The sequence below is a fragment of the Lepidothrix coronata genome, unplaced genomic scaffold, assembly GCF_001604755.1.
Source record: "Lepidothrix coronata isolate B3197 unplaced genomic scaffold, Lepidothrix_coronata-1.0 Scaffold39, whole genome shotgun sequence".
NCBI classification, from domain to species: Eukaryota; Metazoa; Chordata; class Aves; order Passeriformes; family Pipridae; genus Lepidothrix; species Lepidothrix coronata.
The window spans coordinates 838791-910879 of NW_016690219.1; the positions used below are offsets into that span (position 1 = coordinate 838791).

General features: G+C 36.4%; 1 protein-coding gene across 1 annotated transcript; it reads right to left on the reverse strand.

Moving 5' to 3' along the window:
* Positions 1-7102: 7102 nt before the first annotated feature.
* Positions 7103-43313, reverse strand: APOB (apolipoprotein B). Its single transcript, XM_017813032.1, is given in 31 exon segments — positions 7103-8374; positions 8376-9979; positions 11003-11183; positions 11747-11749; positions 12008-12122; positions 12903-20477; positions 21421-21797; positions 23294-23439; positions 23702-23889; positions 24024-24199; positions 25443-25653; positions 26221-26342; positions 26566-26748; positions 27268-27479; positions 28650-28817; positions 29559-29750; positions 30048-30224; positions 30874-31111; positions 31432-31643; positions 32183-32329; positions 32453-32570; positions 32755-32982; positions 33928-34147; positions 34879-34964; positions 35152-35276; positions 36217-36372; positions 36558-36711; positions 37709-37854; positions 38712-38827; positions 41402-41440; positions 43158-43313. Coding segments are annotated over 31 exon segments (13803 nt in total). The 5' UTR covers positions 43213-43313; the 3' UTR covers positions 7103-8241.
* Between the last annotated feature and the right edge of the window lie 28776 nt (positions 43314-72089).

Here is a 72089-nt window from a genome sequence, read left to right on the forward strand (position 1 = left end):
GTTTTGTGTTTAAAAAAAATTCAAAGCTTTAGATGATGAGCCTGGTGGAACACCATTGGTGAAGATGTTGAATTAATGGGACCTGAGTGGAAAGACTTACGTCACCTAACTGCTGACAGGCATGTTGGGAAGGCTTGGTTGGCTCAATGTGCTGAAATGAGGGGGGTGACCTAAGGATTAAAGATTAACTTTAGGCTTTTAACTTGCCAGTAATGTACATAGTGCGTGTGCGTGTGTTTGCATGGATGTGTGCACGTACAGACAGATGTGTCTGAGAGAGAGAGACGAGGTGGGGTTTGTACTTCTGTAATATGGGCTATGTGTGACGGATGTGTGTTCCTTCAGATTTGGCTGGTTTCCTGTTCTGCAGCTTTAAAATGAAATGCTTTTGCATAACTGTCCATATTGTTTGTAAATAGTTATAGGGCAGTCATTACCATAGAGAAAAACAAAGGCTTATTAAAGAAACAAATATAGTAACAATAGAGAAAGAGCATTATGGAGAGACAGCCAGCAAACAATGGGAAATATCTGTCCAAAGTGTCATGCAACACAAAGGTAGTAGATGCTTGTGAGACCTTTTTTTATCCAACATCTCTTTGAGAACATTCAAAAGTAATAATCTAGAAATAAATTAAATTGATGCCTAAGCTGAACTTCAGAGACAGTGATACCACCACTCCACTTTTCTTCCTTTTTTTTGCAGAATAATGTGATGCAGTCTCAATGGGAATATAAAGTGTGAGGGAGTGAGCATATACCTGGGAAAAGAGGAGTTTCTGGCTAAATGCAGCAGTTTGCTCTTGTATTAGAGAGAGTTCGAGACATACTGAAACTTGAAACTATGACACCGTTAAAAGCTTAACAAAAACCAATATTTATTACCAAGACGTGGCAAACAAAATGAACAAACCTAAAAGCGAGGAAGGAGGAGAGAAATAAGCCCCCAGCACGACCTCCCCAGTTACCCAGCTGTTGCCCATAAAGTTATTACCGACCTAGCATGCCTATAATTACCCATAGCGGAAGCTGCATCCTTGGAGAGTCAGTAAGTTCACAAACTGGCAGGCGTCCCTGCCAAAAGGCAACGTTGTCCTTGGTGTGAAGTTAGCTCCTTTCCAAGAAAGCACTATCTACTTTTATACAATTAACTGAGTGACCACAACCTCCCGGGTGTGGCCAGCACCGCCCAGCCAGAGGCCCTCAGTCCCACCTCCCGGTTATGTAAGTGCATCTCTTCTGCGCACACATGAAAACCTTGGAAATCCCCTCACGCACGCGCAGTATGCTTTGGGGGTCTTTCTTAATTGAGTCTGGGGGCACTACTTCATCCTCCTCTACAAAGTGTTACTTTGCAGCTCATTTCATCCTTTCTTTTCTGCACATAACTGACCCCTTGTATCTTTATCGGTTTTCACAACTCTACACTGACACTCCTCCTCCTCAAATTCTACTTAAAGCGACCTTGGAGGACAATTAGCCAATTCCAGAACACCAATTAAAACAGTTTATACAGAAGTTCTCCCTCCAAGGACGAATTCACTGTTTTATCAGTGAACTTGGTAGGGAGAATATAAACTACTGCAGGTGGCTGGGGCCAAACACAGACCAAAAGTATCAGCATAAATTCACCCTGGTACAGCTCTGGTGGCCTTAGCATAGGTGTCTAATAGCATCTTGTAACAGGCTTTGGATCTTCGCTTCCACCCAGGCTAGCCACTCATTTAAAACTTAAGAATATTACAGTTATTAGAAGGAAAGAAACAAATGACCTTTTAGAGTCACTGGTGGGTGCTGTGTGGGGCTGTTTATGAGACTGGCAACAAAATAATATATTAGTACATGAAGTGATTTCTGAGTGTTCCAGCACAAAAAACTTTCATAGATAAAACCTACCTATGAAGCTACAATTACTAGTGCTTTCAGAGCAGTGGTAGTACTGAATACAACCACTTTCTACAGAAAACAATTCCGAATAAAAACATTTTCAATCTTTTTAGAAATAAAGTCCTGTAATTAGAGTAAATATCAGAAAATATACTACAGCAAAATAGCAGGTATGTTAACTTTTTTCTTTTACTTGGCAACAACATCGGAATACATCTTAACTATGGCAGAGGTAGTGCTACCAGGGGAAATGTATGGGGAAAGAAAAGTAAGTTATGGAAGCTAAGCATTTGCTTTCCATCCTTGGTCAAAGCCGAGCACAAATAAGAGCAGAATATTGTCCCAGTGGGAATGACCAGGCTGCCCAGAAACCCAGGAGTCCACAGCATCTTTCAGTAGCTTAATTATAGAAGTGGCTGGCAGCACTCAGAGAATTGCAGGTCTGATACTTTTCCCCATGCATTGCCTTGATTAAGACCACCTTTACTCACCCCAGTGGCTTCTTCTAAGTGTCTGTCCATGCCATTTGTAGGGTAGATGTAGTAAACATTTTCATTCTTCGTGCTCTCTCTGATGCCCATTTGGTTCACTCCTTGCTTCAGATCAAGTCCTCCAGGCATCTATGCTGCATATGGCTTTTGGCTTCTTCTTTAAGGAAACTTGGACACTGAACAGAGAGCTGTTCCAAGTCCTATTTCCTATAGGCTATATAACATTTGAGCTAGCTCATATCACTTGTTCAGAGACCAGAACTTGCTCCTTGAGTCCCAAAGGCAGTATAGATTAATAGATTTATCCATAAATTCAAGATTGTTTGTAGCATGTCCCCTTCAATTCATTTGCTGGGAAATCAATATTAGGTTACAACTTGTGGTGGGTCTCTGCTTACAGCAAACATCTAGCAAATTCTTCACAACAGAAGCGTGGTGAAAGCTTCTCGCATGACCTCTGTTACTTCCCCAAGTTGGTGGTGGCAGTGCTGCTCACTGTGCTTGATACTCTCTCTCTGCCAATGCCCAGACTAGCAGAGGACCCTTCTCCAGCCATTGTGAGAAGAACTAATGCTGTTGTTTGTTAGTCTAACAGCTACCAAGTTCATTGCAGAATATAAATGGTAATAATGATAACATGCTTTTGTGTTCAGTTCCTGCGTATTGGGAAAGTGTCTGTGGTTTGGTAAGGCAGAGGAGTACTTCTGTCTAAATTGACATGAAAAATCTATGAGAGGAAAGATGCAGAACCAACCGAGAAGATTTCAATTTCTGGAATGCTTCAGGGTATTTTAGGATGCTTGCAAAGTGAGTATGGACCACATGAACAGTATGAGATACGATTGTGGGGAATGATCACATCAGCCATGAAGAATTTGTCCTACATCGTTAACTATCCTATCCACTTAATTTTGGAAGCTTATATTCATGCAGGTACATACCCAGTGTTGTAGGACTGACTGGCTGGCTGTGGACACAACTCCATATCCAAATGCTGAGCAAGATAACAGAGAAAAATTACTTTAAAGAAAGTAAAGGCGAGGGAATGCCTTGGCCCATCCCCACTGCAGAGAGATTCTTATCAGTAAGAGAAACAGTGAGGTGTTGCTTCTTGTGCAAGAGTAGGTGAAAGAAAAGATTTCCAGCACTAAAGGTTAAAGCAAGTTTGAAATCCTCTGGACTCACAAATTCTGTTGGGCCCAGAACCCAGAAATATTAAAGACAAATTGGGGAAGATTTCTCCAGAAGATGGTCCAGGTGGATAAAAAATGAATATTACATGCATTGAATTTCAAAGGAAATTATTTATTATATAAAAGATATGAGATAGCTGGCAGGAAACACCCTGGAAACTGTGCACTTTGCCAGGGGGTCTGTGTGTTTTATATATGGTTAAGGATGAAGCTATTTCCTGGAGAGGAGACAGCTGGAAGAGAAACATGGTAGAAGAGCTCTTGCAATATCTTACTGCCAATCTAAAAACAGAAATTGTAGCCTATCAAACCTTCCCCTTGACACCTACCTCCCCTTAGTTCATCTCTGATGAACCCAGGTTGCTTTATCCAGAGATAAAAGACGGACAGATGTGATCTAGTTTGCCTTGACCACACTATTTCCATTTCTTGCCCTTGAAATGTGCCTCCCTCATACCAGTTCACTCGCATTCAAAACTTATGGCAATCCTCTAACTGGGCTGTTGAATGTTGGATATAAAGACTGTAGCAGAAATACTCCAGTGCGTGGTGCCAGAACAGAGGCAAGCTCATGACAGAAAGTATTCAGATTGCTGGTTGCACCTGAGTGTGGTACTGGGGACTGTGCCTCATGGCTGCAATCAGAATGAAGATATGTTTACATGCAGGGATGTCATAAAACTTCTTTTTATGTGGATATATTAAAATGATGATGAAGCCAATTACCCATAAACCATTTACCAAAGGGTTACAGTGTTAGGTACAGTTTTAGGGATGGCAACCTAAAACTGTATCAGTTTAGTCACAAGAGAATCACGAAGTAACTCAGGTTGTTGGGTTGCTGGGGAGGTCTCTAGTACAACCCATTGCTCCAAGCGAGGCAAGCGTTACGTTAGATCATGTTGCTCAAGGCTTTGCTCGGTTGGTCTTGCAAACTTCCAGCATAGGCTTTTATTCTACAAGGTTCCAGTTTCCCTTAAAGCTTTGGATGGATAATGAAATAAGGGAAAGGGTGATGAGAGGTATATGTATATTTCCATGTCTAAGGCCTGGGACCAGAACCCAGAATTCTTGGCCCCGGCACATTTTGTCTGTGATACTAGGTAAAACTGATTAAAAACTTATAAAAGAGGCTCTGGTTAGTGTTGCACAGGCAAACTTCATTCTGATTTAACTTGAATTTGTTAGTGATTAATTTTCTTGTCTGCATGCTTTTTCAACGATATTTTTGTGTGGAGTTTTATAGATAATAATATAGTTTTGTCCTACAGGATCCCAGAGTGCTTCTTAAGTTATACACCTAACTGGCCAAAGCCTGCTCCTGCTGAGGCCAATAGACATTTTGCTATCGATTTCATTTGGGGCAGGATTTGGCTGTGCAGAAATGGAATACAAGCAATTCTGTATGTCCGTACGGCCTTTAATAAATTCTGGTTTCCCACCTGAGCAATAAATCTGCCAGCAGAAGAGTAGTACAGAATTTGGTGTCACTTACTGAACAACTAAATATTTTAATATAAATTTTGAAAGGTATCAGTAGGCCATAATGGCAGTTGCTCTAAAAGTATCAATAACATAATTTAGAGACAGAGGCGGATGATGTTGTGCGTGGATGTGGATACGTGTGTAGAATCTCTGTATATGAAGCAAATTATACATGTAATTTTAAATCACTTAATAAAAGATTAGCTCTAGTTGGTTGCATAATCTAAAATTCTGGAACATTTTTGCTGTCCTACGTCTGCAAAAGCTTTTCATTTAGGAACACACACGTTTCTTGTCAATGTTATTTCTACAATCACTTAGTTAGAGCAGGGCATATTGTTCTCTCAATTTCTTGTTAAAATGTTTCACTTAATTAAACTTTTACAACCAGTTCTGCTCTGTGTCTGATACTTGCTGTAAATTATAAAGAAAAGCCTCTCTAGCATTTATGAGAATTCAGATGATGAAGACTATAGAAAAAAAAAAGAAAAGAAGCAGTGTCACTGAGCCCCAGATAGTTACTGATTCCCTGTTATCTTCCACACAATGCAATTTAATGAAATATAGTATTTCCTATTATATAAACAAGACTGAAAAGAGGCCAAAATAGAACTAATAATATTTGACATTACTGTATTGCAAATATTTCATAAGTGGAATTAATTGCAACACAATTTGAATAACTGTGGTTTTGTCCATATTTCTGTAACATATCACATGGAAAATAAGGCTAAAATTTGCTATGTCCTGGAAGAAAACAACAACAACCAAACAACAAGAAAAGTTATGAAAATCAAAGCTAAACCTGGTTGTGCATGCTTGTGGGACGTACACACGCAAACATGAACAACCTCTTCCTGCGTCTAAATATTGCCTGTGTTTTCAAAGTGATGCTTGGGATGGCCTCTCTGCTGTGGGGATTTACAAAACAGATAAGTTCCAGTAAGACCTCATTTTTGAGAGCAACGTTGTGTTTCCAGGCCCTCCCCAAACCAACTGTGGGATGACTGCAAGATGGCTGTGACATCAATCACTGCACCGAGAGCTTTAATCCAATTGGCGGCAATGCTGCTATGAGGCTTGGAAATCTCCTCTAACCTCTAACCACAGTTTAGTGTGCAAACTATTGTGTTTGCTCTTGGGAAGCTTCACTCTTGCCAAAAAGAGCCAGTATTTATGCTATTTGGCATATTCATTTTTCAGTTAACCCATTTCTTACAAGTAAATCCTTTTTTAGAATTTATAATCCTTCCAAGAACTATGGATGATGGACAGAAATAAACAGCCATGAGGGAAAAACAAAAGAAAACAAAACTTTAAATCTCTCTTCTCCCATAAGTTTCATAATTTATTTTACTGTCCTTTGTTTCACAGAGCTGTTTGTCATGACGAAGGGAAGCAAGAATCAGACAGTGTCTGAGAAATCTGGTTGTGCTTAAACATTTGTGAAATTCAGGGAAAAGAGTTGTGCAATCTGACATCAAATAAAGATTAGATGACCCATAGGCTTCAGTTTCCTTGTGAATGAAGGTGAAAGGGCTCTGCAGGCCACATCTTTATTTACTGGGATACTCAACGGAAAATGTAAACAGGGATTTTTATACCTTTAAGTCCCCCAGGTAGGGTGACGTACGCAGATTAGTTCTATTCAGAATCAAAACTTCTTATTTTACAGTTCACAGGGACTGTTCTATCTCTTATTCTGAGAATTATTGCTGCAATTGTGATGGTTGAAAGCTCTGAAGAGGAAATGGATTTACCTTACTTTCTAAGAGATGCCCACTCTGCTGACACCTAGATAGGTGTGTGTATCCTGATTTTGGGGTTCATGTAGCTTATCTGATAAGAATCATTACTGGTAGAGTTACTCAGGTAATAATATTCTTTATCAATAGGGATGTCAAAGTCGTGGTGCTCCATTCTGCCATGTATGTACTTCATCATACCATGGGATGAAAACAGACTGCTTTCCCATCAATGAACAAGTGACAACCATATCACAGAACTGAACTGATTGCATCAAAACAGACATGTACACAAAATTTCTAGTGGTGTTTGTCAAAGACTTTATTCTCAAAGAGGCAATATTGTTTCAGCCTTAGCAAGCCTTTCTCAAGGACTGTCTATATAGTATTCCAACAGCTGAAAATAAACCATAGTAGGTCCACATATTTTCCAATCAAAAGCAGTCCTATTTTGTGAGTGACTTCAAAATTCTCTAAATTCATCATTAAACTGAGAATTCATTTAAATGAGGTTGAGGCTTCAGCCTTGAAGGGGAAAACTTTTTGACTTCCATCATACGTGATACCAGTGAAACCGTGACAATTAACTAAACTCACAATAAGTAAAAGATAGACAATGTGATGTGAAAACAGAAATATCATGGGGAAACAGGTGAGAAACCCCTGTATTTCTGAAACATAAATTAGCCAGTAGAAAGAAAACCCATCTAAAATTCTTGGCATAGTTGTCTGAAAACTGATATAGGCATAAATTAACTTTTCTTAACAGAACATTGGTATTATTATCTGGAGTTTTCCAGCAGTCAGATTTCTACATATGCTTATATTTTTATGTTATTTTTCAATTTTTGATGTTTTTTCCAGAATTTATCTTGTGCATGCTCTTTTCCTCTTCTTTTTCTCTCATATTTATCTCTGAAGGTGTTTCTATGCTGCGAATCAGATGTGTTTCCAAGTCTTTCTTCAACTGGCTTATGAATGTGACCTTTATCTTAAAACCTGTTTATTCTATGAACTTCATAGCTTTTGTGACTATTTACAATATGTATTGCACATTATTGGCTTGATCCAACATACAATGAAATCAAAGAAAAGACTTCCCATTGACCTTGACAACTGTTGGATTAAGCACTATGGTCCAAGTAAAAGTAGCTGTAATAAATGACACAAAAATGTAATAAAGAACTCATTTATTGGCTTATTAAGCTTATTAAAATAACCTAGTGTAGATTATTAAGTTTTCATTTACAAATTCAGATTCAAACAGTATCTACCTGAAGCCCCAGTATACTGACTGCTGGTTTTTTTAAATACTTTGTGGTACAAACTTGTTACTTCTCCTCTTCTGCATGTACATTCAGTTCTTCATGTGCTGTTGAATATTTTCTATAACCTGCTGAAGACCAGTTGCTCAGTGGCAAGTTGTTCATCAGTGAATTGCTACATTTCTTCCCATTCCCTGGAGCCTTTCTCAATGGCTTGCTGAATCAGTATGTGCATCATTTCCACTTTGTTTCTGAGTTCCTCTCTGCTGTTTTGGGGCATTTGGTAAATTGACTGCCAGTCACATGGGCACATTTATTCTAAGCTCTCCTTGACGAACAGCTATATATGGCTTTATGCTCTCAGCTGTTATTTGCTCAAACCAACGAAGAAGCTCTGAGATATATTGCAGGAATGCAGAGTAATTTTCTATAGTTAGATCAATTAACCTTTTGGCCTCACTGATTAGCTTTTCTTGGGAATGAGTAAGCTGCCCATAGATCTCCCGGAGCTTTTCTTTGACTTGCTTGTTATGTTCATCGATTTTCCTTTTAGCAGCTGCAGACCAATATCGGATTTTTTCCTGAAGAGAAGATGAGAGTTCTATGACCTTCTGTCTTCCTTTTCCTTCCACATCAGTTATAAGGTCATAATATTCCTGGCTGTAGTTTTCCACCAATTCTCTTATTTGGTCTGTCAGGCGTGTAACCAAGTCAGCAAGATCTCCAACATTCTTGTTGTGCCAATCCACAAGAACATCTATTACATTCTTCAGCCATCCTAGTACCTTGTCTTCCACCTCATAGTACTTCACTGACTGTCCAAGTGTAGTTGGATCAAAATATTCCTCCCGCAGTGACTTTATATAGAGGAGCAGCTGGTGCAGCTTTTCTGAAAGGTCCTGGAAAGTCTTCTGACTAAAATCTTTGAATTGAGAAATGTATTTTTTAACATCTTCTGTCAAGGATATCAGTTTCTGTGCATAGTCTGAAGCCATTGCATCTTTGTACAGCTGTTGTGTTTGGACTTTGATGTCTTCAAAATTTTTGGATTGCAAGCTTCTAACCATTTCTTCTACCTTCTGAAAAACTTGTTGTACTACTTCTTTCAGTTGCTTCAGTCTTCCTGCAAAGTCAGCTTCCTGAAGAGTAGCAAATGTCTGCCTGATTTTGTCCTGCAAATCTTTCAGCATTTTTCTAATTTGATCAAGTACATTATGACCTCTAAGAATTGTTTCAGAAGCAGGAAGTCTGACTTCCAGCTCATTGATAGCTGCAATCAAGGCATCAAAGTACTCTTGAAGTTTTGAAAGGCATAAATCAGCATTTTTTGCTACCTTCTCTGTAGTCATGAGGTATATTTCTTCACCACTGTACTTTTCAGACAGCCCAGGGACCTGGAATTTTGTGGTTTTCAGGAATTCAATGGCCGAGTCAATTAGGTGTTTAATTTTCTGGTGATAATCTTCTATTATGTCAATTGTGACATCCAAAAGTTTTGCTTTTATTCTTTGATAGTTGAACTGTTCAGCTTGATCTGCTGCTCTTCTATACAGCCTTTTAGCTTTGAACTTCAACTCCTGATATTTGCCAGAGGCCTCGTTGGCAGCTGTGCGAAGCTGAGAATCTATTTCATCTATTTGTTTCACAGCAAACGTGTATGCTTTGTCAGCATTATTCTGCATCATGTTCTTCATCTTTAAGGTGGCAGCACTAATTTCTATTCCCATATGCTCCTTATGATACCGATTAACATACCTGTAGACTGCATTTGTCATTTTAGGCACTTTTTCTTTCAGACCCAAGAGCAAGTCTTTGGCAGCGTCTTTGTTCCAGTTGAATTTCATGTGAGTCCAGTTAGGTTCCTTGAAGGATATCTCACTTGTTAATATGTCAATGTCCTTCTGAGGAGCAGACTGAAAATACAAAACAGGATAAGAAAAATGTAACTTGTATATACAACAAATCTAATATTATCTCTGAGCATATTTCAATATTCTCATTGTTGCATCTTTAATTTTATCATATATTAAGACAAACTACTTTGAGCTTCTTCAAACAGCAGGGCCAGAACATAACTTAGTCTGGTCTTTTTTAAAATTTGACTTTAAATAAGATTTTTCCTTCTTTTGTATTAAATGCCTATCATGTCTCATAAGGTAGGTGAATTACTTTGGAAAATGAGCTTTTTACTCATTCCTGAAATAATTTAAAGTGAATTCAGAAAGAATTTTTTCATATAGAAATATTAAAAGATTTAATTTTTCAATTATTTAAATAAATGAGACAATTTACAGAGTAATTAAGAAATCCTCAAATAAGAATCTATTTACATGTAAAATTTTACCATTTTTTAGTAGTAAATAGTGAATTATGAGTCACTTGCGAACCCTAAATTAGTATATCATTTTGGAAGGTAAGATTTTGATTCTGAAATTCTTGTAGTATGACGATAATAAGAAGTACGTTTTGCTAGCAAATCTAGTAAGGTTTTTAATTCTCATTATGTGTTGTATCATACTAATGGATTAAGAAAGGCACTTCACAGACGGTCTGACCCCTTCCAGTGGCCTGATTCCTATAATGGCCACTTACTTCTTATTTTAATTCTAAGTAGCCTGACGCCTACATATTAAACCTGATGGGTGGCTTATCTAAAACTGACTTTGCACTTTCTTGACTTTCAGTGGGTGTGTCTTCTTGACCATAGGAGATGACAAACATAACTGTGTGGAGAAGCTGAAACAGCCTCTTCACGCAGATGTTACTTTTAGTAGCAGAAAGACCAGTGTGGGAAATAAAAAGTTTAATTACTGATGATATACTTTTTATTTGGTGGTTAATTTATATCTCAACATAAACACACACAAAATTTAAAGGAAACTTTTCCTCTGACCACACCGAACCTTTCTGCTTTTTATTGCTTGTGTCAAGCTTACCTGAGTTTGGTAGTAAACTCTGCCAGTGAGAATTTCGTCATCCACTTCAATGACATAACCCAGGGTCCCAGCTGAAGGTGAAGATACTGACAGGGATGACCTCCTTTCGTTCTCATGGTAACGCATATGGACATCTGTGAAAGCGGGGCTGACGATATCTAGTGATGCACTGTTTTCCATGAGAATACAACAACAGTAAATACACAGCTATGAAGGAATGCACAAAGTACAATTCCAATGCACTATGTCTGCATAAAATACCACCTATTACTTTATATATATGTATGCAAACAATGTCTTTATCATGAAAAGAAAATGTAGAGTTTTGCTATCCACATCTCTTAGAATTTAGCCTGACACATTCAAAAGTTCATGTCACTCCAACTTTCCTGTTTTAGATAAAACTATATTGAGCTCTGTTGGGAATTTTCATTAAATTACAGCAGCAAAACAAAACCTGTAGCTGTACCACCATCAGGTTTCTATAGATTTCTACAAGCTAATGCAATTTTTTTCACCAACACAAGCATAGGCACTACTGTTTATCTGCATTTGTACTTGCCTTCACAGATTCTGTCCCTTGGATGTATCAACAAAATACTTGCAGATCAAAACAGGCAGTGAGAAGGCCAACCCTGTAAACCCTAGTGCCAGCGCTTGTGAATAAAAATTACTCAGTAATGGCTTGTGATGACGGAGAGATCCAGTGCGAAAAAAACTACGTTGATGATCAGATCTAAAACTGCTCTGAATATGAACTATTGTGTTTATATCTCAGCAGCTTTCTGAAATGTGGCTGCTGAGAAAAGCTGTTCTAGGAATGCTGAGAGAGAACAGCTTTCAAGCTAACTTGAGAGGGAAAAAGACACAGCCAATAATGACAGGGTAGCTACACAGATTCTTATTAATTACAGCAAAGCCCTCTGGGACATTAGGGATCAAAGTAACAACACATCATTGGCAATTATACCTATTAGAAACAATATTATTAGAGCAAATCTTTACCCAATTTCCGAAAGAGTAAAATCTTTCTGGTAGTTTGCACTCATGTCACGATGCGAAAAGCTGCCAGTGGTCTTCACAACAAGCATATCTTCCTCGTATTTATAGTTTGAAACAACTGTGAAAAAGATTTCAAATGTGTGTATTACCAGAACATACCAGCAAACAATACAAACTACATGCATGTTAGACAGCCATTTGTGAGGTGTTTCACTGGTATGTAAAATTCTGCTTCAAGAAACTGAATGCCCATAATGTCCCAAATGAAAAGATATGAAAATATTTGTTCAACTGGAGTATTTTAAAATTCACATTTTTTTATCTCAACATGGATACAATATTTTGCATTAATGCAGATCATAAGTGGGTATTCTAACTTCTTGAGAGTTTAGAATTTTATTCTGATCTATATTTTTAGTATTATTATAAAGTCTAGAACTCAATGCTATATGGGACTTCAATTTTCTGGCTTGAAAAAAATTTTGAAATCAAATCTGTTTAGTTCCTAAGGAAAAAAAATAGGTATTTCTTCATTTGAATTGAAACAGTTAAAAAGTCAACCTGCCTTCTCTCCTTTACATGTATTACCATAAGTAATGGGGGAATGCTATGCTGTTTTACAATTTAAAGTAAGAAACTGCTAGGAAGATATTTCCCATTTTTCCTATTTTTTCACAATATGTAATTATATCTATATCTATCTCCTTCAAGATGACTGACTGAGACTCTGATAATAATTTATGAAAAAATGGTGTCGCTGCTAAAAGAAGTATCATCTAATGTCAATGCTAAGTAGAGAACAACACCTTCATATGCAAGGGGAAAAAAATAAATCTGAAAAAGTGCAGTATACAGTATTTCCCCCCAAATCATGGCATATAGAATTTTAATGTCTTACCATTCAGGTCATATTCCAGGAACTGCAACGTTGAGCTGCATGTAGAGTCAATGGAATATTCAAAAGAGTCCTTCTTGTTTGTCAAGTCGGCTCTCCAGGTGACGTTGTACAAAGGGGAAGCAACTTGGAAAGATCCGGTCAAGGCACCAAATGATGGGATGTAAATTCCAGCAGGCAAGGATATTTTGAGAGGGGGAATCTCAATTTTCTGTTCAGGAATTGTAATTGTAGGCAGTTCAAAATCTGCAATCTTATTAGCTACTTCATCCAGATCTACATGGAAAGTGCCAAGTGAAATACTCTTGGGAAGAGTGAATTGAGACACCGTTATTTGGTATTCAGGTATTGTCACCTCAAAAAATGGCATTTTATATTCTTCTAATGTAATATAATTGGCTCCTACATCCACTTTGGGGAATCTTAGTTTTGGCAGTGTGGGTAAATGGACATCAAATGGCACTGTGCTTAGCGTCTGTGGAATTTTGATGCTGCGCAGGTCAATGGTGTATGCTGGGACCTGGAGAGTGGTGAAAGGAAGTCTGAACTTTGGAGTGTTAAGAACAGGGCTTGGAGCCTTTAGGTGTAACTCAGGAATAGTGACAGTGAAACCATCAGTCAGCTTATTCACAGGTATGGGGAAAAAGTTACCATCCTCACTCTTTGTGTACACGAGGGATACCGAGCCATTCAAATACTGTTTCCTGTCAGCACTGGTAGTGACGTCCAACTTCAAGATATCCCATAAGCTCTTGTCTGAAATGGGGCACTTTATGTTTCTGAGGAAGTCCATGTATGCTTCCAAAGATCCAGAAACATCAAATTTTGCCTTTGATTTTTCATTTGATAACTGCATATCATGACTGAGGGATAATGACTGAATTTGGCCTTCACCCTTCCAGCCAACTTTCTGGTTTGCAGGACTGATTTTCACTACAACAACCTGTTTAACTGATGCTGTGTCCAGGAAGGAATTTGGCTGAGTGGCTTGAATCTGAAGATCTGCTGATACTTCCCAAGGAGCGAGCTCCAAGGTTGCTTTGCATCTCTGAGCCCCTGTTGTTGTGAAAAGAGGTGTATATCGTGCATAGTTCTTCCCGTTGTGCTCCCAGACTGCATAAACACGACGAGTAGATGCTTCAACTGCAAGCATTTCTTTGATTTCACTGTTCCAGAGTCCATCTGCTTTAGAGTGGGCCTCAAACTTGAGAGCTGACCGAGCCCCATTAGCATTTAGATAGGTGTTTGCCTCGTGGTCTAAACTTCCAGAAAATGCACTTCCAGTGTAAAATACTCCATCAATATCCCCTGTTGTAGAAGTTTCTACTGATATGTAATATGTAAGGCTCTCTAAAGCAAATTTGTGAGCAATTTCTCCCTTAGCACTGGTGCCGTATTTGGAAGTATTGAAATCATATATTAATTTTATGCCTGAAGAAAGAGTGGGTTTAGATTTTGTATTTCCAGAAAGTTCTTGGCTGAAATTAATTTTTAAAACTGGTGTATCCATTTCTATATCTGTTGCCACTGAAGCTTCCATGACCCTCTTTAAAAGAGTAATAGTGCTATCATGATTTCCTCCTAGATATTTGTTATTACTCAGGGACAGTGCTGTGGCCAGCTTCAACCCTCTTTTTCTTGTCAAACTTGTTGAACCATCCAGCTTAAATTGCAGTGCATCAATGACAGAAGAGGATGAGACACTGAGATGTCCAACAACATCTGACTGATTGAACAGCCCAGCATTTGCAGTTAAAGTGATCACACTGGATTTAAATGAGAAGTCGTAAGTAATGTTACCCATGGCAGGAATTAAGACTGCTGGGCTGTTGATTCTGAATCTAGGAAGCTTTAAGGTGCGTAGATCCTGTGGGACATGAAGGACTGGAAGCTCCAGAGAAGGTAAGACTAGTGTGTAAGATGGAACTGAAAAGCCAATAAACGGGACTGTGAATCCTCTTGTGCTTATTTCTTTTGGGAGCGTGTAACCAAAGGTTGGCATCTCAGCAGTGAAAGCAGAAACTTCAATATTCACAATTGGAATGGTGTATCCTGGAATTCTGAAAGTCCGTGGTAGTTTGTTCAGTGATGTTTGTATTTTGTATTTGTCAAATTTTGTTTTGGCTTCATTATATGACTTTGTGAGAAAATCTAAAGCAGCGTTTCTTCCTTTCTCAAAATGCTTGTTGAACAAAATGATGTTTTTATTAAGTACTTCTTGCACTGTTGCTAAAGGAAGGGTGATTACATGCATGTCTTTGTTTTTCTCATACTGAGCATTCAAATTTAAATCAAAGGATTGCCTTGTTGTCTTCAATAATTCCTTCAGGCCTACCTGTTCCCACAGTGAATAATCTTTTAGCTGAGGAGTTTTGAGTCCAGTGTAGGGAATCTGAATCTGAGGAATGGTTAGAGGAGTATTTAGGAAGTCCAGGTTGGCATCACCATTCATTTCGACATGAGCTTCAATTCTGTCATCATTGTTGCCAGCAGACATATTATGGGAGTATCTATACTGATTGAATCTGCCAGTAGCTTGCCAGCTGATCTGCTGAACAGATGAACTGAGGGCAAACCTATAGTTATTCAGGAAGTCAGTTTTGCCAGTCACTTTCATAGGGAAGCTGATTTTCACATTTCCATCATTGTTTGTTAAAAGGTGAATTTCAAAAGGCTGTACCAAGAAGGAAAGCTCATTATTTACAGTTCCAGTAATCCGTCCATGGAGTCGAGCATTGTGAGAACCTGTTAATTCTACTTTCATTTCTCCAAGCTGTCCTGTGCCTTTCACATTCAGAACACTACGTCCCACGCTCTGTGACTCAATTTCAGACTGAATCTGAAGTGTTGCATAATTTAGGAAACCACATTCATATCTCATAGCTTGGTTGACTCTCAGGTGTTTATCATTTATTCTGTTGTTGACAGAAAATGTAATAGTGGGGCCCTCAACCTTGAAAATAGCATGTGAATCATGAGTGCCTTCATCAAAGAAAAGAGGTGAAACCAATTTCCAGTTTCCTTTACCAGTGGAGGTAAATGATATGTGTCCTGCTTCTACCTCTGTTGTCATATTACTGAACAGATCAGCATGGCTGTAGGAATCGGCTTGTGGAATATTCAGTCTGTGGGAATACGCTGTTCCACTCTGCATCCAAATTTTTCTCTGCAGCTTGACCATTAAATTATTCTGTAGTTCTATTGAACTTCTCCTTATATGTAAGTTTGCTCTGGTTTCAGCTTCACCTAATACTGAAGTTCCTAGAAATACCACTTCATTTGAGTGATCAACTTTAAGGAACCTATGGTTGACTTTCATGGCATTTTTAAGGTTCAGTTGCTTCATGTCAGGGGCCAAGAGACGTGAATCTGCAATAACACTAAAAACTAGGAAGTCTAATTTGGACGTTGTTTGAGCTGAAATGGAGGTCACAAATTCTGGACTGTTTGCAGATGTTGTAGCATTACGAAGCTCAGCTTGTGTAGACAGTGTAAAGAACGGAGAGGTAACTCTGAAAGCACCAGACAATTTGCCAAATGTAGGGACAGTCACAGTATGTGGGATACGTGGAAGCTGGAACTCTGGTATCTTCATGTTAGGAATCTGGAGCTCATTTAGATTTAGTTTTGGAATCAACAATTCTGGTATTTGAAACTGAGGTATTTGTATTTCTGGGAAAGAAATGTCGGAAAAAGGCATATCTCTCATCTTCAGATCTTTCAAATAGAAATCAATAGCTGGTAACTCAAATTCGCCAGACATGAGTTTGTCTATCGTTCTCACAATCAGAAGCTTAATCTCAATCAAGTCAATTGTAAAAGAAGGAACTTCAAAGGCATTTAGAATTTTAAAATCTGGGGTAGTAAATTTCATTGGGATTTTCATATCTTTTAATTTCTTAATATTGATCTCATAGGAGGGGATATGCAGATCAGTCAGTGGAACAAAGAAGTCCGGTGTTTGAAATGTTGCTTCCCGAAGACTTCGCAGGCTAACTTCAAAGGCAGGTACAGTGCCTAGAACAGTCCTGATTTCAGGGACTATAAATCCTGTTTCAACAAACTGGTTTAAATTTTCAGCCCAATTTTTCAGATCATACTCTTCAGCCAAGGTAGTAATTTTTTTTAAAGCTATGTTCCACTGGTCAGATATGTATATGACAACAGAATTGTAGAACTGGCTTATCTTCTGAAGACACCACTGCAATTCCTGGGAAATATCCATTTCAGAAATCCTCTCTCGCAGGTCTTCCAGATGTTCATTTATCTTGGCTTTCAGATTAGCAAATGTTGTTGAGTTTATGAGCTCCCTGAACCAGTTAATTAGCGCAGTGAGTTTGGTGTCCCTTAGTTGTTCCATGTATTTTGAAATCACAGCTCTAAAATCTCTCATATACTGTTTCAGTGCTTCTGCTTTCTGTGGAAGTTCTAGATTTCTGAGTTCCTCATTTATTTTCTGGGTCACTTCCCGGATTTTTTTGTTTGTGTCATCAACAAATTGGTTATAGTCGAAAGCCTGGAGCTTTTTAATAATGATGTCAAGGAACTCGTTGACTTCTTTTATCATCTTTTCATAATCAAAGGTTTGCACTTTCTTGACAGCATCATCAACAAAAGCAACAACTTTATCAAAGCATGACTTCACATCAATATTTTGCAGGTAGATGGTCAGCTTCTGGACAGTTTCTTTTATTCTGTACTTGTTAAGCAGTTCTATCATTCTGTCAATTAAAAAATATATCTGCTTATCAATTTCATATTTTACAATCAGTTTGTGCATATGACCTCGGAAAGCGCTGATCTTCTCAGATACTTCATATTCCTCTATCCAATTTAGAATAAAGTCTTTGATTTGTTCAAGAATTTCATGAATTTTTTCGATTGGCAAGGAACGCTTAAATTTTTCTAAAATTTCTTTAGTATCAAATGTTTTAATCTGCCGTTTCAAATTTTCTGCAATGCTTCTGACATCAATATTCTGAATCTGAATCTTGAGTTGTTCTAGGTTTTCCTGTATCCTAGCTGTAATCCTGTACTCATCATCTACATTTTTAATCCAAGCCAAAGTGCTGCTTCCGATTTTGTTAGGATCATATTGTCGGAAAAAAACCCGTAATTTTTCAATGAAGTTGATTACAGTTGTTCTTACCTTATATTTGTTATCTAAAGCTGTCATAGTTTCAACTAGTTGATCAAGAAGCTGTACAATAAGTGCTTTAATGTCATACTGCTCATAACAGTCTTTGATGTATTGCTCAACTTCTATCAGATAGATCTGCAGCTGAGACAGTATTTCTTGAAGATTGTCCATGGCTTTTTCCAGCATAATTTGCATATCATCAGATGTTATTCTGTAGTCCTTTGTGAAAGCAACAAAATTATTTTTCATGCTGCTAACTCTGCTTTTCATATCCAATTTGTCCATATAATCATTAATGTCCTGTGGGAGTTTATCCAAAGTTGCCTTGTATTTTCTCAAATGTTGTTCTACGTCGATGTTCTTCAGGTAACTTTGTATGGCCTGCAGCGTGGATAGAATGGTGCCTCTGAGCTTTTCAAAGTAAACTGGCAAACTTTCCAAGAAGGGTAGGTTAATAAGATGCATATCTTTATTTTTGTCATACTTCACAAAGCCAGAGATGCTGAATTCTTGAGGCTCTGACACACTGCTCCTGAGGCCCAATACATCAATTAAATTAACTTCTTCAGATGTTAATGGTAGTACAATTGATGTGTCCATTACAGAGAGATCTGCTAAAGCTCTTCCACTAAGTTCCACACCAACCTTTTCTGCATCATTGTAAGCACTGAGATCTTGTGTATATACATTATTGTTTAGTTGACTTTTCAATTTCCAAGCACTTGACTGCTCCGATGGAGTAAAAAGCACATGAACTTTGTTGTCAAGCAGCGTAGTGTATCTTCCGCTAGACTTCAAGGTATGGCTGGTAGATCCTCTGTAATCATGGGAGAAAGTGAAAGCAAGAGGCTCTGCTTTAAACAGGAATTTGCTGTACAGGTCTCCTGTGTGTTCACCCATAGCAACCAGCTTTCCGTTAGCATTGGTGTGTATGTCAGCGGTGACAGCAAATGGGGCCATAGTGGAACGCAGAGCATTGCTGAAACGGAGAGATTTGGAATCACAGTTTGTGTTCATAGTAACTGAGGAAGAAAGTCCCGCCACATCCAGGTTAACTCTGTGACTCACCGCTGCGCCTTGAATATTTGCCACTGTATCTGTTTTCAAGTCTGCAGTTAGACCAGCACATGTAAGGGTGTAGGTGTGCCTTACTTCATCTGCTCCATGGGCTCCTCTGACATTGCCACCCAAGTTCATCTTCAGAGGCTCAAGAAGCAGTTCTGCTTTGTTGGAAACTTCTGTTTTAGTGTATTTAAGATTATTAGTTAGTTTAGCTGTAAGTGAGCTAGGCTGCAGTTGTAGGTCAAAAACATGCCTGTGGAATTTGTCAACGCTGAAGCTGTTATCTAACTTTGAAGCAAATGTTAAGGATAAGCCGGGAATATTCAAGTCATTTGTGTACTCCAGCTTAATGTCTTTGAATGATCCTTGCAAATTGTTTGAAAACTTGAGTCCTTCTCTATTAACTCTGAAGTTTAAAACATGTTTGTTGTCCATACCCAGAACTGTACTCTGATATTCGCTTCCCAGAGTTATTTCTCTCAGGCTCACTCTCCCACCTAGATTGAATTTTGCATTGTTTTTACCATAGCGCCCAGAAGAGGACAGTGACATGGAGCCTCCCGCATTGTCAAGCTTGGCATTCATTTCACTCTGCATTGCCAGTGGACTAAACTGCACGTTTGTGGTTGCGCTGCTGGCCAGACCGTACCGATTGATATTGAGTGACGACTTATGTGCAGCTCGATTTCTTTGATCAGTCAGGGATACATCCGTGTTGAAAACAAGATCCTGAGAATTGAGAGAACCTGCAAACAAGGCAGAATACTGGATTTGCTCGTAATTGGCTTGGTACTCAGATCGAAGTGCTGCCAGCTTCTTTGACAAAATTATTTCAAGCTTATGGACACCTGCAGTATACAGATACCTCCCATTGGTTTCAGATGACATTTTGAGCTGGCTGTTTTCATACTTCAGTGAAGCTGTGTTCTTTAATAGTCCGCTTTGTACATCAGAAACTGAAGTAATGGAAAATGAACCATCACTATATCTGCCAGACATCTGATTGGTAGCCTCAAAGTAAGAGGAATCCATCTTCAGATTTGATTTTCCTTCTAAAACCCGTCTCTTTTCATTGTATGTGCTTGATAGAGTGTAAATGCTTCTTGCAAAGAAAGGGGCCACTACCAGCTGCCCTTCCATTTTGACGTTATTGATATTAATGTTATTTGTCTTCTCAGAAATAATATCACTGGAAAATGAAAGCTGAGAACCCAGAGTACTTGATGCTGTAAGTGATAAGGTGTAGTTTGCAACTGGATCAGGTTCATAACTCTTTCTGCCAGAGAACTTTAGAACTGATGTTAAGACTCTGTGTTTTAGGTGATTTTCATATGCACAGATGAATCCATTTCTGTTATATGATGCTTCTCCAGAACCTGAAATAAGAAAAAGGAGGTGAAAGATAAGTGTCATCTATACCATTTTGTCTCTAACAATTTGTCTGATGCCACTGAACTTCTATGCTACTGCTTGAATTGCAATTACTGTTATATCATTCTGTTTTAAAGGCCTTAGTGTTTTGATAAATCCTGAATAGTTCTGTAAAAATGGCTATTTTTTTGATATTTGAAGCTAAGGTTTTGAACTATGAATAAATTAAGTCCTTACATTATTAAATATAATGTTATAAAATGACACAAAATTATGTCAGTATTTAAACCTAAATTAAGAAGACGGACTTTCAAGAATAGCCCATTCCCGTTTTTTAATGTTTCCTTTATCATTCTTCAGTTATGGTGAGGAGTTTAGGAAAAAAACTGAAGTCAGTTTGTCCTCTTGCAATTTGAAAACTCAAACTGCAATTTTAGGGGAACTAACTTAAAAATACCATCTTACGGCAACACATGACATAGATCAACTATAAGACAATTATATATATATACACACATACATACATGCATATATGTATACATATATATGTGTATATATATATCAATATATACATATATACATATAAATAGACTGAGAAATAAATTTTGGGCATATCTACGCATGCACATGCACACCTGTTTTTGAAAACACTTGTCAGCTACACAAGTGTTTGTAGAATCTTGCCTGCAGTTTTGAAGGGCACTATCTTCATTAAGGAATATCCAGAAAAATGTGGACCTTAAAACACTTTTTGAATTAAACTGACTTCACCTTTACTTGCCTGAGTAAACAGACACACATAATATTTTTAAAAACAAAGTGATTTGAGATTATGCAACACCTTTCTTTAAACAAGCATAGACAAATTCATGTGTTGTACGTGATGCAGGGAAAACAAAGCAATTAAAATAGTTTTGCCAATATTGCAGTATTAGCACACATTCTTACCTTTTACACTGTAGGAAAGTAGATCAAAAACTGAGTCAGCATTCATGTTATAACTAGTTTTTGTGCCGGATGCTCTCTCTGTGGTGCTGTTGGTCAAAGTGTACGCTGCTGTCCAGTTGTAATAGTTGCTGTACACATTAGCAGAGACCTCCAACTTGCCCAGTAAAGGCACACGGAAGGGATAGGATTTTGGAATGTTAAATGTTGGAATTCTGTATTCCCGAGATGGCACACTTATTCCCATTGACTCCATTACCAGAGGAGGTGTTTTAACAGTCTGTGGCATCCATATGTCATCGGATGATCTTCCACCAAAGGGCAACGGAATATCAATTACAAAACTGTTTTTATTTAAGTAGTGTCTGATACGGCCTTCACTAGAAAATAAAGATAACTCTGTTAGAAACTGTAAGTTCATAAAGCATATACAGAAAATTCCATGATTCCCTACCCTGCACATTATACTGAGCTTACTTACCATGATTATACCAATGTCCTGACTTTAGTTTTAGAGGGCAATGCAATGATATCTGTTATCAATATTTTTAAGCACTCGTTCATCAGAAAACATGCTGAAAGCATTTTTAGTGTCAGTGAATTCTGTCAATGTTTTTTCCCCTCATTTCATAATCAGGGAGACTTATAGGTCAAGTAAAAAAAAAATTCTCCAAAAACACTGCCTCACTTGTAGGATGCTGAGTACCAGAAAAAGGCAATTATATTCTCCCTAAAAAAAGTGAGGCATTCTTATAGAAATGCAGGAATTTTTATTAGCATTAGATACTGTAACAATCTAAATTATTAAAAATTTGTCTTTCTGGTTATAAGTGTTTCAAAAGTTTTATCTGAATATTCAGCGTTTATTTTATTCTTAATAAAAAGCAACAAAAATCTGACCACTTGACTAAGAGCGAGGACTGGAAAAAATGGATCGTCAGCTGGAAAGCTTGTGGGGAAAAAGTGTAATTACAAAAAGGTAAAACAGAAGGAAACTTGGCCTTAAATTGTGAATGAACAATAGGTTGGCAAAGATACTTTTCTTGTTTGCCTAAGTGGTCTTTTGTATTGCAAAATCTTCTTTTTTACACTTAGAGCTACATCCTAGGATGAAAATTAAGTAAAAAACTTTTGAAATTTGTTCCTTTACATAAAAAATTTAAAAAGCAACATAACTGAGCAGTAAAAAATTCTATTATTATTATTATTATTATTAGCACAGGTGATAAGAATATAGGAGAAAAACAGTTTCTTCCTTGCTTATACTTAGCTCAGGAACACAATGGAAGCAATAGAGTTGTGTGTCATTAGCATACATTAACATTCATATTACCATAACATAATACATGGAAAAACAGATCTAAGGCAGACAAAATGCAAGTCAGACAAGGAAAGAGGTCAGGTGACTCTACTGGAGAAGGTTTACCAGTATGTGTACGGGATGGGAAGAACTGTCCAATAGGACTGCACAGGAAAATGTAGAGCTACTAAGGTTATGGTCAAAGATAAAGAGTCTGTAGGGTTGCAGGACACAGATTTATGGGAAATATGTCTTCAGTAGCTCCATGACAAAGTCTGTTGAATGCTGCATTTTCATTTAGTACTCTTACAATATAATATAATACTTCATGTTATATTCACATACTGCATAAGTGACTGCTGTAAAGTCAAATCTACATTAAAGACATGCATTAATTCCTCCCTATAATTTAATTTCTCTGGTGTTAAAATTCTTCATTATGATTCCAATTTTATCCTATTGTTTTCAGCAATTCCATGCTGTCTTATAAAAACAAAGTAAAATAAAATAACACGAAAATATGAGCAAATAACTATTTTAAATTTCCTGTGTCGCTATCTCAATTTCACCCCCCACCTTTTCAGGAAAAGTTCTTCAGGAATGGTGATAACAGGCAGGTTAAATTTCTGAATGTTCAGTTCCTGCAGTCCACTTAGTTTGTCTTGCAGAGTCTGGGCATAGGGGACATCTTTTGATGCCTTTTGCAGCCAAGTATTGGTTGCCTGCAACGAGAAAAGTTTTTCAAAGTAAATAACAAGTTTTAGGACTTCCCAGTAAAATTATCTAGAAGACATTGTAACTATCCATATGCTGAGCCCTAGATATCTGATAAAGTGACTGGTTCAATCCAAGTTGGAAATGTACAGCTTATTCAATATGATGAGTTCTTTTACAAATAGCTCCTATTTTGGCTTCCTTGGGGAGGCAAGAATTCAGCAGGGCTATGCGGTGGAGCTGCAATATGTACTGTAGGTTGAACCATACCACAATAAATTGTGATGTAATATGTCTCAATGTCATGTCCGTATGAGCCACTTTCCGATCCAGCAGTTCGTTGGCATGCTTCTCTAAAGTTTTTGGGTAGTCTGAAAAGTCGACTGGGAAGCCAGAAGACAATTTTTTCACAGCAGCAGTGGCACCTGAATTCCACTCTAGCTCAACTTTCTCAGAATCTGAAAATCACGAATTTAAAAGGAAAGGGTAAAATCAGTCATATTCTTATTCTGTTGAGAGATATACTATAAACCAATGTAAAAATACATTTAAATTGATAAGTTGTATATGTGGATCATGTTTTTGCCCCTACCATATCTGAGAAGAACTCTTTCTGAAATTGAGTTTCCATGAATTGTTGCAGCTGAGTTGATCTGAACATATGCTTTGTTTGGTGAATAATTAGCCAATGCTTCACTTCTAAGTTCAGTTTGCAGGCGAGGAATAGAAATGGTGCCTCTTAACATTGCCTCTTCCACGCCAGCATATCTGTGAAAGAAAAAAGCAAATGTGAATAAAAACATTGGACTATACTTTTTTACTTATGCTTCATGAGCTATTTCAGCATTTAAATCTATAGCAGAGGCATAATAGATGTTATAACAGATTGAATCAAAATCATAAACTCTATTCCAATTCAGTGGATGTTTTCAGCTTCTGCTAGTTACTTCGGAAAACCTGTGGTAAACTATTATAATGCTACTATGCAGATACACACAATAATGAGTCTATGTTAATTTCATAAGACTGAAAAGGTTGGAAATATGTACCTGTCCTGGTAATGTTGTACCAGAACCATATTCTGAAATGCCTTACTCTAGTTGAATTCTCTACTAAGGATACAGACCGTGGCCATGCATTGCATAGAAACAAAACACTTGACAAAATATATTATGCCACTGGGCTTCATTTTCCTTTATTCCCATATATTTTATATTTCTGTAACTTTGTTGACTTGAGCAAACTTCTAATATTATGTTAGTGCAAATGAAAGGGAATTGAGGTCTCTGACATCTGTCCAAAGCTCCCACTGATATCAGAGGCAATTCTGCATGAACTGCAAAGACAAAGACTCCCTGGGGCACCATCAAGATCACAGAATTCCATGGAAGATTGAGGTTTATTAAAGAATGTGATCAGCCTATTTCAATATGGGCTTGTGAGGCAGACAATTTTAGAAACCCTGGCAGGCTGAACATTTTTGTTAGCTCCCCTGTAGGTGTTCCCGGAAATATTCTCATCATGAAGCGTGGGAATTTTTACAGGAAGCTCTCAGTTATTTTTGGTTTTGTTTCTTATTGAGTGCCATTAGATTTCTTCATGGGGAGATGTAATAACGTTTTTAGAGCCAAACACATCCAGTAAAAGATAATACCTCTCTGAACAAACCTTGCCTTGTTTATATCCTTGGATATAACACCTGCAATAACACTAGTACAATGCATTCTTGTAGTCATGTGTGTGCAAACATGGAAGAACTAGCTCAAGGAACTTGTAATACAAATTATATATATGCATATAGTAAGAAAGATCAGTTGATGCATCATATATATGTATTTGATCTATTACAAATCAAATATTTCAAAGTTTTTTAAAGAGGGGTTTAATGAGAAGTTTATATGTTTCTCTATTTAAGAAATTCCTCTAAAATAGGATAAAATTTCCCCACATTTTCTACATTTCAGTCTTATTCAAAGGCAGCTGTAAAATTCTAAATGGTTTTCTATGTTACCTTATCTGGCCACTAAGAGTAACTTCAGGAATCTTCTTGTTGTTAAAGTCTAAGACAAAGGTGTATGCTTTCTTCCCAGGAATGGATTCATCAGTAATTCTGAGGTTTGTACCAAAGTCAACATCAACATCTGGGATGTGGACATCACTGGTCAAAATCTTTCTGTCTCTGTTGTACCTGACGGTCAACGTGGCCTCATGCTGATTTACACCTAGAAAATATAATGCACTTTGGTCATTCACGACTATGGAATCTGTTTGGACTTTTCTTAAAAGGAGAATAAAATAGGATCAACTTAAAATTATATCACGTTAAAGATCTAACACAACATTTCATGAGTCTGAATTGGAAACTGGGTCATCCTTTTTCTTCTCATCTTCTTAAACACATGATCCACTAATGCCATCACTACTTTTATTATATAAATGATCCTACAGATGGTTTGTATGCTTTACTTTCATGTTTTTCAGAAACAGTATTTTTCTCTTCCTTATACAGAACCCAGTAACATCTCCACTTCCTTGCTTCCACTCAACAACTTCACACTTCTATTTAAATTATAAAATACAAAAGCAGTCTCTCACCATGAAAATCTTGCACTGGGATTGTATATATATAAGAAAATGAAGTTAAAGTATTGGACTGTTTGGGTGTGAAAATGGTATTCTATTTTATACTGTAAAAAATTCTATTATGATTTATTAATAAAAATCTCTTTCCTATTAAACGACGCACTTCAAAACTGAGCTTAACCGTATTGGTTTGTTCAGATTCTTACCTTCTGCCTGGACAGCAAACTTTAAGGTGTCTATCAGGTCACTTCCCTCTCTCTGTAGGTCATAGTTTGCACTTGCAGAGTACTCCTTCACTTCACCTGTGGACACTATTTCCACTTCAAATCTAAAGAAGGAGCAAACATATGGCCTGTAAATAACTATTTTGTCCATGACCTCAAATGGACGAAATCATAGCATTCTCAACAGCTTTCTGATCTGTTGATGTTAGTCTGTTTTTAAAGATTTTAAAAGGTAGGCTTTACATAAGAGAGTACTGTAGATACTAGGCCCTGGGAACGAAGAGCAGTTAGCACAAAATAATCGTAGTTTAGGTTGACATGACTTGCCTGGATTCTCCGGTCAAGGGGAAATATGGAGCTGCCTCTGTGGAAGTGGCATTGGAGTACAATAATTTGGTGCAGAAGTTTAGACCAGGCATGAAAGGCTCGCAAGAAGTCGAGGTTTCTTGGTTCTCTGTCAGAGGTGGAATCTCTTCAGTTTTGGCTGGAGACACCAAATGCAGTGTATTGCTGGAACAGAAAAGTCAGTCATTTATTCCCAGAACAGGTGCTCAGACATTGTCCTCCTAACAAGGTTATTTCTAAATAAAACTCACTTATTAATGTAGGGGCTAAATGAAATAACATTTGGTGGTTAAATGATCAATGTGTTTATCAAGTATTATTGATAAATATAATGTATTGAGTCATTGCCTTCTCTAAAATTAGTGTAAGTAGTCCATTTAGATTCCATCCAAAATAATATTGCTATTATAATAATTTTATGTGAAAGAAAATAAAATAATAGAAATGTTAAGTCTTGTATAAAATTTCAAAAATAATGACAAATTAAATAATCTCTAAGCCATGACTCCAAGTCATCACTTATTTGGGCTATTTGCCTATCTTATGAAAGAAGTTATCCCAGTTTTACAATGTCTGGGATTTTTCTGAACTGAAAATTTCTCCATGCCTGCCCTATCATTTCAATTCCACCACAATAAAAGCCAAGAAGAGAAGGAAGAGCACAGCCTTGAAAGTTCTCATTACCTGATACTGAGGAGCTTTACTGGAGTCTTTGGAGCAGGAATGCTGAATTTCAGTTGTCCAGTTTTTACACCAACATGTGCTTCAATTCCAGATTCATGGAATATATTAGAATTCATCTCCACACCACTTCTAGCAAATTCAGGCATGTTTATTCCCAAGTGTGTTACAAACTCAATTGCTAATGAAGGTTTAGCAATGAGGTCTGCTTGCATCTATTTAATAAAAACAAAATGGGTTATTTATTTGCCCAATACAATTCTTGCTGGTTATTTAAAGCAAACATAAAACTCTTTATAATCTCAAGGTAAGTTTTCTATAATTGATTTTGCTATTCAAAAAATCTGATTCTCATATCACATAATCAGAGGGACCACATAAGTCATAACTGTAATGTAACGAGTACAGCAAGATGGTAATGCCAAGGATCCTTACCTACTTTAATGTAAAAATACTCATGCTTCAGAAAGATTTTCTACATGGAGATACTTGCATGTATTTTTAAATCTGAAGACAAGAGCCAGTTTTCCATTGTAAAAAAAAAATTAACAATTTTCAAAAACAATGAGCAAACTATTTGACAAAAAAGAAATGGATCCAAGATCTGAACTTCTTTAAACACAAACCAGCTTTTTTGCAAGCTTTTGTTTTGGCCATTACAGAAAGAAGTGACAGAATGCAAAATTCTGGAAAAATTCCAAAGGTAACTAAGGGCAACCAGTGCTAATTTTCAGCATTTATTTTTTTATTATTATTTAAATCTTATACATGGTGGAAAATTGAAAGTTTAGATGAACTGAAACTATTAAGAAATTTTTATGAAATATTGACTAAATTAGAGAAAAATAAATTACAGAAGTGTAAAAAAGAATGGAAATATTTAACTTTTTAAAATTTTAACTGGATAATTAATTTTGTGTCATATGTTTCCTGTCAGGTAAAGAAATGTTTCTCTTGACTCAATTTTCATTATTTCTCTGAACTGATAATCAAATTTTTCACTTTGAATTGGCCACAAAAAATGTTTTGTTAATTTTTTGGCTTGAACAGCAAATTCACAAACTGCAGCTTTTTTACCATTGTAATTTGAGAGCAGGGAGAGAGAAATGAACAGAGATTAAAAGTATTATTTTTTAAAGAGTGATTTAAACACTTTTAATTAATAAATTTTATTGTGTCTCATACTTAATTTATTATATGCGTTACTTCTTAATTTAACCTAAATGTCATCCACAAATTAACCAAAGACTTCTAATGAGGGGGTTTTTTCATATCAAGAACATTTTGTAATCTTTAAAATTTTTACTGTTGTTACAGTTTTGTCCATAAATGAGATTGTAGATTATTAGGAGGAGAAATAAATATAGAGAGCTATTGAGACTTACGCTTTTTTGTTGAAGCTTCACAGCTACTCTGGCCCCGGGTGTTGCTATTCCAGACAAAGCAAACTTCAGTTGAAAACCTGCTCCAGTTGGAAGCTCAAATTCATTGTCCATGAATATGTAGTGGACAAATAAATCCCTATCAACACCTTTTGAGATGGCTTGTGCAATCTGTGAATCAAACAAGGAAATGAACAATAACAAATACACACTTTGGAATATGAGCATTTTGTACTTTAAAAATTTATCAGGGAGTGGTTGCAACTCTATAATCGAAAAGTTAATTTCATATGGAGTAGAGAATCTAAATTCTACAGATTCCTTCCTTCAAAAAATGTACTTAAGACTGTTTAGCAAAATCTGAACTTTAAACAAATATGAGATTTTTTTACCTGCCTCAGTACACTGGTATTATCTACCTTAACATACACATACAAAGGTGAATTCTGGTTTTCCCAAAGTCAGTGGCAAAGCATTTTTTTTACTTCAATGAAAGAAGAGTTTTACCAAATATTCCTAAACTGTACTACATCTTCTTTTCTATTTAACATGACAAAGATGATTTTTTAAATATTAACATATATTTTCATAATTAGAAATTTCATAGGATAACTTAATGACATGTACTAAGATTTTGGGTATTGTTCCAGTAGAAATCTCAATAATACAATAAGATCTGAACTTTCTCTTTCTTTCCCCTCACCAATCTTCCAGGAGGACTCCTCTTGGTTATTGAGGAGTCTTCATGGATTTTTCAGAGTCCTTCAGACCAAACATGGATATTTTATTTTAAACAATTTTATTTTCATGCTGGTATGAAATATCTTTGCATAATAATTAAATATGATCTAAATCTTAAAAAAATCTAGTAGAAAAAAATTAATAATGCACATTGGTGTATCAGAAACGTACCATTTCGGGAATAATCTGAAGAGTTTTAGCACTCTTTAAAATCAAGCTTCCCAGCAATTTGAAATCATTGAGTTTCATGTACCCAAGTTCTTCTCCCAGGATTCTCAGATATGCTCTTCCCTCAGGAGCTTCTTTGTTGCTCAATTCTTTTATCAGTTTTTCGAGGTTAAGTATTATTCCTTTCATGATATCCTGAAAATTCAGTCAGAAAGCAGCAAAACAGATTTATAAGAAAATCTGTAAGATCATATATCTAGAACAGTTAGTTAGTGAATGTCAGCTACTCTGCATGTGCTCTTACAGATTTGTCTCCAGGCAAAGACTCCTCCCAAATATAATTAAGAAAACACATTGTTAAATAGCACTAAGGGTTTGTATTTTAGCTCACCAGAAGACAAGAAGGCAAATATAGAAAAAAGAGGTAAATGCTGTAATTACTGTGCAAAAATAGGAATGCTGTGCTGGACAGAAAATATTTTCAAGCTGTACCTGATCCTGCTTGCCATCCTGGGAGAGACCAAAATAGTCAAAAAGTGCCTTGGAAACCTGCTCTGGCACTTTGCCATCAACCCAGTACAAGGCCTTGGTTGCAGTGTCTGGGAAAAATCCCTTCTCTCCAAACAACGCTTCCAGTGTTGGTTCAAAACCCTTTCCATCCAAGCCAAGCTGAAATGAATAGGAAGGACAACGCATAACTGAGACACTTCCCTCACTTCTTTGGAACTTTAGAACAAAACAGACTTTCTTGGGAACAAACAATGTGTTTAAAGTGTATCCTATTGGTCTATGACACTTAAGGGAAGATATGGAATACTATGTCTTATAATAATTACAAAATAATATATTTATTATTATTATATTAATGTCTTATAGTTATAATATATATAATGTATTATATATTATATATATAATATATAATATAATGTATTCGTTTTTTATCTCTGATTTTTGATAAAAACCCCCCACATAGGCTGTATCTCACTTAAAATCTACTATGAGTACTTCAATGTGCCAGTAATGATTCATTAGCATGAAGTCAATTTGTTACAAATGGGTTTATTTTACCCTAGCTGAGCCCTTTAATAACTTCAACAGGGTCGTCCATCCAGTCAGTGGCAAGTGACATCACATAATGGATGGCTTGCTCTAGAGCCCATCGAGATCAAATCAATGTCCCCTTGTAGTCATAGTTATCCTTAGGTTTCTCCCAAAGCTTGTAGAAACAATACATTATTCACAGAAAGTTGATATAAGAAAACAGAAACGAGAAATAAAACAGCTGAATACTAGCAAATGTTTTTGATAATTGTTGTACCTCAAAAATATCACTTGGGTGAAATCCATACACATGCAGGGTGGTTTTTAGCATGGTCTCTTTTGGAACATAGCTGTTTGGGTCAAATACCACATTTCCCTCTACTTTGGCAGAGATGGGGTCAATTCCAGGTACAGAAACTCTTTTGGAAATCTGATAATTTTGTGAGAATTTTCTGAAATCTTTGGCTGTTGGAACATCGTTTCCTTTCAGAGCTTCTTCAACTCGGCTTTTTAGACTAGGGAAGAGGATAGCAATTAAAACATGATTAGTATATATTCCAAGCACTCATTTAGTCTTAATTTTTGATGCCACTTGCAGTCATTCATATAGCTGAGGTGATTACAAATGGCTAGCTCTCTGCACATATTAACAGAAAACAAGGCTTAAGGGAAAGACTATAATCTGGCACTGCTCTGACAAAGCCATAGTTTGCTCAGTTGATATGTTTATCCAAATAAACCCAAGAAAAACTTCATGTCTAGACAGCTACCACTGCAGTTATGGTTGGAACTTTGTTTTTCCTAAGAGACCAATATACAACTAAATTTTGCTTACTCTTCAATGCCTATTTCTTCAGAATCTAGGATGTTGGCAATGTGTGAGGCAACAAAGCTTTTCACTTGCTCATTCTTCTCCTTTGTGAGGATTCTCAAAATCTTTGCAAGATCACCTGGGGAAGGATTTTTCATCACCATGAGATAGGCTGCCAGGCGTTTGTCTGTAGGTACATCCAACTCTTGGAATGCTTTGAGAAGTGCTGAACGGTCCTATATAAATAGAGAAAGGTTTACAATGATGAACTGGCTCACTATACTGAGCTGAAGTGCTCTGTATAATTACACCCATTCTGTAGGAGATCCTGTAATGTCACGGTAATGTAAACATAAATCTAACCAGTACTATTAATAATGGCAACAAAATATCAGTATAAAATAGAGACCTGATTTTTTTCCTAGTTAAATACATTTAAATCTGGAGCAATTAATTATTTAACACCACCTTTGAATAAGCAGATCTCCATTTAAGACACTAACAGGAACAGATCAAAACTTCCTTTTAAACTAAGACTATCTATACAAAGCAACTGCTTCTCAAAAAAACAACAGCCACTGAGTCAGAAGACTGCAGAACTTCTCAGATATGTGTATGGAAACTAGATAAAAGAGTTCTAAAAAAGCTGGAGACAGCTGAAGCGGAGATATCGGAACTATGAAACAATGGGAATGTTTTTGCATATTCAGTAATTCATGAGAACAGCCAAGGTGAACTGAGGACAGTTTATTCTGGTTCTTGCGACCCAATTTACCTCTTCAGTAATTGTCATTTTCCTGAATGCCTGGATGGCCGCTTTCTGCACTGAAAGTGATGCAGCTTCGTTTCTGATACATGTCTTCAGAACAGATTTCACGTTGGGTTTAGCTTTTTCCATTACTGCACCCATGTTTCCAATAGCCTGTCAGTGATGAAGACACAGAAAGGTAACAAATATTTTTTTTTCCATCAAGAGAAGCAGAGTGCTCTATGCACTACAATTTATAAAAACGTCCTATATAAGGAAAGAAGGAAATAAAAATACCCGAAGTGTGAGGTATGTGAGTTCATCTTCCCCGGAACAATCAGTGCCAAGCAGTGATACCATGAAGTCTGCAACATCTGTGATTTCCTCTGTCACAGTCTTCTGCTCATCATAGAACCTAAAGAAATACAGGAACACATTAGAAACAAAAGGAGAAAATGGGAAATGTCTATATTATGTTCCTGAAGAGCAACAACATGACAACAACAAAAAAATCCTTGAAAGGTGAGCACTCTTAGGGTTTACTTTAAGCATTGCAACCTTGAGGTTATTTTGTACAATTGCATGCTGTCATTACTTACTTAGTAACAGAATGACTCAAGCCATAAAAAGAAGGTCTACTTGGCTGATACTGGGCCATGTTAAGAATTTCCCGTATTCTCTGTGGAGTTGGAGAAGGCAATAGTCCCAGGGTGTATGTGACCAGGTCTGCCACAAGCGGATTCACACTTCCAGTTCTCAGGATTTGAAGGACTGCACTGTAGCACTCTGGAGTCCCGCACTGGATCAGGGCCTGAACAGTGATGGAACTGAAAGGGGAAGAGATGACTTTGACTAATTAATTCCCTGTTTGCAGTTTTTGCTGCATATTGACTGTTTGAAACAAATATTTGACAGGTTTATTAAGGTGTTTAAATATGTATTCTTATGTTTTACAAGTTATAGTAGTAACACAATTAAATAAGAACAATAAGAAAGCATTAAGAATATCACCATTACGCAGGCGTACCTTGTTGTTTCTTCACAACAGACGTTCCCACAGCTTTAAATATTATAAACTAATATAATCAAACCAGACTGGGGCTCTAGTTCCTCTACAAACTGAGGATATTAAATATGTGTAGACTGACTCGAGTCCAGTTCAGGCAGAAGAGTAAGGGTGGGGAGCAGCGGGCAGGGTCAGACCAAAGAATAGTGTTCTTCCATGTCTCCCAAAGTCTCACCTTCAAAACTCTGTTCTTTGCCATAAGTCAGACTTGGGAGTTTGGAATTACAGCCACTGTCCTTGAGCAAAACTGCATGAAAGATCTTTGGCTATAATAACTATCCACAGGATTGCTCCTAGCACACACACTTGGGATGGTGGAGGGGCTGTACTGGGCTGTGTTATACTCCAGTTCAGCTTCTCCAGTAAATTTGGAATATTTGATGGGGGAATGATATAAACAATATTAATTCTTTATAGAAGACTAGAAATTTCAGATCTATTTGAATTCTTATACTTTTCTCATATATTTAATATTCAAGCTCCAATCAACAGCTGAGCATTTCTGACAGAAAAATGTAAAATCCACAGTTTTATTCTCCCTTCTTTATTTCTCTCTCTGGATAATACTGATGACACTTATCTTTCTGAAAGACACCCTATATATCTAATTCATCTCTAATTTAAAACCACTAAGCAAATTAACTACAGAAAGGTTTTGCCACGACATTGACGTGGTGTACTTGCACAATGCACAGCTGTACCATACCTTGAGCTTTCCATCATCTTTGGTACAAGAGAGCCAAGAGTGCTGTTATGTAAATTTCTAAGCCCTGAAACAAATTTGTAAAAGAGTCTTGCTCTCTGCTGGTTCTGCTGGGAGGCTGTGAGTTTCTGCAGTTCCTGAAGGGTTTTCAGAACAACATCACCCTGCTTGGGGAATTTGGCATCTGTACTTTCCAGTGCAAGTCCCTTCTCTTCCAGTTCATCTAGTAATTAAAAAAAAATTGCATTTGTTATCAAGGAGCTACGTTAATTTTTATCATCTATCTTACAGTCAGCATAAATACAAAGTCTGTAGATTATTTTATATGATAACAGTTGAAGTTGAACAGCTGAACAGTTAATAAAAATAATGGAATGGAATTTAAATATAATTCCCCAAAAGTTGAATATTTGCATAAATTGTTTTAAATTTTCATGAAGATAATTCCTTAACACCTTTTATATTAGCATAGTTTGCTTTTTCAACTTTTAATTAATATATATTTTAGGAGAAATATGTTATGACTAACAACTACAAGTCAAAAGGTAGGTTTTAGAACAAAATATACAGTAATAATGGATTGCTTACATTTAGCAGTTGAAGATAAAAGTTGCATAAGATATTATGGGTAGAAGAAATTATGGGTATAAGATATTATAGGTAGCAAAAATGGGTTCATAAAATTAATTTCCAATAAGATTAGAATTTCTTTTCAAGCAAATTATACATTTTTTATTTATTAAGAATAATTTTAAAATTAAAGATTATTTTTAATTTAAAAGTCTCAGGTTTTCCCATTTTCTACTCAACCTTTTTCCTCACTAAATTTCTTTAAAAATTATGAATTGATTTGGTCCCCTCAGGGGCATCTTTAATTAATTCACTGTTTAAAAAAATCATCTCTGTATTTGTATTTTGTTCCTATGCTTGTGTAATAGAGAACTGCAGCTCTACCTCCATCAAAATTTTTGTTATTGATCTTCGGGGTATCTTCAAGCCTCAAGGTCTGGTTGACCTCTGTCATCACACCATAGCGATTTCTAGGAAACAAAGAAAAATTCACTGCTTTAGTTGAGTCTAAGTACCCTTGAGAGGTCTTAATATGTCTCCTGCCTTCTTAAAAACAAAATGTATATTTCGAGATGAAATCAGGGCAGAATGTAATACATCATCATTTAAAACCAATATTTATGAATAAAGGATAAGGATAAATAGTGAGCAACCTACTTGTATGAGGAAGGCAGAAACAGGTGTTTTTCACTGCAGACAACATCTCTTATATGCCTTTTCTTTGCATCAATATTGTAATGACAGAACTGAGTGCTCTTTAGAAGGGTAGATAATGGGCTGTTCTGTAAAATAAATTGTTTGGCAGTCATTTTACTGAGTAAAATAGGAAACAATCATAGTTTTAAAGGCTGACACAGTTTTACTGTAATATTAAAAATTAAAGCATATTGGAAGAAAAGGTGAATAACCGGAATTATTCTCACACAAAGACAAAATTGTGCCAGTAATAATCTTTAGTCTTAAGTCTCTTCACGGGCAAAAATCCCACTAAAATTTTCCCTCAGGCCTTATCAAGATGTTTGGGTTAGTAGTTACTTCATGATTGATCCCCTGCTGCCTACAACAAAGGACTCCTTCATAAAACCAATTCGTAATTTTCAGAGTATTTCAGTCCCCTTGTAACAACTGATGCTCTTTTTAATTTCACTCTTATTATACAAATTTTAAAGACTTATACAAAAAACTGTAGGAGTGGTAGAAATTATAAAATGTGTTTTCAGCATTATATGAAACCCTATTTTTTTAAGTTAAAACACTCTAAGGAACAAATGCCATTATACCAGAAAGAAATCTGACAATTTCCATGCAAGCAAATGCATTTGATCATTGTGGATTAACAGGTAGAACAAAGAGCGTGCTTAACCACATTTAGAGCCCTCTCCTCCTGCACATCACACACACTTCATGGTTTGGGTTTTTTATGTTTTACATGAAATTGGAATTTTGAAAATTTTGACCCACAAAACTAAAAATTTGGCTATGATCTGATATGTTACCATGTAATCAATAGTACTAACTTCATCTATGAAAAGCCCTCTGTATCTTTTTTTTTTTCTCTATTGACTGCCAACAAACCCACAGTCTGATATAATGGAATAGTGCAGAAAAACTATTTAAATTTTTAGCAAATATAAATATATACAAAACTTAGTCATTGTAGTAGTTTTATCATTTTATATGGTAGTGAGAAAAATCTTATATAATCTTACATCATATACTTACCAGTCCCTTTACAATGGCAATAGGGCTCACATGATCTCTGATGGGACTGAACTTGTCACAGCCTTTCAGGTACCTCGTAATTGAAATATCTTCTGCAACATTTCCTTTTCTGGACTTGAATTCAACTTCACTGTCACACTTTCCATATACAGTATCCTGGAAAGAAGAAAGAAATCAGCATCTCTGCTCATGCTGTCAGACATTTTCTGATCTAGTTAAAAGGCACCTTTTCTTATGAGAATTTCCAGGCCTTTTGAAAATGATGTTCAGGAGTAACTCTACTCAGGTGAGCTTTCTTCCATTTGTCAAGGAAATAAGGGAAATACTTTCAAAACACCTACCATTGAAATTGTTTTTTCATTTTCTACTGTTTCTGTTGGCACAAGTAGAGCTGAGATGATCCCTCTCTTGAGATTCAGTACATTCAGAGGTTCGTCCTTCTCTGGATACAGCTTGACTTTTGTTCCATCCTGAATACTAAATTTTAGCTCATGCCTGGCACCCAAAATAACAACATTAGAATGAAATATTAAAGACACACAGTAAAGAACGTTATCAATAAACTGCTGGGCTATCATTATTTAATATTCACTGCTGTTACTAATAGGAAGTATTACTATTAAAGCAGCAAAATTCTAACCAAGGACATTCTGATATCACCAGATTACATTATCTAAGGACAAGCAAATACCAAGAGCAGTGGCTGGAAGTTGGAATTGCATAAATTCAGAGAGGACATAAGTAAATTTTTAGAATGAGGTAATTATTAACTACTCCAATAGGCTACAAAATGATGGGATGATTCTCTAGCAGTTGCAGTCTTTAAATAAAACCTTGATGGTTTTCTGAAAAACGTTTTTTAACACTGTCTCAAGTTGTTTTGAGATTTATGGCTTGTGAAACAAAATGGATACTAAGGCACTGAAACAAGCATGAAGATGCATGACTAAAGTATGCACTGACAAGCACCAGAGACTAGTTGGGTGGAGGGAGTAGTAGCCATTAGTTACAAAAGCAGATAAAGAAGGAAAAGATAAACTGCATAGGTCATTAAAGACTGGGATTGGAAATCTGGACTTCAGTCTCAAATGCCTTTCTATTGCACAGTCTGCATCAAGTTAGCAAAGGAAAGTTATCTTAAACTGCCTGCATGCAGCCATTTGAGAATGTGCTTACAAGAAGGAACATTACACTTGCAATAATCTTTTGGAGACTACACAACAGTTTCCTGATATAGATGATAGAAATGACAAAAACATTCCAGGTGAAAATTCTGTATCTAAAAAAGCCTTCCCTAGTAGCAATTGAGAACTGTGCCATGTTAACTATAAGTTGTATCAGGGAGAATTTTGCTGTGGAACCAGCTTTCAAATCTACCATGTTATCATGAAATGTGTTCTATGCCTAGAAAAACACAGTCAGGGTAGACTGTAACACTGCAGCCTGTTCCATTTAAAGGTCACAAGTACTGATGATAATTGGTATTGCTTACCTGGACATGGCACTTGCAAAGTCCTCAGAGTTCTTGGACTTTTTCAGAACAGCCCTTCCCTCAGAGTCAACACCAAACGTCTCCCTCAGGGAGCAATGCATTGTCCTCAGGATGAAACGGCACAGCTGTGGTACCTCCAGTTCAACCTGAAAACACAAATATGTTTATCTTTTTACATTATCATGTTTCCAGGATCATCCAGTTACCACTTTGAAAATTCTTTTGATTTTGTAAAGTGTCAGAATCCCCCTGCTAGCAGCTGTTGGAAAAAATTCCTAAGTGCTCTAAGTAGCTTAAGGCAACTCAAGGGAGAAGATATGAGAGCAGGTATTTGCTTGGCTAATGGCATGGAGTATGTGACAAACACGGTAAACAAGCAACTTAGTTTCTGAGAATTTAGAATGTTAGAACTGTATGAAAACTTGAGCCATTACACTGATCAGTGTTTAGACTCTATTAAAACTGTGTGTGCTAAATAAAAAATATTTTTTCCAATTACTCAATTTAAAGAAAAAGAAAAACCCACAACACAATGATGAGAAAGTTTTCGACAAAATGAAGGGACACTGAGTAGTTTAATGGCCTATGGGACCTTTTACTCCTACAGTCCTGGCATTGTCTTGACTGTCACCATCAGCAGGCTGTCGTGGTCTTCATGGCTTCAATGCACTGTTGTTATTCAACTTCTAGAATTTTTTGATGGACATCGGTAGATTCAGCCTGGAAGCTAAGGAAAACTAAACTTCCAAGTTTTGCCTCTCTCTCTTCTAAAAGTACAGCCAGGTTTGAAATGCACTGGCACAATGCTGTGAAGGACTTCTGCCATCCTCAATGCCTTCTGTCTAGGACAGGGAGGGCTCAGTCTTTGTGTGCCTTAGTCAATATGTGCCTTTCAGAGGAATGGTCTTGTTTGGAAAAACATTGAAGGATGCTCTCCAGCTGCCAGCTCCCATGTTGTTCAGTGTACAGTCCCAATCAGTTGTATTTACTCCTCTTTGCCTACCTTGCAAGTGATCTTTGAACCACTTCGAGAATCTGCTGTTCCTGTGATCCCATTTGATGTTTCTGCTTCATATGAGTAAACATATTTTCGTAGGGGTTTAAATCTGGTTGCATCTTCTGCAATTGGGAAAACGAGTGGTTTTATGACTTAGGTAGGATATGCACATGTAATCCTTACAATACATGCTTAGTGTTGTGTAACTAAAATGAATGCCACAGATAAAGGAAACATGAAGACTCATCCTGCCACTATTTCCTTTTCCGAAATAGCTTTCAGAAAAAAAATGTGATGCCTTTATATCAGCTGGATTATTTCTGAAGCATAAGACCAAACTTGTGGGGCAGCTTAAATTTTGGGGTCCACTGCTCTGTTTGATGGGATTTGCCAATATAACCCCATTTGGCCTTCAAATCATGCCACATTAAAGCAAATGACAAAAACAGGAGAAAACTTAAGGTGTGGAACTGTTTTAAAAATTACCCTGTTGCTTCTAAATTAAGCCAATCAAATGGTAGTTTTCCAATTGGTAATAAAGTAATTCATTTCAGCTCAGATTTTTCCATCATAATGAAAATGCAAGAAGCTGCTTTACCAGTTACATGATTGAAACTGAAAGCAAAGAGACAGAACATCCAAAATAGAATTCCTCAATACCATTTCACTTGAATCTACACAGGATCTTTCTGCTCCAGACTCTCCTGAAATATGATCTACTCTAATTCATTTATTAGATCAGAAAATTTTATAGAGTAGACTACTTTTAATGGAGATAAACTTTAGTTAGATGAAGAGCATCCAACAAGGGAAAAGCTTTAAATTATGACTAAGAACAAGGCAGGAGGGAGTATTTCGAGAGGTGTTTCTCTTTCTATCAAAGGAAGCCCCAAAACCTAATAGGCTTCCTCAAAGGAATGACCTTCACCTGTGTTTAATCTCTCCCTGTTGCCTTCATCTGTAATTTTAAACTCCCCAAGCAGGAATGAGTGGGGTAATAGAGACATTAAGAAAAAAAAACCAGTCTCAGTGTCAAATACAGAACTATAAGATACTATTTTGGTATCTGGAATGCATAAGATAGGCCAAAAAATGCCCTCAAACCCAATTCACTTCCATTGCAAGTGCAGGCATCGTTTTAAACTAAAAAGGATGATCAGGTACTCTAAGTGTCTGTGATGAAGCAGTTTAGGTCAATCTGAACCAGAAATTGCTGTTCCCTCAGTTTAGGCTGGGCAACTCACTGGGTCTGTGGCTCTGTTGTGATGTTGAGTGAAAAGCAATTTCCTAAACTGCTCCTCTGTGGTTATTTAATAGAGTTCTGATCTATTTTATAGAAAAAAAAAAGATAGGTAATCCTGGTGTAAATCCAAATGCCCACCATTAAATCTGTATGATTTTGCCTGCCTACACCTGCATGAATGCAGATTACTCTTCTTCTTTTATAAAATATTTGTTATGTCAGAGGCCAATGACAATATAACCTTGCCTGTCACAGAATTTCATACTTAGAGAGGGGAACAAAATAGTGCTATGCATATCTTATTTTCTCATTGAACTATCACTTTTATAAATTTTACATACTTTAATAATATTTTAGCTGAGATCACATTCATGTAATTGCTAAACAGAATTATTATAATTAATACTAGCTGTCATACCATAATCAACATCTTAAAAACATTTGAAAACTTAATTAAATTATGTATTTAACTCTAAAATTAAATTTTATTAAAAATTTAACACTATTTGTGTCACTTTTGGCTATCCTGGAAAATAACTGTACACTCTCAGAGAATTCTGCAACACCAGTATCTACCATGCTAAAGTAAAAGGCTAATTATTGCTTCATATCCTACTTTTAAACAGAAATTAATAGGGAAAATATAAGATTGGAAATGAAAATACCAAATAATTTACTGGATCAAAAATAGACAAGTAATTGGCAATGAAACTCAGAAGTCTTTGAGTTGGTTCAGGCATCTGAACTAAACCCAATTGCCTGGAGATGGTGCTAAAGCACCCAACAAGGAAAAAAAACCCTGAAGACAAAGAACAAAACAATTCATTCAGTACTTTGACCCTGTGGTTGAACATTATGTATCTAACCAAGCAGTCAGGGCCAGAGTTCATTACAAAGATAGGGCATAAAGTCAGCATTTCCTGAGTCTTCACTTGTTTAAAGAAATTGCTGTCCTTGCTAACAGAGATGATGATTTATTCTACAGGTATTTAGCTAGATATCCAAGTGCAATTCTGTGGGCTTAGCAGCCACTGTGAAGGCTAAATAAGATGTAAAATTCAGGCCACAGTAAAGTGTAATGTACAAAACCTCACAGTTAAAGCTTCACATTTGATAAATAGGGATTTTCAGATTAAGGAATTTGCACCTGACAATCATATAAATAAAAAAGAAAAACCAAAAACCCAATGGAAAGTAGTTTCTTAATGGGAGCTTTAAAAAAGTTCAGAAACTCATTCTCAGTTTGTCCAATCTTGGGAAACTTTAACAATTACTTGAATCAATCCTTATGGATAGTTGAATACCTAAAATAAAGGGCAATAACTACTTCAAAATATTGCAATCACTTTCATTTCAGTTATTTCAGATGAAGAGATTTGGAAAAGTCAGGCTTTTAGAAATGAATTCAGTTAAAATAGTGATATAACAAAAGCAAATGCAAGAAATCAGTTACTTGAACATCCTGGATTTCCACTTTCAAGTGTTTCTTCTTCTGTAAAAAAAAAACAAACAAACCACAAAAAACCAAGAATTAAAAGCTAGAAAAGCTATACAACAAAACCAAGAATTAAAAGCTAGCTATAGCTATACAACAAAGCAGTTTATAGCTATATACAATATATTCAATGCCTATGAATATATAAATGTAAATACTACATTTTCATTGTAAGACCTTTTTAATTCATACCAACTTCTGATGTAGTTTGAAAGACTCATGTAAATGACAAAGCTACTATTAACATTTGCAGTACAGAGTCAAATCTAAAGGGATTTACAAGCAGTTGCCTTGATACAGTGAACCAAAATCCCACAATAGGGTCTTTAATCACAGAATTAAATTGATTTGATTTAAATTGAGAAGGGTCAGTTTCTAGGCTGACAAGTATTTTTTAAAGCCCTGTGTTAGGTAAATAGACAGTTTGCAAAGGATAGGCACAAAATGTAGAGGTAGACAGATGAATGTACCACATAACACAGTTTACTTTTAAATTGTAGTCAATTTGAGCACACAAAAATACTGTTAAATGGATGAATGGCTATACTTTGGTTTTTGTACATTTCAAAAAGAACACCTTTGAAGATTAGTACTAAAATTCTCTGCTATGAAATATTTTCTGAATATTGAGAGTGCATTCTTTGTAGGAAAAGCCTATTCAAGTTAAGAAGAACCATTTGTTCTAATCAATCTTAGGTATGTTCCATATGACCCTATTAAAAACAAAATGAAATTAAACATAATCTAGTAAATTTGCTGCATTCATTAGATGCTATATCATTTTTTGGGATATCACATATGAAGGCCAGCATTTTTCTCCACACACTTTCCGAATATTCATTCTGGGAATTCTAAGGTAGACCACTCTATAGAAATAGACTCTAACATTTGTCACAGTAGCACCAATAGCAACAGAAATACTACTATTACTATTAAAATAATATTAATAACATTATTAATAACCAATAAAACAAGGTTTATTGCATAACAATAAATTTGTATAACATCAGCCAACAACAGAATACTAGTTAAACAAAGATATATTTATGATTAAGTAGATCTACATATAAAACCAGACCTGCACAATTTGCCCAGATGCACTTTTGTCCTTAAGCTCCCTGAAGCCTTAAGTAACATTACAGTGTCCTGTTCTAAAAAGCCATTTCTTGGGAAGCAAGGATAGCTCAAAATCCACAGCACCATATCGATCTCGGCTGTCTTTTCTGATCTTACAAAAAAAATATCTCTACTGACCTACTTCTTTTCCTACTTTTATTGATTACTATGTCCCTTCAACCCAAAACTCTATTTCAAAGGCCAGTATTGCCTGCCAAATACAATCTGCTTTTTTGCTCTCTGTCTTCACATTTGTCACAAAACAGGTTAGCAACAGCTGGGCTAAGTCTGCATGGTATCTCCAAGCTACAGTAGCTCCACGAGTGGGCTTAAAAGCACAAGATTACAGAAAAATGCCATACAAGTTGCAAAATACATTCAATCTGTACAAAAGACATCAGGCAACATTTGTGACTTTTTCTACACTGGGATCCTCCTATGATTACCCATTCCTGTGAAGGGAAGGGATGATATCTTTGCCACACTGAATTTTCTAATTCTATAAGCCAATGTTCTGTTGATTTTTTTGCAACATTATTGTTTTAACAGGTTCATAAATAAAGCAGGAAAAATCACTAATATAAAAGGCAGTACTTACGTGTGAGAACACTGCTGAGCAGCAGGGAGAGCAGCAAGAGCTGCACAGGGCCCATGGTGAGCCCTGAAATCCCTTGCTGCTCTTTCTTTTCCTCTTTTTCCTTCCCTCTTCAAATCTTCCCTGCTGCCTCAGAGGAAGAATGAGCCTTCTGACTTGGACCTACATTTATATAGTCTGTAGCAAGCAGCTGAGTCAAATAGTTTAGAAAGCTCAGAGCAAATTGCCAAAGGTCCAAAGGTGAGAGTCCCAGATCCTCACTGTGCTCCAGACAACACTCTGCTTTGGTTACTGGGAGTCATAGAATCATTGAGGTTGGAAAATACCTCTGAGATCATTGAGTTAACCTCCAGTAAACTGGGAATTCTCCAGTTAGTCAAGACTGCTCATAAACGACTGAAACTGTCCCAGTGAGCACGTCTGCTACTTCCCCATCCTCACTCCTCTGAGAATTGAAAACTCTGTAATTTCATGAACTCTATGATTTTGTGATGAACCGAAACACTCCTAACATACAGAGCTGTGCCACTGCCTCTCTCTTCAGTTGTTTAAGTCATCCCACCATGTTCCCATGATGGCCTCTACATCCCATTGCCCACTGGCTGCTGGCTCCTTCTGTTTGTTGTCCATGCTGCGTGCACTGGTGTAGACGCACTCCAGTTGTGCTGCTGGCTCTGCCACCCACTGAGGGGAGAAGCTCTAATTCCTACATGACCATTCTCAGGTGCATGGGTTGTTTCTAACACAGCAAGAAAACTCTTGTGCCTTTGGTGCCTCAAAAGCAGATGTCCATTCCCTACCTCCACCAAGAGGGTAGATCAAAGGGCCTTGGTAGGACACTGTCTCTCAAACACTGGCATGCTGCCCCCAGGCTTATCTGAAGGCAGAAGACTGAGCATGTATTGGAGATAAGTCACTCTTTCAGTTCATTTTTTTGAAAAATTAACTTCCAGTTGATTTTTTTTTTTTAAACAGAGTTTTAAAAGCAAAATCCCTCAGCTACAGACTCTAACAGTGTTGTCGTATAGATGTTGAGAGGCTTAAGGGCATGAGTACTTGAGAAAATGAGAGTATTGTGCAATTAAAGGCAGGAGAATGAAAGTTGGGTTTTTTTCCTTTGTACCAAAATTTGTCATATACCTTCCTAAAAAAAATTTACTTGCAGTATTGAGGTACATCAGGTCATGTCCATGTTGAAAGTAAGCTCTGTATAATTCTTTGTTTCCTTATTTTTATATTCATTTTCATATGTTTGCTAATGCAAAAATACAAAAAAAGACTAAATTTTCTCTGAATGAAGAAGATAAAATGACTAAAATACAACCCCCCCACTTTTCATGGATATGGAGTCTGGGTTTATATAATGAGAAATTGTAGTAGTTTGAATTCTTTCTCTAGTCATACCTATCAAAACTAAAAGCAGTAAAAAAAATTGACTATGGAAACAGTTAAGAACATTTTGTTCACCAAATTTAATTTCCATATATCTGATCAAATGGAAATGTTTTGACATTCAGAAATCAAAATATTTTCCCTTAGCTTGTTGAATCAAAAATCAAATTTTGGCTTAGCTAAGCAGTAATTTCTTTAACCTAGCAATGTTGCTATTTTACCATACATCATTGGTAGTTATCTTTTAAATCTCAAATTTCTTCATACCCTTTCTCTCTTGGACTTAATAGATAGATTACGTTTCCCAGGATGCACTGTGATCATGTAACTCCTAACATCAGCTCAACCAAATTGTAAACATTGATATACAGTGGGATGCACTTTCCAATAAGGGAGGCATCTTCCGTGCAATCAGGATTTTGTCTGATGACATTAACAGGAGTATGTAATTTCACAGAGATTTCTTGCAGAAATTTCTTTTGTGGATTCATCAGTGTTGGAGACACCAGGAAGAAAGCATTTCTTTGACCTTATCATTTCAGTTTCTGTCCTTGGCTTATACCAATCACAGATAGAATAAACCAATAAGAGATTATTATTTTTACTTCAAAAAACCCACATTGTTTTCTGTTTATTTTTGTGTCCACAGCTGCCTCAATATGCACTGTTATATGTAACAATTTTACTTTGTAGTATGATTCTGCTAAACAGACTGCATGAAGATATAATTTTGCTCATAGCATTTGATCTTTTTCTGCATTCAAACATCAAGGTTTTCTTAAAATCTATTTACTTGTTCACTGTAGCACTGCAGATAAATAGAGTTCTTGAATGCTCAGCATTCAAAGTTGGCTATTTCCCTATTTTGCCTGTGTCTCCTCATTGCCTTCAGGTGGTTATTCGGGCTGAAGTTGAACCTGAGTGTATTAGTATCACATTGCAAGGCTATAAAGATTACCAAAATTATGAGTCAGCTCATAAGCATGGAGGTAGCATAAGTGCACCGATCTACTGTGACAGATTTAGACTGCAGTATTGCCCAGTGCCCTGGTTTGGGCTGGGATAGAGTTAATTTTCTTCTTAATAGGTGGTACAGTGCTGTGCTTTGGATTTAGTAAGAGAATAATGTTGACAACACACTGAGGTTTTGTTGCTAAGTAGTGCTTACCCTAAGTCAAGGACTTTTCAATTTCCTATGCTCTGAGAGTGAGGAGGTGCTTAAAATTTGCTTATAAGCCATATTGTTCATTAACAATTTTTTGAAAAGTCTTAGTTGTAGTTCTCATGAAATTCAGACTCTAGATTTGATTCTACTAAGAACAATTTATTTTATGAAACTCTGTTTTCAGACTTCACCTTTTTCCACAACCACACAGAGAAATCGGCATCAAATCACTCATCTGAAACTGGACCAACTCCTTCCTACATTTGTCTTTTCCAAAGAGGGACTATTTTTAGTCTTTTACTCTGCTTGATGACACCAATTTTCTCTCACTGGAGACTGGTCAGATGTTTTGACAGTTGAAAGAGGTCATTGCATTGTCTCAGGATGAGATCTTCTTAAATTAACTCATTTAGATACTTTATTAAGTTTTGCACCGCATTTTCATTCAAATACTTTTGCAAGACAACAAAACAGACAGTTCATGGAACCTGTTATGGTTGGTACTAAGTTACTTATATTCCAAAGAATCCTTTTGCTTTTTCTCCTGTCCTCTCCCTTCTATTTTTCTTTCTTCTCACCTTCCTTCCTTTCACCTTCCTTTCTCCTCTTTTTCTCCTTCTTTCTTCTTTTCTTTTCTAAGAAATAAACCCACTACCTGATGTTTGTATTTTTTAATAACTCATTCAGGTTAAGAGCCAGAACTTCTGCTTGTTTGGGAGCTCTTTGGTCTTACTCTTCTACTGTGTTACCCAGATCACAGTGTCATCTGTTTAGGTCTTAGCATGTCTCTCATCAGAGAAAAATGGTTGTATTTTCTGGTGAAACACCTATGGTGCAAAGTATAACCCAATGACAACTGGGGGAAACTGTCTCCCAAAGGAGGTGTTGGAGGTGCATAAACATACCCTCTGTTTGTCTAAGAATCACTGCCAGAAGCCTGCTGAGGCATCAAGAGTAGAAAAATATTTGGAATAAGCCATCTCCTCCAGAATTTCTCTCCTTGTAGGTAGTGGAAAATGTTTCCTTTTTACATATTTATTTAGTTCTTTTGAGTATGTTCCTGGGAAAAGGGTCTGTCTTCTTTCAACTCTAACAAAAAAAAGTACTAATTCTGTTGAACCTTTTATTCATACTCTCCTTTGAAAGTATTAAACCTTCCCAGTTCCTTCATCTTGTCTTGTCCTTAGGAAAAGAAATGTACTTTTCAACTGCAGTAGGTTGGATCTCTAAATTCAGTTTTTAATTTTGTGGTGAGATTCCTACAAAGATGTTGCAAACCTCTACTGTATTCTCTCTCATCAACAAGGTGACATGGTGAAGTGCTTGATGTATTTCTAAACCAGCATTTTTTCATGGTTTTTTTTTTCTTTTTTTTTTCATTTCTTTCTTATTTGTCCACACTTTCCATTCAAACACTTTCTTTTAAGCTCACCACTGGAAGACTGATCTTGTACTGTATTAATAATACTGTTTCTGGTACAGATGTTCACTGCATCTGTGAAAAAGGTAAGACTAAGAAATAACCCATTTACTTTCACAATGACAACCTGGGGATTTCTGTAGCAAAATTACATGCTGCTGTTCCATTGAACCAGCGGCATTTTGTCATCCTTTCTGTCCATTTGTAATGTTCCAATATTGCTTGCCCTGCCAAAATACTGTATTCCAGTTGAGTGTCATGACATAAGGGGTTCAGTGAACCATGGTTTTTGAGAACTCCAGCTTGAAACTCTGTGCACCTTTTTACTTCATCTCTCCCATGGTCTCAACCCTCCATCATCTTCATACTGCTAGAGCTCATGCTGTCTCTAGAGGCTTTCATGTGCACAGGATACCATCTCTGCCTGCAAAGTTCCAACTGCTTTCCCAAAATTAATTCACACCACCACTGTGCTTTCTGTGATGCTCTTCCTCATCTGGCCACTTCTCAGAGGCTCAAATTTGTTTTCCAGACTTACAAGTTGAATTCATTAAAATAGAAACAGTTTCTTTTTTTTTAATAATTATTACTTTTCAAATATTGATCCGTCATATCTTAATTTTCTGCAGAATACTGTATTCCTCAGAGAAACACGCTACAGTTAAACACTTAGCCCTCTGCACTTCAATTAAATGTAAGCTTTGAATGTAGGAATTATCATTTATAGAACTGCTGTTTTTCTTTTTGCTGGCTTCTGCTGCTCACAAACACACCCAGGAGTAATGTTTAAATATTTTCCAGTTGTTCTGGGAGCTCATTTTTTCCACCACTCTGAACAGTTCATTTTTCTTTCTGCTTTTGAGAGCTGTTCAATAATCACTCAAAGTCAAAGAGTCTGACAGGTCGCCTTCACTCTCTCTGAGCTGATTCATCAATTTGATCCATCAGCTTTAACGGACTGATATTGTGCAACACCAATTTCTACACAATAATATATGGAATTTTACTAGATCATTCCTGAGTCTTTTTAGGACACTGTTCTCCTGAGAGAGGGAAAAAAAAATCCACCTTCATAGTAGCAATAGGGGTAAAACCACAGACTAACTTGCTTTCCAGAGCATAGGAAGCCATCTCTTCTAACTTTCTCCTAATGTTAGATAATTAATACTGCAGAAGATGCCCCTTGTGACACTGGAGATGCTCGAAGGCCACAAGGAAGTCTCTGTGAACTAAGCTCACACATGACAGTTAAGGAAATAGGTTTGCCCAATGTCTCATCTGAGGAGGAGAAAGAGATATCTATATACATTTTTTTGTTTTACTAAGGTGCTGATGATATACAAGGAAGAAAAATGAGTCAGTACTATGCATGATATTACTAGAAACGAAAACAAAACCTACCAAGCCACAAGAGTGATAGTAGATATGGCTGTCAGGTGGAGACTGAACTTTAATCTACATATTGACCAGGTTATAAATCTCATTACTGGATGATGAACTGCACCTGTTGGGCTTGAGGCTTTGAAAAGTTAGAAAGAAAGGGGACATATCCTTCATCTTATTGGTACTGACATCAAAGGCTTTTCACTTTCTGGTCACCTTTGCAAATATAGCCTTAATGAGCAGTGGGTTGTTTCCTTCCCAGGGTAAAAATGTTTTCAAAATTAGAAACATTATTGTAGTGGTTGTGATTTTAAATTCTAGGACAGGCCGAGAGTCACAGAGATTTCAGAAAAAATCCTTCTTTTTATTCCTAAAGATGGATTGTATCATTAAAATATCTTCAGTTTACCCATATACCTGAGTATTTTGCTGATTAAGCAGCACAATTCTACTGACGATATCCAAAATTCTTCATTTTTACAAGCTATCTAAGAAGAAAGGTCTTTTACCCTCTCTCTGAGTTCCTTTCAAAACTCAATATACCAGCCTAGATTAACATACAACTGATGGGAATTAAATTTACATTTTAAAGATGTAAAATGTGGTGCAGGGAAATACTACATACTTCCTCTTCACAGGTACAAGTCATGTAAAATGTGCTGTCAAATCTAAAACATTTTCAATGTATGTTTAATGTATTTTTATAAGTAAAGCATTTGCTGTATTTAATGAAATTTTTATTTTACTGGTGTCATCTTTCCTGTTCTTTTTTAATTTCTTATTACTCCTTTACTGTCCAGAAAAATTGCAGTAACGAATATTATCCTTTTCATGTATTGTTTTTATTCCAGAAACTTTGATTTGAAGTCAATCTCATTGTCTATTCTACTGTATTATCTTTTTAAGGACTTTATATCCCTGTAGCAAGTAGGGATAAAAAGTACTTTTTCCTGAGTACTTTTTCATTCCTTTCATTTACTTAAGAAGGCAGCTTTTTAACAGTAGATACCTCTGTAGTTGATAAGGCACTAATAGATGATGATAAAAATACAGCATTAATAAGCAAAAGGGAGGAAGTGAGGGGAAAAAAAGGTAAGAAAGGAGCACTAGATGAAGAGAGAAAGGAAGGAAGGAAGGAGGGGAGGGGGAGGGAGGGGAGAAGGCTATTTTTGTCATCTGTACTCTCTGTGGTGGGTCAGTGATGTATACCTAAATCCACACCTGCATGTGACCATAATCAAAAATAAATTCATTGTTCTCAGCAGAATGAGTTCAACACCACGCATGAACATATGCCTCTCTCAGAAAACTAGTGATAGGATGAGAGCAAATGGCCTCAAGCCAATCCAGGGGAGGTTTAGGTTGGACATCAGCAAGAATTTCTTCATTGAAAGGATGGATAAGCATTGGAATGGCCTGTCCAGGGAAGTGGTGGAGTCGCCATCCTGAAAGTAACTGGATGTGGCACTTAGTGTTATGGTTTAGTTGGCATAGAATCATAGAATTGTAGAATCACCAAGGCTGGAAGAGACCTTTAAAATCATCAAGTCCAACCATCAACCTAGCACTACCACTGTAACCCCTAAACCATTAAACCATATCACCCAGTGTCAGATCCAGATGCCTCCCTGGGCAACCTATTCCAATGCCTGACCAACCTAACAGTGAAAAATTCTAACATCTAATCTGAATCACCCCTGTTTCAGCTTAACATTTCCTCTTGTTCTCAAATGGACGTGATGGTGTTCAGTCAAATGGATATGGTGGTGGTGGGTCAAACATTGGACTTAATGATCTTGCAGGTTTTTTCTAACTAATGATTCTGTGATTCTATGGTTCTATGATATTATCAATTAGGATTAAAAAAAAAAGTATCAATCTTATAAATAGGATGAGAGGTTTTTTTGTTGTTGTAATTGTATTGCTGAAGAAGGAAATGTGTTTCCTAAAATCCACATTAGTAAGAGTTATGTGTTTGCAACTGAAATTCAGTTTTGAAGAAACGTGACTGTGATGGAACATAAATCAGCATGAGAGAAATGTGTTTATTCAGAATACTAACTTGTCCCTATTATTTCACAAAGCAAATAGGAGTCCTGATGTAAACATCTTACATATGGAATGGTTATTTCCTCACTTGTCTATAGATACACACTTTCATGCACTGATTAATATGGATTCCTGTCAAAATCAAGGAGGTTCCAAATCTGAAGTTTTGGTTAAAACCTATTTCCAATATTAGTGCATTTTTCTTAGTAAAATCATGGTGTTTTTTTTAACACACAGTCAGAAAGGATGGTGTTGGCCACATGCATGCTACCCCTTATTGGCCCTGTCTACATGTTTGATGATATCCCAGGGACTAGATTGACATCACAACATGATTCCAGTTTTAAGTATCAAATCATGTGGTCATAGTCTCACATTGGGCACTGAATTCCTTCTGTATAGAGCTTTGATTTTGGGGACTGAGGGTTTGAAAATCAGTCCATGACATCTATTGAAATTATGCCTCTCTGGATAATAATGGGTTGCAGACAGTTGCCACTTAAGCTAAAACTTCTTATGTAAAGGGTTCAGTGAAGATGGAGCATTTTGTTTTATTTTTGTACATGACTGTCCAATTTTCTCTGCTATGAACAATGTACTGATTCATTATGTCAATCACTCAAATGAAACCAAACCTCTTTAACACTAAGATAAGGTATAAACTCTGAAAACAGGTTAAGGTTAATCTTTCAACAGCAGCTAGGGCTCAGAAAAAAAAAAAAAGGAACATCCTGTTGTTCAGATAATACTAAGTTCAGATGTTATTTAGTAACAGAAAGAAAACTTTCAGAAGTTAATTTTTTTTAAGGTTCTTTACAAACATGCTTAATCAAGGTAAATAAAACATGTAAGTACTAAGTTGGCAAGAATGAAGATTTCTGAATTATACTTTTCGAGCATACCCTCCCCCCCCCAACAACATGACAATTATGACATACTTCAATGAAAAAGGAAGTGTTTCCTAGAGACATGTAACACTAAGGGTCACTTTATCTGCAAGAATGAATTGGTTGACCACAATGGAGTTATGTTAATCTACCTGATATGCGGACTTGTCTCAATTCTAAAGCCACCTCTGTTGCCATTTGATGTTCTCAGACACTACTGCTGACTGCTCCACATATTGACTTTCTATTCCTCAACCTTTCACCATCTTTCCTCTTGTATCCAGTATGTCTTATTTTTCATTGCTACAATTGCACTTAAAGAATTTTATTTTCTAGTGTTGTTCTTTCATTTCTGCTTCCTATTTTCTGTTTCAGCATAATACCTATACACCACACACACAGGGCTTTACTGTAGGGCTTCCTGAAATAATCCTCTGCCCGTTTCCTAAGCTCATGATGCAACATTTGTGCTGTTTCCTAGTCTAGTGTAGACTTCAGGCCTAAAATGTTCAGATGTTAAATTCAGATAAGATGTATTCCCCTGTAATGGTAAAGATTTGGTGTGGAGGGAATGTTCATGTAGTTGTGAGTAACTCAGGATTATGGTCAATGTGTAGAGGTGGGCAAAAAAGCAAAAAGTAACATAATGAAGGAAGAGAACGGAGAACGGTATCAAAATATCCTAACAGTGCTATAGTAATGCAAACAATGGTGTGTTCTCAACAGTAACAACAATAATAATAGAAGAAAACAGAGCAATTATTCAGTTCCTGTGGTTCCCACTCAGAGAATATGTAGTGGAAGGTAAGAAGGATCAGAGAAATACAGGTCAGAGCCATGCCATCTCCTATCCAAGGGAGACTGAAGACTGTAATTCTGTGCTTTGCAGAGGAGATAAGAAGAGCTAAGATAAAGGCACACAATCCAATTACAAATACCGGGAAAGGTGAAAATCACTGAGGATCTACTTTGCTGGCAGTACTAGAAGACATTTGGAGGGTGTCTGTGTTTGAAATCCATTCCTGACACAGTGCCATCCAAATGTATTTTTGACTCCTTGGATATCAAGGACATTTTTACAGTGATGGGAGATAATACATGGATCTTACAGGAGATTTGCACCCTTTTCAGCTAGCAATTGAAGCTCAAAGAAGATAACCCACCAAGGAAAAAATTATACTAGATGTCGAGGTCTATTTAATCTTGCTTTCAATGAACTTGAAAGTTGGCAAAATATCTGAGTGTAATACCTAATCTAACTAAATAAATACAAGCAATAAACATCATCCACAGGTAGCTTGGGACACCTCTGGTTTAAGTCTATTTATTTATGTACCTTCTGGTTTTGCTTATCTCCTGGATATCCTATTCCAGTTGGACTGTGACAGTATCACAGTTGCTTTTTGCAAAGATATAAAAGAAGACTTCTTTCCTTGACTGAGCTGGTGATCTGAATATAGCCAAAAGACATTGAAACAGGCAGACACAATATAAAAATACAGAAAGGATGCAATTTATATATTTGCCAAAATTTGGACATCTTAAGTAATTTCATATACTAGAGTATCTTGTCTGATTTCCAGCTGCCACATCAAAAGGTTAAGAACCACTTTTCTGTAATATATCATAACTGCCATTCCTTCAGGAACATAGGGAAACTCAGATAGCATCAGGCACTCATCTAATTAAACATTTAGATCTCCACAGACTATGATGGAAACTTAGACATTTAGATGACCTGCAGATACCCATATCACAGACAACAGAGGTTTGAAATGATCCAAGTTTTCATGCTTAAGCATGTGAGCTAAGAATTTTCCTTCATAGGAAGGTAATTCTATAGCTTCTTCTGATAGATTCTAGCATATCTCTCTGAATCACCTGACATTGCTGGGGAAAGAGTGTAGCAGTTTCTGTAAATCTATTTTATATTCTATAAAAAACCATCTTTCAGTCTGAGTACTAATTCATGAGGCATGATTCTAGTGAGTCTAGAAAATAAGTTTCAAAGATTCAATTATGTTCACACATAGAATTTTCTCTCAACAGGCTTACATAGATAGACATTTTTTTTTCTGTATGTTAAGTAAAACAATTACTGATGCACCCAAGTAAGAGTATAGAATATAGATTAAGGAAAAATGTGGAGTGTAGAATGTGGTTACTTGGTAATGGATGGTAAAGTTTAAAACAGGTAAAGCTTAGAATGTAAAACTTCAAGTCTTTGAAATGGCAATTGTGCTCCGAAATTCAGGTTAACATTTTTATTATTCAGTTTTATTGGATTAATATCAAACCTAATGTCGAATTTCAGTTACCTGAGATTTATGTTGGGAAAGTGTTTGAAATTTTCCCATCACTTTGTGCTTTGGTAAAAAATTATTCTGAAATGAAATCATACACAGTCTTACCAGCTCTTAGCTGAGTCAGTGCTGGAAACTTTGAACTTTTAATCACTGCTATGGACATCTAACTCAGCCAAAGCACGAAAGTAGGATTAGATTGAAACACCAAATGGTCAGCAGTCAAACAGACCACAAGCAGGCTACTTTGGATGGGATTTTCCCCATTTCTTTAGAGTCCAGAGAGAGAAGATGATGATGGTCAGGAGAGAGTAGCTCCAGAAAGCCAGAATGTGTATTATGTTTGTATGAGGACCTGGATGACACTATGTATTTTAAAAAGTAGAATATAAGGGGAAAAATATCTGAGGAGTGGAAAGGTGGTGTTCAAAAAGGGATGGAACAGATAATTTAGGAATGTGATGCTCAAATATTCACATACCTAAAGATGTTCAGAAATGCAGACAGTAACTTTCATGAAGAGAAATTAAGACACCGCTTGCAACAGAAAGGTTTATTTGACAAACAAATTTGCTGTAGTGGAGAATAAAAAAGACACAAACAGAAAATTTCTGGCAAAGAAGAACAGAAATTTAACTAATTCCAGGGAAAAAGGATGATGAGTACAGTTGGTTTTGTTTGTACTTGAGAAATAAAATAGGCCAAGGATAATTTTCTGGGTCAGAGTCCAAGGGTCGTAGCACAGTCCATGTCCATCAAGTTAAATTCTCTCATGTCACCAAAGTGCTCACGTGCAATATGTGTGCTGAGAATGGTTCCTGACTGGAGAGAAATCTGAAGCAGTGCCTGTGCATTATTTGAGAAAGTGCTTGCCAGGCTGGCCTAAAACTGTGCTGTTGACTCTGCTATTCAGCTGTGAGAAAAAGTAAGGCCCACTTGCCATAGTTCTGTTTAGTTTGCTAGCATAGGTGTAGCCTGGGAGAGTAGAGTCCAAGGAGACATGAAGATAATATTCAAAGAACTGCAATGGAATGCCATGACCTAAGGACCGAAGAAAAGCAGGGAGGAAAAATGCTAGGATTCCTCTCAACTCCAGGACAGGTCAGATCTAAAAGCCTGAGAAGCACCTTACCAAGAATTAGTTAATAAGCCATCAAAGGCATTATATTTTGTCATCAAAATATATGCAGTGAACAAAAGTATGCAACACTAGCTATAAGTAAGATTATGAGATATGAATGTGAGGAAGTCTGAAAAGTTTCTATTAATTTTTAGGCAGGATCTAGCTGCTGGTCTAGCTGATCCTGGTTCTTCTACTGAAGCAGGTCTAGATTATGGCAGTTTAAGGAAAACAGTCAAGAAAGTGGTGTTATTTCCAGTGATTCCTCTTGTGGAATTTCAGAAATTTTTAACTTCAAAGGAGGAGGGTAAACATTTAACAGGGGAAGGAAAATAGGTAGATTACTGTTTATTATTCCCAGGAAACTGAGAAATGATCACCCAACAACATTTTCATAGCATTTATGAAAAGAGAACAGTTCTTGGTGGAAAAAAGATCAAATTCAGAGCATGATCTTAGACATGTGGAAGAAGAATGTAATTTCTTTAGTGCAATGTTACTTTGGAATTTCCATATTAAACAAGAGGACAAAACCTGAAATGAAGAACGCCAAGCCTAACTGAATATATCAGTATGTCAGAAAAATACTATTAAATAAGCAAAACATTAGCAATGATTAAGAAAAATGAGCATATCAGCAAAAAACTTAGATCTTGGAAGGTTTAAGGGAGACCTGCCAAAACTCCACAGGGAATGTAAGAATGCTGCAAGGAAAAATGTAAAGCAAAGCAAGGATAGGAAATAAGGAGTTGATAGAAAGATACTGTTAAGCTTGGTCTGAAAATTAAATTGATAACAAACTCAATTCTTGCTGTCAAAGCTTGGGGCACATGCAGGAACAGAATTGCTGCAACACTTTCCAGTGATAGAGAGTGGTACTTTGCAATGATACTGCCATCAGAGATGGGGAGCAACTCAGCACATCTTTGACTGAATCCTGTCATATCTTTCTGTGGATCTGGGATATAGTCAACACAGAAGAGATCAGCAGGTCACCCAGGAAGGAATTAAATAATCTTAAGAATTAGAACTTTAGGAATAGCATCAGTTTCTGCAGTACAAAGGGAAAGGCAATTCATTTAGGAACAGATAGAGGGAACTGAAAGTATTGTACTAGTGGTAAGGATGTATTGCTCATTAGAATATAAGAGTAATTACTGATTATTTTACCTGGTACTGCTGGAATTTCAAGTAAAACATTCTAAGCACTTCTTTATATTCAGCAAACATGAACTCAAACTAGATGGGAATGGAAGGACTATCCAAACCAATAAGGAAACAAAAAGTCTTTTTTTTCAAGACGAGAAAAAACAGCCTGACAATTCTGTCCTAGAAAAGTCTGAGAGGGTTATGACTAATCCCTGTAAATCCATAGGAAGAGAGAAAACCCATATGAGCTTAAGGGTGATGATGTTACAGGCCCAAAATAAAGCAGCCGATGGTGCATCAAGGCCGAAGACTGGAAATTATACATCAGTCTATGAGCCTTTGTAGAAGAATAGTGGTATTTAAGGAACCAAAACTAAACATTTTGAGAGCCTCGTTTAATACATTTATGACCAGCATAAAAAACCCACAATTGCTTGTGATAGGAGGCAAAACTATGATCCTAAGGATTTCAATAGTCCTTTCCAGTTTTCTGCTTCAGAAATGCTGCAGAACTTTGCTGACCAGCAATGAATTAAGAGAAAGATGAAAATACACAGTGGTTACTTCTTAGACTAAAACTACAGAGTTCTTACAGAAAAATTTTTTTGTTTGCATACATTTACACCTAAGGTTAAACATTACACTGAAAGGTAAAGCCCCTCATTGCAACATCAGATGGTAGTTTTCCTCATACACTAATGGGTTTTTTAAAAAAAAAAAAGATAAAAAATCTAACTAAAAACCTACACCAAAGATGTCAGGAATGCTTCTAAAATAAGAACCGCATCAATGACTGACAATTATGCAGAAAAACACAGATTATTAATGTCTTCTGACATAAAAGTACTCAGGTCCAGTATTGCACTTCCTATATTTTCTTATTAGATGCATGACTATGTCAGGGAATGCACAAACATAGAGGAAGACAAAAAGCAAGACCTTCAAAGGCACCAAGAACCATTTATGAATGGAAATTAGGTGCCTAAGCGGTATCACCCCTTTGTGTATAGATTCCATAATTTCTGCGATTAAGGGTGTACATAGGATTACCACTATATACAAAAAATACATGCAATCGTAATAAATCTGGGACTTCTGCCAAAGCAACTGCTCTACAATTGGATAAATTTTTTTTTCTGAGAAATTATTTACCTTAAAATCTTTAGTCAAATTTTGCCTTGATTAAATACATTTGCCTCATCGCACCTGCAACAAAAATAAATGCTTTTATAATGCAAAAGAATATTAAAACAAACCTGTTCTTCCACAATGACTGGAAATGGTAGAAAACAGCAGTTCTCAATGAGGTATCTAGTTTAGTGTGACAATGTTATTCTTCCAAACTATCTGATACACGCAAGTCAGCCTGCTCCCAAAAGCTCTGCCCGTATAAAACACAGTTTTTATTAAACATTTCATTTTATTAATTAATGTAGAGGAATGATGTTTAACATAATTTCATCTAAACTATTTAATAAGATCTGGAGTAAGTGGTGAGCAGGATTTAAGGAGATTTATTCCCATGGATGTAAATTTCAACATTGTAAGAAGCCACCCATGATCATCCCAACTCCCTTCAGCAGGAGATTTGGCCACCTCTCTTGACACTCACACCTTGCCAGGTCCCATTTTACCTTTCACTGGCTTTTATCTCAAAATGCTCGTAAAATTTTTTTCCCTTCACTGGGGCTTTTCATTAAGAAAACCAACTTTTTTAATCACTGCTTATTAGAATATACTTTATAATTTACACCATTCTGTGGCAAGAAAAGAATTAGAAGGAATAGAAGGTATTTCAATGAACTGTTGAATGACAGCAAAATTCACTAAACTCTCTTTGAACTTTAACTTATCTTTCTGTTCTAATTTGTGAAATGTGATGGCCAGGCAAATAAAACATTAAATGTTGAATGTTGATACTTTACTGGTATAAAGTAGTGACTATTCTCATATTTGTGTATATGTGTGTGTGTGTGTGTGTATGCCTATTAATCTATTATGCTGTCATTACTCATGACAATTTTAATGAATATTTTAAAGATTTCTTTCCACTGGCTTACAGTTAGCTACTTATATCAACCAAGGGATGAATTCGAAGTGATGTGGGGGGAAAACACGTACATTTTGTTTCGCTAGCACAGGTATAAATTCAACAGTGAAAAAGTCATTATGTCATAAACACAGTTAAAAGAGAGACATTCTTAAACTATGTATTTATTGGTTTTGATATAGACAGTCATAAAAGTTAATGACAGAAAAGATCTGAGTGAAGATGTTGAAAGGACAATGATCAAGATGAGGCTGCTAACTGCTAAATATGATTGCCTATTTAAACAATTAAAATAAGCACCACGAAGATTTTTTTTGTCAGAATCTGGTAGCCCAGATTAAATCTTAAAAAGTTGATTGAAAAGTTAATTGAATGAAAATCAGCCTACTGATTTTCAATACTTTATACAGACTTGGGAGCCTAACTTTTTAAAAAACATTTGGCGCTGTTAGGGCAAATGTTGAATGACTTCTTCACTTTTCATGGTAACTTCTATTCTTTTTTAGGGGTGCATTTTAAAAGGAACTGGTGAGCTGCTTTGTGTTCACTAATGTATTTGGAGAACTGTGGAATAAATCAGTTCTCAGAGTTCTAAGCCACAATGGTGAAATTTCCTCAAGTATCTGAAATTGCTTAAAGGTAATAATTCTTGACATACCATTTCACTGCATGCAAAATGTTTGCCGTGTGTTTACTGGGCACGGCATGAAACCCTGGAGCGAGGCACTGGCTTAGAACAATTGCTTCTTGGACAGAGCAGTAGCTGCTTCCATGGAAGCAAGCTTTTCCTAGAAAACAAGAGTGCCATCAAGAATGCTTTGTCTTAGAATTTGCATTCATTTTAGCACCATGTATTTCTGCAATTGCAGACATTAAAGAAATGCACAGCATTAATTATTTCTGCATCAGTAAAGCTGCTAAGATAATAATTTCCTAGCATCTTGCTACAATCCAAGTACCAGTTTTGGGTTTTAACAGTAAAATAAAAGGAAGGGCAATTTGAGATTTTTCTCAGTCATGATAACAAAGCAGCAAAAACCACTTTGGGAGCTGGATAAATGATTGGCAGCAAAGGTACTCTGAGCTCTGCCTTGCTCTGGCTCTACTTGTGAGCAGAACCACTATTACCGAGTTCAAGATCACCTCCATGCACTGTAGTCCTTGGTACACAGACACTTGCCAAGCCAAGCTCAGTCTGACTGAGGAAGGGGTCAAGGAGCAAAGTGCATGACATAAAAAGAAGAAAGATCAAAGTAAAGAAACGCAGCATAAACTTGTTAACCTAACAGAAAATGAAGGCATTAAAAAAGAAGAAACTACACAAATAATATTTTGATATGAGGGAGCTTGCCATGTTATGGTTGACTCACAGAATCTGTTGTACTAGTTAAATAAGAACTAGACCTGATGGAAAAAACTTGAAGGGACATCAAGGCAGGCTCCATTACAGCTGACACACTCTCATCACCCCTATATAACACCACTACCTTGTTCCATGGAAGTAGATAAGGATATTTTGTGCCCTAAAAAACTCCCAGAAGGATAACTAAGTGCCTTATTATGGTTCTTCACCTACTAACATTTGTCAAATGTACTGCAAGCCTAACTAAAGTCTCTGCACATTGTTAAGTTTCTGAATTATGGGGTTGTCATTTGACAAAAGCACAACCTGAGGACAGAGAAAAATCAAAGCCAATAAGTGTGACCAGATTCTTTGTTTGGTAGTCCAGCTGAAGACACCAGAGAATGTTTCCAGAGCTGAGGAACAAGTAAATAGCCATTTGAGGAAATGATGTTCAGCATCTTGAAATATGAGTTTAAGTACACAAAAAATCACAATTCTTAAGAAGTTCTCTGTGAATAAGAGGCATGCACTGGACTCATAGTGAAATAACATGACACAGAACCAAAGTCATCTTAATTGTTCAATTCAGTAAAGCCTACATAATATTTCCGTTCCACACCTCTTCCATTAGGATAATGTTTGTAAGCCACATTATATCAAATTTTCTATTCTTTTTGCTTTTTTTTCCCCAGTTTTTTTTCATTTTTAAAGTATATATTTAATTAGTTTCCTCAGTGCCATGAGTCCTTGTGGTCCTCTGCTAAAGGTTAACCTGGGAGGGTATTTTCCTACTGAAGCGTGGGTATTTTATTTTCAACTACTTGAAACTTCCTAGGCTTGTAGAGGGACATCTTGCACCAGAAGATTCCACATTATAGCAAGACACATTGCTAAATAGTGTATAGCAAGACACTATACTAAAACACCTCCACTTTGCTATGGCTTTGTTTTCTTTTGATTTGCCACCTCAGGCAATATTTTAATGGCATTTAGCTATCGGTAGGTATGGAATTAAAGCAGGATTATTTTCACCTAATTTGGGGTATCTATAATTTATATTTGTCACCTAAATTATTCTGACCAAACATTTATAATAGAAATACATGTATTTCATCTGGAACCTGGGTTCCTCTCATAGCTAATGCGAGAAACTCATCTTCTCCTATAGCTAAATCAAAAAAAGAGCAGGTGACTTGTGCTAAATATGCCTATTTATTTCCACTGAACATTAAGCTCTCTTGGACAGCTGGTTCAGATTTTAATGCTACACTAAATATTTATAAGATGCACTCTCTCAGATTTCAGAGTATAACAATATTTTCTAAAGTCTCAGAACATGCTTATTTTCTCATTTTGGTGTCTAAGAATTTTTACAGTCTATCGCTTAGGAGCTTTAAGTATTGCTGAAATTGAATGAGATTATAAATACCTTAATTATCTAGGAATTATTTAATCTAACTTTGTACATCTAACCCAGTGTACCTTTGTTGAATCATTTAAAATAGACACCTTAATCACTTAAAATAAGCACTGCTTGTATCAAGGGCAGTGAATTCACCGCAAACAACTATGCAGTTCGTGTGTGATCTTCCCCACTCTTAACATAAATTAAAACAGAGAGGATGTCAGCGTTTGCTCATGTTTGATACCTGCAGTATAAAAATCAGCATGGCTCCAAGTGCTATGTCACAAGCAGGTGTGGGAATTTCAAGTGGCAGTCTTCTGTCTTGCTATGATTGTACAAACTGAGAAAAATAGTTTTCTTAACCTAAAAATTACATAGCAATGAGTGCAAAGAAAATTTTTTTACCAAGTACCTCCTTAACTTGCAAATGCTTTCATTATAGGATGGCAGTGGAAATGATTAGACAAAAGGTGATTACTTCATCTTCAGACCACTGTGAAAAGATTGTTGCTAAAACCCCTGGTTAGGGTCACCAGTCCTGCAAAGATAGGATTAAAAAAAAAAACAGGAGAAAAAGCCTATGTAAAAGACTTTTCTCCCTCTTTCTCTCTCTCAAAGACATGAATCATCTTTTCTGTGGCCTTTACAGGCAGGAAGAATATTTTCAAGACTCCTTTTTGATAAGAAACACTAAAAAGTAACATGCAAATTCAGCTATTTTATGACAACTTTCTTATTTGTATCAAGTTAATTAGCAGTTCCTTTGAAGCACAAAGAAAATGAACAGACCACTGCATCAGCCTCAGTTACACTCCTTACAGGAAAGATGTCCCCATACTAAATCAAATCTATTGAACATATATGACTTGGGTTTTTTTGTAGAAAGCAGTCAATAGTGGGATACTCTAACTCAAACATACAGATAAATGCCAACTAAATTGTAGATATAGCTATAACATGGAAAGCAGATTAATCAAAATCGTCACCTTCTCTGATGTTTTTAAACTGTAATTCTAAAATTTCCTGACATTTTCATATGCACTCTGTTAACTCCAGTTGTTACTTATCACTTTCTCTTGGAAAAAGGTAGAATAAGGACTGTAAAAAAAGAATCCAGCTCTCACTTACTTAAGCATTAGCAAATAGCTCATAATCACTATAAAGTCCTGTGCCATTAGATATATAGCACCACTCTGCCACTTTTTCCTTATTAATTGTTTCCTTTTGAATAGCAATCAGTGAATCCAGATGTCTGAATGTGAGAGATCTTAGCTGTGGCATCTGGATGCTTCGCAGATTCCAAAAGTAAGTCTGTTATTGGCATTTAAATTGAATCACACTCCATCTAAGTATTTATACTGCCTTTGGCTTGCTGTGTTATTGTGCATTTATTAATAAGCCAGTGTGCTTACATTTTGACTTGGGAATACTCTGTGCACTTTGGAAGAAATCCTATTCCCATTGAAGTTCAATGGGAGTTTTGCCATTGACTATGAGAGAGCCAGGATTTCATCCTTTGAGTTTTTGTTCAAAGAGAGAAATAGAAGGCCCTTAGGAAAGGCCTTTGAGAATCTTTCAGTCCTGTGGGACTTCATTACTTACCCATTAAAAAAATCTGCTAAAGGAAGAGGTTAAGCCCAAAAATCCTGGTTGTTCTGTTTCTCTATTATCAGCACACTCCTAGATCTCTGATTTGGGTTGGCACAGATCATGCTCAGATTGAAACTCCCAAACAAGTCAGGGAATAGGTGGACAGCAGGTAAAGGCTACTGAAATATAAAGATTTTGGCCCAAAGTAACAGTCAGGGTCTTTAGGGATTACAGCTCTCCCAGAGTGCTCTGGCTAAAAGCAGTCATGTGCCATGTTGCCATGGACGCTCCCAGTGGTGGATTTGCACTTCTACTCCCTTCCAACAATTATACGGAAGCCACAAATATTTATAGTTAAAGATGCATCATAAAAAGCCCCAAACCAACAACAAAAACTAAACAAACAAAAAAAACAACACACAGAACTCAAATATTTTAAACTGAGATTCATCATGTATTTTGTGACTTTTTAAATGCCTTTTAAAGACAGAAAACTCTTCCTAGAAAACCCTCCACAGACTCAAGAAGAATTTCTCATGAACAAATACTAATAGAAAGCAAAGTATTTTGAGACTGGAGGTTTTTTTCTTGAATTTTAAACTGTTGTTTTCCATAAAAAGGCAATGAAAAGTGCTGGGGAAACTTCTGTGTGTTTTTCAGTGCCCTGGTTATTTTGCCAAAGAAATCCAGGGCAAATTTATTTTAGTTAAACATTTATTTGGTGACCACTGTTTCTACAAAGCTTATTTTGCTATCCTCACCATTAACCATTTGTTTCTCTGAATGCCAGTGAGTGTGCCATACTATTCATCTTCAAAGGGGTGTAGGGAAGCATGGCCTGCTAAACATAAATTGCAGAACTAGTTTTCATTGTATGAAATCTTAGGTTTTGCAGCTCAATATAATTTAGGTCATGAACCATTCCTAGTGCTCTATAGTGAATCATAAAACATACAAATCCCTATTACCTCAAAGAAAAGAAATAATATGCAAGGTACATGGCTGCATTTTTTTTTCATATGGCTGAATGCTTATCCACTAGGAATAGAATGAAGGTTTAGTTGAAAAGCCAAGTTACCAGAGTAATTCTCCATCTGCTCACTCCCAGGTTGCAGCAAATGCAACTCAATGTCAGGTTAAGTTCACCTCTCCATAGGGTTAAGCATACGTATGTCGACAGCTAGATCAGCTTAGCTGACATGAAGTAACTTCTGAAGCCAGAATAAATTGAGCTCATATCTGAGTTAAAAGTCGAACACTAATATTTTGATTTTATTTATTTTTATTTTAATAAATATGGTATTTTGGTCATGGATTTCTGAAATGGTCCAGAATTTGGTTACAATCCTTACGATCTGTCTGCACTTTACATTTTCTACTCCTAAAAGCTGCATAAGTGGTAACAAATGGTCAACACATTCCTACTAGGAAAAAAAATTAGGTGAAGGCACAACAAATGCTGAAGAAAGAAATAACTTCATATTAATCTTCAAATTACTCCTAACTATGGTACTCTTTTGGAACTGAACCTTGGCTTTGCCTCACACTGACAATAAGGAGCTGGAGGCTTGTGTAGTGGCTAGTGCCAACGTAGAAAAAAACCTGAGATTCACTGAGCTTATTCAGCTTCCTGTTCTTAGGCACTGACCTGGCAAATCCTTCCAAATTCACCTATAGACATCAGAAAGGTGTACTTTCTTCCTGAGCATTTATCTTGCTACACCTTCACCACCAAATACTGCATATCCAAAGGAGTGGACAAGCAGAGCAGAACTGTTCATGCTGAAGACCAAGTAGCCATGGCATGCATGTTTTGTAGACTTCAGACTAGTTTTCAAGTCTCACAGACAACACAAGTTAGGACTGGAGATCTTAAGGTGGACTCCTGGTTTAACCTCATTTCAAAGGAATACAGCCCGTGCACTCCAAGACAGCTCTGTGATGTGAATCAAACCAGAGTAAGCAGGAGGTTCGCTTTAGGAGCATGTGCTGGATCCAGATTAAGAAGTGAATCTTCACAGTTGCATCTTCAGATTGTCTGAAGTGATTCACTCCTTCTTAGAGTAGCTACCTGCATCACAACCCACTTCCATTTCCCTATCTCTTCCTCAGAATAGAGATAGCCAGAAAAATAGCCTAAAGGAGTGTCTTTTATCTTCTTTTACCCCTGCAGCTGCCAGCTGTCACCAGGAAGTTTAGCTGTTTCTTAACTTCCTTGACCATTCAGTGATTTGATTGCTTTTTTTTTTCTTTTTTTTCTCCCATTTGTTTTGATTGCTTCCTTTTTATTTCTTTACTTTTATTTTGTGTACTTTGGAAAGTAAAAGAGCTACAGTGTCTCTTCCACTAAAGAACAAGTAAGATGAAACATAACTTCTCAGAAGTATTTTAAACTGAGGATATTTAAGGAATCAGTATGTTATCACTATTATTATCATATCCCTAGAAATTAAAAAGATGATGTTAGCCTGTCACTGTTCCTTTGCAAGAAACAGAGCTTAGCCTTTGCTTGCTCAGGACTCCTTATCTGGGTGGGAATTTTGACTCAGCATGCAATTCTGGGCTATGCTACATAGACCTAATATCTGAGTAAAAGTAAAAATAAAATGTGATTAAAATTTATCTACTAAATAATTGAGTAAGAGAAGTGGTGACTGGTTTGCATTGCATATTTGTCTATCAGCTAAGGGGCTAAGCAGTCACCTGAAAGCTGAGCAAAGTCAGAACATATATGGACTGAGGAGAGTCTGGAAACCTTGACTTCCATTTCCTGGACAGTTGGTTTAATTTCTAGACTGTTATACACAAGTCTGATGCTTCCTCCAGCTGTACTTTTGGATGAAACTGTCTGTGACTGCTGTACTTCGTGTTGAAATAAATGCTGTCCATGTGTGTTAGAGGTGCCGAGAGACCACTGGTTGAACTGACCTCCCAGAGGAGCTGACTATGAAATGCCTTGTTGGTAAATCATAAACAGCCTGAAGGAGAGAGCAGCACTGAGAAGCCAAGACAGTGATGCTTCAGGGAACATAAAACATTTTGGCACCAAATTTAGTTTTCACTATAAGAATAAGCACTCATAAGACCTCATGTGCCCAAATAAGATTTATATAAAGAACTCTAATAAGATCAGCTGCCTAAAATCCTAACTGCATTCAATTTCATGTGCTCAAAGGTCTTTTTTTTTACCTCAACCTTTGAAAGCAAGTTGATAAAATCCAAGCTTTGGGTTAGTCCAATGCATTAGTCCGATGCATTTCCATGAACAGAATTCTGCATAATCTCCCTGTAAAACATGTATGTTAAAAATAACAAGATAAGTTTGAACATTGGGAATTAACAAAAAGAATAGTCTTGAAATTCACACCTGCATTACTTTTTTAAAGGAAAAAGAATATTGATTTGCTAATAGCTTGCATTGTTGTTCTAATCTAAAACAATTAAACCCAAAGAAAAGAGAATAATGTCTACAGCCAGTTTACAAAAGCATTTAAGAATCTTGTGATACATAAGGGCATCTAACAGGAATAACAGTTTAAGTTTTCCATTTATGTCACTACTTCAAGCATTCATGTCACTTGTACTTCACCGCCTGGATGCCTTAAGAAATTCTCTTCCAGGGCCAGTTCTCTTTGAAATTCCAACTCTTAACAGTAAAACTATAGGTCTTTTCACTTGACTGAAAAATGCAAAGGGAAAATTTATGAAAATCCCACATATATTTTCTTTGCTTTTCCCAGGGAAAAAAAAAACGTTTGGGTGAAAACAAATACAATACTATTTGAATTACTTATCTGGTTTTAGTTTTCCAAAAAGTGTATCAGCACACATTTGGCACTACAGTTGGCACATATTAAATGCTTTCTCTAGCCAAAAAGTACTTTTTTCTTTTGTTTATTTATATCTGACTTTCGTGTCTGAGTAAAATTCAAACATTGCTATAAAACTGTTATTAATTAACAATACTGAAAGACAAAAACTTTTTTCCTCTATTAAGGTATTTCCTTTATTCAAATAAATTAAAGCATACATTTGCTGTAAAGCTGTGGTTCCTTCTGTGTTTAAGAGTAATTTTACATGACTAATTTCAAGCAGTCTCTTTGTTTTTCTCTTACTAACTCAATGAGCTCACTGCCACACAGCAGACATATTTATTGTGCTGTGCAAAGGTTACAGCCAACAGAGATTTGTTATGTGCAAAGTCCAGGTATCTGGGATCTCAGCAATTAAAGCATGGAATTCCTTGTTGCTTCTTTATAATCCAAATGAGTTCAGGTAGAACAGCTTCTTTATAACTTCCCTGATAAGGAATGGGGTAAATAGGAGGTACAGGCAGTCACTGGTTTCAGGCTTGAGTTCGTTCTGTCAGTGACACCAGTTTTAACCTACATGTGCAATACTGATAAACAGTGGTGGACTCAGCAGTACTGATAAGAGTCCTGCTCCCTGTACAAATACTTCACACAGGCCTTTGCAGTTGAAAAGATTCCCAAGGCTGCTTGTTGAAGTAATTTTCTGTGAAAAACCTACTGTACTGCCCCTGCATCTTCAGAGTCTAACCTGTCTGAGCACCTGCACGTCCACATAGTAGACAGGAAGTACCAGGAGATAGTGTTGTTGTCTTTTCAATGAAATTGAATCTGGACCATTATATCTAGGACAGTTTCATTGTCTACCATTAACTAGAGGTCAGAAGTATTCATCCCACCTCATACTTCACAGAGGAAATTGTAAAATCCGGTCAGAAAAGTGAGATAAACAAGTGAGCAAGTATACACTCATCAAGAGTTGTTTAAATGCACATACTCCTAAGACAGTACAGAAAAGAACTGACCTATGTCCCACTCACAGGTCTTAGTGTTATCGAGAAACAGTTCAAATTTATTAAAATCTAATTATTATTGTGTCCATTTTCCAGTTTTTAGAGCTGTCACTGTTATGTTTGTTAATGACCCGCAAGACCATCATACACTATACATAACTGGGACTGAAGTCTTTCTGCTTCCAAAGAATAGGTTCCCTTTAATTTCTTATGACAGCTGGTGACACAGTGGTGGCTCTGCCCAGTACTGTTTCATGGCTCAGATATGTGCTGATGTATAAGACTATGACAGGCCCTAACCAGATTTCAGTTTTGTTTCTTCCCCAGAACCAGGTGGTTTTTTTTCAGCATTACACATAGGTAGGTTCAGTGCATGTTCATTCCTTTCATCCCCAGGTGGGAAGGAAATAAACAGAAAAAAGAGAGCAACAACACCTTGGCTCCACCTTACCATAAGATCAGGCAACAGGTTGCTATTGGAAAGGGCCAAAAGCAAATCACCTCTTCTTCCAGAACCAATTCCTATGACAGGCAGTCATTTATCATTTCTAAATTGAACTGTCAGTGAAGAACATTTGATCTCTGAAGCACTTAGGATTTTAGTAAAGATACAGTATAAATACCATATCTTTGGATTGGATATTGTTATGTTACATTGGATATTTTGGTTAAGAAGCACTAAGATGAATGACAATGCTGTTAGCAATATCAGAGTTATTGCTACTTAAGGTGAGAAGGTATTTTCAAGTCTGAACTATATTCTTTTATTACGAATGGAAAGAAACGTTTTAAAAATTGTTTCAGGATACAGAGGCCTTTCTGTGACATTACAGGAATTTAAAAGCATCCAATTGAGACAGCTGAAGAATGTTTTCAAAAGTTGGATCTTTAAAGTCTAGACCACCCAAATAGAAGATATTTCTTTCTTGTATTTAATACCAACTTAGATAAAATGTTTTGTAAATTTGTGCCATTAACATTACATTTCTTTCATATTTTTGAGTGATCTGCACTACTTATGTAGTTGAATTTTTAGTTTTCCTGTTTTTTCATACAGAAAGTAAATTATTTTTACAATTATGGATATCTTACATACATTTTGTCTTGATTTGTGGCAGTAACAATCCTGTAATTCAAACTGTGTACAGGAAAGTCCATAAATTATGGGAGTTAGGCATTGAATGGTTGATCTCTCTTACTGGTTAGATCATAGAATTGTACAGGAAATTAAGCTGGCAGAAAACTCAGGATGCCATCTGGTGCAATCACTTCTCAGAACAGAGCTGACTTCAAAGTTAAATCAAGTTTCTTAGGGACAGAGTCATGATATCAATGTGTAAATTTTTAGGGTAACATATATGTTTTTAGCTCCATAATACCCAACTGTGACAAAATAGAAATACTGTATTGCAATTAATAGAAAGTATTTAGCAGTCTGAGACATGGTAAACAAAGAGGAAAAATAAAAATCAAATTAAATAAATGATAAAAGATCTATATCTCTGACACAGGGAAAAAAAAAAAAAAGGCAAATTAGAGATTACCAAGGCTCAGGAAGAAAATGAAGGTCATTAACAGCATCATTAATTGCATGGTAATAGTGTACAATCAATAGCAATGTAGCAATCTTCAAGATAAATTCAGGATTTGCAGTTTCTAGATACAATTTCTATTGTGAGTTGGCTCAAATAGTCACAGTGTAGGTGTTTACCAAATTCAAGGGACGATCTCCCAAGTTTTAAGATTCTGCTTTGCAGATTGAGCTGTCTTCATTTGTTCTGCTTTATCATTCAATCAGGCATATACTGCTTATCTTCAGTGAGTTCCTCCTGTGAAATTACCATGACTGTGACTTATTTTATTGATTCCAAAGAAAGGTTGATGTAAAAAGTCACATTACTGGCATCATTACCTTAGCCTATTTTTTGTAGCCTGGTTTGTGAAGCTTGTCTGTAAAAGTTTGTGGTTTTCTTTCCTTGAAAATTATCAGTTCGTCCTTACCATTCATTTGGTTACAAGGACCATTTTCTTAAGTCACTCTTTAATCAGATATTAGAACACTCTTCAAATGTGGCCTCAGCCCACCCGGGCAAACAGACTTAATTATCACACATTATGTTTCATCATCTCCTATGAGGGAAAACTAAAATAATCAGATAAATATATACTTCTGAAGCAGCTTTGAATCTCTTACACAGTAAGACTTTCCCAGAACAGGCATAATTAACAGGTGTCCATTATCAAGTCTTCCCCAATTCTGAAGTAGCTGGAAAAGAAGATATAGAGTTGGATCTGCCCATCCCAATATTGCTTTTAGCTTGATAGAAAATGAGTCACAGCTTTACATGGCACTAAATATCTTGTTAATTCCATAAGAATTTTTTGTATTCAGGGCGAAAAAAAGCTTTAGAGACAAAATTTCAACTCAGTTCATGAAGGTGGAAGCCTTGTGAATTGAACTGATCTTAAGAGAGCCATTGGTATCACAGCACTTTCCTACCCATCTTTTAGCATTTAAGTCACATTTTGGGTTAAACTCCAAGTATAATTAGAGTTCTTTACTATATATTAAAAGTCTAAATGGCAATACATTTATCAGAACTAGGCATATTAATCTGCCTGAAAAAGGATACTATGAAGACAGTTTGGCATTTAAAATGCAAAATAGGCAGGATTTACTTACTTAAGAGAGAAATCTGGAAAGTCTATACAACCTCAAAAGCCATTAAGTGGAGATTTTTTATGCAACTTCAAAACCCGTTATCAGTGCATTACATATATTATGGTCATTTTGGTCCTGAAATTTCTGTGTCCCAGCATCAAAGCCAAGGACAAAGACACATCAGGACAGAATTCTGAAAGAGTCTCAGAAGTTCTCAGCTATTAATAACTATTCAAGGAAAATTTAAAATCAGAACAAAAATCCTACTACAGATATTTTTATTTTATTTAGCAGAAAAATTCTTGAGTCTGTTAAAGTTCTCAGCAAGTTTCTGGATTGTAAAGAAAAATTATTTTTATACTTGTGTTTGATTTTCATTTTTAATAAATTCTTAACTGTTCCCAAATATGTACTTATGTTACATTTTGTTTGGTTTGGTTTGGTTTTGTTGAGGGTTTTTTTTTTTTGGATGGGTGGAAAAGTCTCCAAAATGCCAAGATTGTTAAGAAAAACATAAATCTTCAAAATTATATTTCTCGGTGAAACAATCTTTGGTTCCAACTTTTATCCTTTTTTTTTTTTTACACATTCTTTGAATACTAAAAGAGCCTAGTATGTAGTTTGACTTTCAGTCTTGAGAATTTAGAGGAGTTTTTCTCTGTGTCTGTTGACACTGCAACAAAGGTGCCACTGCATGGGGGAATAAATAGTTTGAGGAAGCACCAAACACATTATTTGAAGACTGTGAACGTCAGAGTAGGAGAGCAACTAAAGCATATTCCTAAGGTTCTACATGCAATTGCACAAACCATGGTGAAATCTGTGCAATCACCTCTTTCCTGTTTACCTATGGTAGCCAGTTCAAAGCTACCACTTTTATAAATTCATTATATTCAATACATATTTATATTCTGATGTTTATTTTGCTGGATATGTACTCCTAGTGGTATATAGTTCTTCGATAATGTTATATTTTGTCAATTATTTATTTTCTTGCCTTTACAGACTTGACTATTCTTTCCACAAAAGATTCCTGATAAGACCTTCTGAAGGTATTTCACATTGTGTAATTCCTGGTGTGTGGGGAGGAAGGACAACAACACTGACATGGATAATGATAAGAATTAAGCAAACACTTTAGGCCTCAGATCAACAGATAATGCCCAATTTCAGAACAAACTGACCTGTCCAGCTGAAAGATCACCCTGACACAGAGCACATGAAAGAAAACGAGTCACTTCCATGAACTGCTTGATCATTTGAACAACTGTGACCATCAAGCTCCTCCTACCTTTTCCAGTCCCCCGCATTATCCCATGAAACAAAGAAAATTGCAGTAACAACCTGTCAGCTAAGCTTCAGATCGATTCTGTTTGGACAAAATGGAAATTGCTTGCTTTCTTCTAATAAGGATGTGCTTTCCACAGAAACAGAGGAGAATGAGTAATTTGTACTTTCAGCAACCTTTCTTTTATATTAGGAAGTGACAATGTAGTTTATCCAATGAAATATCTAGAAAAGTCACTATGTACCATTTCCAGTAGGAACGAAGGCAGGTTCTTAGAAAACCACACAAAAAACCTACATCTGTGCCCCAGGTGTTCCAAACAGGACCTGGGATTATTCTCTGCTCCTTCACTCAACTGGTATAATCTAATTGCACCCTCATCATTAAACCTCCTTATTCTCCAAAACAAGGTGAGTGCATCCAAGCCTATTGTAAAATAGTCCCCAAGACAAGTTATAATCATGGCCAGGAAGTTTTCGAAGGTTTGCTGGCTCAAGACAAAACCATGCCAAGGAATGCTCAATACATAAGAATTCACAGAATCATAGAATTTATTGTTTTCTTATTGCTCAAATCTCACATAAAATAGAAAGACCTGCCACTAAAAAAAAAATCTAGATCTTTCCAAATTCAATGGTAAATCTGTCACTGACTTTCAGAAGGATATATTTTCCTATTTACCCATTCATTTCCTATTTTGAAAATAACCTAAGTGCAAATTTCATAAAATATTATCTAAATTTAGCCTTGAAATAACTACTGGTTATGGTAGAGTTAATGAAGTATTTCTTCTTTTTGTTTGTATCCTGTTTTTAGTTCTATCCATAGATTATGGAAGTTGATGCATGAATTAACAGTCAACATTTCATGAAGATTGTGAGGGGTCAATTGTACAAAGCAACTAA